This window comes from Serinus canaria, chromosome W (assembly GCF_022539315.1).
Source record: "Serinus canaria isolate serCan28SL12 chromosome W, serCan2020, whole genome shotgun sequence".
NCBI lineage: Eukaryota > Metazoa > Chordata > Aves > Passeriformes > Fringillidae > Serinus > Serinus canaria.
This window is the reverse complement of record NC_066342.1, coordinates 8,516,674-8,588,762: the sequence shown is the minus strand read 5'-3', so window position 1 is coordinate 8,588,762 and position 72,089 is coordinate 8,516,674. Positions and strand designations below refer to the sequence as shown.

General features: G+C 43.2%; 1 protein-coding gene across 12 annotated transcripts; it reads right to left on the bottom strand.

Annotated features, from left to right (window-relative positions):
- Window positions 1-25,952: 25,952 nt before the first annotated feature.
- LOC103823413 (heterogeneous nuclear ribonucleoprotein K) lies at window positions 25,953-48,081 on the bottom strand. 12 transcript variants are annotated; one of them, XM_050986403.1, is made up of 15 exons: window positions 47,918-48,081; window positions 44,978-45,057; window positions 44,019-44,116; window positions 42,379-42,435; window positions 40,909-40,952; window positions 39,894-39,966; window positions 39,198-39,311; window positions 38,064-38,192; window positions 37,258-37,565; window positions 36,881-36,935; window positions 30,635-30,685; window positions 28,765-28,786; window positions 28,608-28,690; window positions 27,997-28,166; window positions 25,953-27,228 (listed from the first exon to the last, which is right to left on the bottom strand). In XM_050986403.1, exons 2-15 carry the CDS (start codon window positions 45,024-45,026, stop codon window positions 27,195-27,197), a joined length of 1,287 nt encoding a protein of 428 aa, XP_050842360.1. In that variant the 5' UTR covers window positions 45,027-45,057; window positions 47,918-48,081; the 3' UTR covers window positions 25,953-27,194. The 12 variants fall into 12 exon arrangements, with proteins under 12 accessions (XP_050842360.1, XP_050842355.1, XP_050842362.1 ...); XM_050986398.1 differs by having other exon boundaries at window positions 44,019-44,129; window positions 44,979-45,057; XM_050986405.1 differs by lacking the exon at window positions 47,918-48,081 and adding an exon at window positions 47,634-47,799 and having other exon boundaries at window positions 25,953-27,167.
- Window positions 48,082-72,089: the final 24,008 nt, after the last annotated feature.

The following is a 72,089-nucleotide window of genomic DNA, read 5'->3' as shown; positions in this document are numbered from 1 at the left end:
TCTCACCCTTTTTATTTTAAATAAACTAAAAAAAATGTTTGCAATTTCATCTGCTGGGCCAAGCAGAGGAAAGAACAAGCACCTGAGAGGCTTAGTGTTGGCAATCAAAACATCAATCAAATGCTGGTGTTTAACCATCAGGGAAATTCTTCACCTGCAAAACACCAAATTCCATCACATCACCAAAACAATCTTAAGATATAAGAAAATGCAAAAACAATACAAAGAAAGTTCATTGCTTCAAGTCCAAACAGCTGAGTTTCAGGAAAAAGTCCAAACTGAAGATGTTCCTCTTTGACATCGCTGAAAGTCCCTTTTTGTCCTGAAACAGGCTTGCAACATTTTTTGAGCTGCTAGCTCTTTCAACTCTTTTTATTTAATTTTTTTTTTTTTTTTTTTTTAAAGAGCAGCAGCAGAGAGGAGCCACTGAGGCCCTGCGGGGGCCCTGGCCCTCGTGGAAGGAACAGGGATCCAAGACCTAGCTCACAGAACGGTGGCCCAGGTGCTTGTGGAAGGAACAGGGACCCCAGACCTGGCTCACATAACGGTGGCCCAGGTCCTGACGGGGGAAGCAAAGCCCCCAAACCCAACAGGCGCTGGCCGCACAGAGGCCCTGGCCCAGGAAACTGAGCCAAACGGCCCAGACCCGGCCCGCGGAGCGGGCTCTGTGTTCTCTCAACTCAGCACCCTGCTGCCAATGCCTGGGCAGCACGAGTGACCGAACGCTTCATCCCCTCTGAACCAGCACAGACCAGCAGCTGGGGAAGAGAAGCTTTCCCAGGGATCATCACCCCAGATCTGGGGGTGCTTTGTCCCCACAGCAAGTGAGCGATGCTCACTTTCCACTGTTTCTCCTTCCTCTGCAACGCAAATGCAAAAGGTGTTCCCTCTTTCTGCCCCTCGGTACCACCCCCACCAGGCTGGGGACCGGAGGCAGAAGGCTCAGGAGCCACCTCCCGAACGCCGCTGGGGCACGCAGGGGGAGTCAGGCATTCCAACCCCCAGCGGGAACCTCCGAACCAAACCCGAACCGGCCCGTGAGAAACACTGAGTTTAAAAGCAGGCAGACGGGCGGAGCTCGCAATCAGCTGTCGAGCCACAACCCCCCCACGGAGGGGCAGGCCGGAATCCCCTTCCCCTGTCCCAGCTCCCCCCTCAGGGGCAGCCTCGGGACAGCCCGAAAAGCTTGGGGGGGGATCCAGGCTGTTCGCAGGCGCCGCGGTGGCCGCCGCGGGGAGCGGCGCGGCCACGGACGGCTCTGATGATGGTTCCGCTTGGTGGTTCTCGACCTCAGCCTCCTCCACCAGCGTGGCAGGCGAAGGCGAGGCCACCGCGGGGGTCGGTGGGGGCTGCAAAGCCGGGGGGAGTGCATCCCCCGCCGGGCTGGGGATAGCAGCTGTGTCTTCTCCGGGTACCAGGAGCTGCAGCACAGGCGCAGACAGCAAAGCCGGTGGAGCGGACACGGGAGGCGGCGGGACAGCCGCAGGGGGCGGCAGGGGCGCGGGGCCGGCGCCCACCGGTGGCACCTGCACTGTTGTCCCACTTTGCTCCGGGAGCGGCAGCGCAGTCATGAGCTCTTGGTGATCGCTGTCGAGTGTGTCGCCTAGCAACTCGGGTGAAGCCGTGGGAGGCGGTGCTTCTGACACGGGAACGCCGACAAACTCTTCTGGAAGCGATGGGTCCGGTCCGGCCTGCGGCAGGGCCGCGAGGAGTGGCACCTCCCGCGGGGCGGGCTGGGGTGGGGCCCGCGGCTCCGGCTCAGGTTACAGAGCCAACTCACCTCCCCCCTGAGAGCAGCGAGGGGGGGGAGGCGGTTTCGTCGGAGCATGCTCCAAAGGCGCAGAAAAAAACTTTTCTTCTGCTGCGGGCAAAGCTTCGCCCCCCCACCACCATTTGGGGGGGCTGGGAAGCTGCAGGCTGTGGTTTTGCACAAATTCCACTCTTGCCAGCTCCAGCGAAAAACAGCCTCTTAAATACACAATCTTCCCGGATGAATATTCTTTCAATTTCAAAACTGAGAAGGGAGTTTTGAATGCTGGATAACAGTGAGGAGTTCCAAATCCCTCATGGTGCAAAGCATCCTCAAAAACTAATGCCATGCAGTCCCATATGTAGGAATCAAGGGAATACAACAGATCAGGGAAAAAGCCATAGTATTTTGTCCATCTGAAAAACTCATAGAAATGTCTCTTCACCATAGGAACTCTACATCGATGACCCCATTTTTGCCAGAGGTTAATAACTCTTTCATCTCTGAAAGAGAATGGAACCTCTTCCGCCGTAGGCACCCTCTTCCACATCCTAGCCCACCTTGCACGAAGGGCAGCATTTTTAGGAAGGGAACTGTAAACAGTACCTTGTGACAGTGTCCTCTGGGCTTCAGCAGGCTGCTTTGGGCTGCGAAGACTTCCAGACATCTTGTCTCGGAGACTTTCCAAAAGGTTCTCTCTGTGGCCAGCCTCGGCTGTGAACTCTGTCCAATTTCAGGATCTTCAGTTCTTCAGCTCCTGGCTAGAAGCCACTTCTGTGGTCACGTGTGTAGGTGACAATCGATGCCAAACACTCGGGGTTTACCCAAATGTAGCAATGCTCCTCTGGGCTTAGCAAATGAAGAATTCTTCTTCACTCAGGGTCCAATTGTGGTGATTTCTTCACTCGAGGCACCATCTGTCAATTCTGTCCTCGGTGTTCACCTTTTGTGGTGGTGCTCCTTTTTTCCACTCGGAGGTCACCATTTGTGGTATTGTCCTCAAGGGTCCCAGGATGAGGGAAGAGACGAGAAAGTTGACTCCATGTATCAGAAGGCTTGATTTATTATTATATGATAGATAATATATTAAAACTATACTAAAAGAATAGAGGAAAGGATTTCACGAGAAGGGTAAGCTAAGAATAGAAAAGGAATGAATAACAAAGTCTTGTCTCTGACTGAGACAGTGTGGCCAGGTGAATTGTGATTGGCCCTTAATTGGAAACAGCCAGATGAGACCAATCACAGATTCCCCCTGTTGCATTCCACAGCAGCAGATAAGAATTGTTTACAGTTTGTTCCTGAGGCCTCTCAGCTTCTCAGAGGGGAAAAATCCTAAGGAAAGGATTTATCATAAAACGTGTAGGTGACAGTGTCACACCAGGGATGGAAAGGGTGCACAGCATCTCGGGACGGTCCCTGGTCAGGACAGTGGTGCAGTGAACTTGAGGTGGCTCAGTGGATCCAAAGCCACCAGCTCCACGTGACCGGTCAGCTGTCCTGCGAACAGAGGACTTAAACGGCACAAGTTGAGCAAGTCACGTCCCTCTTGGGATTGTGACGGGGGGGGGTGGGTGTGGAGACCATGGCACAAATCTGCTCTGTGAAATCCTTATCAATGAGGCCCAGATGCACAATGATGCCCTGAAGGGTGGCACTAGACCTCCCCATCAGGAGAGCACTCATGCCCCCACCCAGGGGACCAAAGGCATCCAGGGGAACCTTGTGTATCTTACAAGATTCTAAAACAACTGTTGCTGCAGTGCAGACATCCACACCTGCTGATCTGCGGGTGCTGGCAGCAAGCCGGCAAAGCAGACCTGCATCAGCTCCGGGGTCTGGGGAGAGGCTTCTGTCTGGGTGCGTCCCCCCTTCACGCTTCGCTTCACGTTTCCCGAGCCCGGTAAAGCCTGGCCATTAATATGAACAGTTGCCTTGCAGACATTGGACATATGATTCGGCCTACCACACCGACCACATAAGAACATGGGAAATTTGACCTTCTGTGCCTTCTTCCCCCACTTCCTGCCAGCCTGCGCATTCCCCTGCTGAGGCCATCTGCTCTGTGGTGCTGCCCAAACTGGCTGCACCGCAGTAGCCACAGCAGCCAACTTCTGACCCACAGGGACGACGTCTGCACAGGCCTCCGCCATCTCGGAGATAGTAGGAAAACCAGGCAGAGCCGTTATGACCCTCCAACAATCATCATTGCAATTACACCTCACAAGGTTTGCAATCACAATCCTCCTTGCCACAGGATCCGGCACCTGCCTCTCCACAGATGCAGTCAGCCTTGCTGCAAATGTCCTGAAAGGTTCATTGGGCCCCTGGACAATGGTTGCAAATGGCTGCTTCAGAGCAACTATCTCCAGGGTCTGAACAATCGCCGCAACACCCAGTGTGTGGCACTGGTCAAGCACAAGGGGATCGAATCCAGCCTGCCCCTGAGGATCTTCATAAGGCCCCGTGGCCAACAGCATTGGCATTGGCCACCAAACGAGCCCACTTGGTCTCAAAAGCACCATACTGCACAGGGTCAAAAAGGGAATATGCCACGCCACAGAGATCGTGAGGCTTCAGCACGTCCTTAGCAACCCTCCAGAGAGTCCGCAGAACCTCAGCAGACCCCACACCATGCTGAGTAACTGCATCACCAATTTCCTTCTCCAGCTTATAAGAAATAGGTTGATGGGTGCTATGAGTAACACCCCTGAGCACAGGGAAAGCCTGGAGACCCCCTGGCAAAGCCGCAGCACCTGCCGTGCCCTGTTCCGTGGGCCCCACAGGGACAAGAGCAGATGCCTGACTGGGAGCCGGCGCAACACCGTTCGTCCCTGCGCCCCCTGCAGCACCAGCAGAGCCGGAGGAGCCCCCTCCTCGACCCCGTGGATGCCGCAAGGAGGCAGGCTCACACATCTCGTCGGACTTAGTTTTGGTTTCCCGCCAGAAACGCCTGGGGTCCTTCGGACGCACAGTCACCTGGCACGGGGGGAGCGTCCACAAGTTCGACGGGGAGGAGCAGGGGCCCCGGGAACCCACCGGCCTCCCGCCGGCCGTGTCAGCAGTCATGCTAAAGGTGAACACCTCAGCGCCCTGTCGTGCCGCAGCCCCGGCGGGGGGCGCCGTGGCGGATGCAGGTGCTGGCACGGCCCGCAAAGCCGGCGCGGACCGGGACGAGATCGGCACAGGGCCCCTGTCCCCTGACGGGGGGGGGGGTGGGTGGGGCGCCGAGAGAGGCACGGCCGGCTGAGCCGCATCACCATGGGGTGGCACCATGAAGCCCAGCACACCCCCGATGAGCGCCCGATCCGAGGCGCAAGACTCCACAGTGGGCACTGCCCCCGCCGAAAGGAGAGGGGCGGGCTGCCCGCCCCCCCAGGGCGGGGTTCGACGGAGCACTGACTGACTCCCCTCCCCCGGTTGCTTCCACCGACTGTGCATGCCCAGCAGGCTGCGCAGCTCCAGAAACGGGCGAACCCGCCCCCTCCCACCGGCGAGTCCGGCTTGGAGGCGGGCGAACCCGCCCCCACCGCCCCCAGGGGGAACTTTGTGGAAACACCGCAATTCGGACAAAGAGCCGTCACTGAATCAGACTCAATCAGAGTCGGAGGCTGAGCCAGAGACTCCCCGCCGCCACCAAGTGCCGGGAAGGCACAAAGAGAAGGCGGCACTCTCCCCGCCCTGCCGACTCCACAGGGCCGCCTGGAGCCCGCAAGGCTTCCCCCCCTGGACTCGGGGCCAGCTGGCCGGGAGCCCAATCCACCCCGGGGGAACAATCGCCATCCCCCGAGCCGGATCCGTCCCGGGGAGGGGGGGAGGGGTCCAAATCGCACAGAAACTCAAACTCCCCCTAGTCCGCGACCAAGACAGAAGGGCCTCCCTGAAAACTCCGAGGGCAACAAACCCCAGACCCCCGCCAAATCACCTCACACTTTTTCCACTGCACCAGCGGCGACCCCACGTCCACGGTGCAATCATCAAAGAGAGCCTCCATGAGGCGGACCCCCACGTGAGACCACGCCTGCCTGGGGAACGCCTGCGCAGGGTTCGAAAAGAACCCCTGCTCCTTGGCCCACAGATAGAGCCTCTTAAAATCACTCCAGGAAACAGAAACCTGTTTCACCTCCAGGACATCCCCCCGGAGGTCCAAAACAAAAGACTCCTCCTCGAAACTCACAGAGGGAGCCATCACCACCAGAACAGCAGGCAAAGCGCCAAAGGGGGTGGGGGGAAACGGCACTGCCTCGCCGCAATCCGAATCAGTCTCAGCCTAGGCTGCAGTACACTTTGGCAGTCACCAGATGTCGCTATGGAACATGAAAGAACAGAGGCGCGCACCGCTGCTCTCAAGGTGAAGAGCCAAAAGGAAGTTTATTTTCTGACTCCAACATTTATAGTTTTCCAAAAGTGACAGTGGATTGGAGGGTGACAGTGCCACCTCGCCAATGACACTGGATAAACCAAAAGTCCATCAAATTTCTCCTCCTCCATAAAAGAATGCAAACCAATGTGTTATTTACAGAAAGTGCGTGAGAAAGCTCTCTACAATAATGTCAACATCAGAAGGCTTAGAAAATCTTTAAAAAATCAGGGCAACAGAAACCCACTTTTATCCTGGCAGCACAGCTTCATCAACTCAAGGAGAGAAACACTAACCAAGGGAGTTCCACTAAAGTGAAGGTAGCTTTGGCCTCCTATACCTGAGCTGCTGGGTATGATCTGTCAGAACCCCTTGAATGAACCTCTAGTATGTTTACCCAAGAAGAAATCAATAGCTCAGGGCTAGAGGGGCCCTGTGTCTAGCCAGGAAGACGCATGGCAAAAATGTGTCTTTTAGAAGGTGTGGATCTGATGGCCTAGCACATCAGAGCCACAAAAATATGAAGCATTAGTTGATTCTAGTGCACAATGTACCCTAATGCCATCGAGATGTGGGGGCAGAACCTGTTTCCATTGCCAGGGTGACAGGGGGATCGCAGCAATTGACCCTGTTGGAAGCTGAGGTGAGCCTGACTGGGAAGGAGTGGCAGAAACATCCTATTGTGACCAGCCCAGAGGCCCCGTGTATTCTAGACATAGAATTCCTCTGGAACAGCTATTACAAAGACCCAAAGAGACTCAAGTGGGCTTTTAGAATAGCTGCAGTAGAAGCAGAAACCATTAAACAATTGAACACCTTGCCTGGACTATCAGAAAACCCATCTGCAGTAAGACTCTCGAGGATGGAAGAGCAACAAGTACCAATTGCCACCTCAACAGTGCACTGCTGGCAGTATCAGACAAATCAAGTTGCTGTTATCCCCACCCACAAAATGATCTGTGAGCTGGAGAGCCAAGGGGTGGTCAGTAAGGCCCACTCATCCTTCAACAGTCCCATCTGGCCTGTGAGGAACTCCGACAGAGAATGGAGATTGACTGTAGACTATCGTGGCTTGAATGAAGCGACTCCACCGCTGAGCACTGCGGTGCCGGATATGCTGGAACTCCAGTACGAACTGGAGTCCAAGGCAGCAAAGTGGAATACCACTACTGACATTGCCAACGCATTTTTCTCCATTCCTCTGGCTGCAGAATGCAGGCCTCAGTTTGCTTTTACCTGGATGGGCATTTAGTACACCTGGAACCGAATGCCCCAGGGGTGGAAACACAGCCCCACTATCTGCCATATACTGATCCAGGCTGCACTGGAAAAAGGCAAAACTCCCTAACATCTGCAGTATATCAATGACATCATTGTGTGGGGGAACATAGCAATGGAAATATTTAAGAAAGGAAAAAGGATCATCCAAATTCTGCTGGAAGCTGGCTTCGTCATCAAAAAGAGCAACGTCAGAGGACCTGCCCGAGAGATCCAGTTCCTGGGAGTAAAGCAGTAAGACAGATGGCATCAGATTCCCACTGAGGTCATCCATAAGAGAACTGTGATGTCTCCACCAACCAACCAAAAAGAAAACACAAGCTTTTCTAAGTGCCATAACTTTTTTGAAAATGCACGTTCCTGAGTACAGCCAGTTTGTGAGCCCGCTCTACCTAGTTACCTGCAAGAAAAGCAATTTCCACTGGGGCCCTGAACAGCAACAAACCTTCACCCAGATCAAACAGGAGATCGCTCATGCAGTAGCCCTTGGACAGGACAGTAGCCCAGTAGCCCTAGTCAGGACAAGACCAAATGTGAAGAATGTGCTTTATTCTGCAGCCAGGAGCAATGGCTTATCCTGGAGCCTTTGGAAGAAGGTGCCAGGGGAGACTTGAAGCCAACCACTATGATTTTGGACTCAAAGTTACAAAGGGTCCAAAGCCAACTACACCCCCACAGAAAAAGAAATCTTAAACGCCTATGAAGGAGTTCAAGCCACCTCAGAGATAATTGACATGGAAGCATGACTCCTCCTGGCACCCTGACTACCAGTGCTGGGGTGGATGTTTAAAGGAATAGTTCCCTCTACCCACCACGCCACCAACACCACTGTCACCACATGGAGCAAATAGATTACCCTCATCACACAGCACGGCTATATTGAAAACCCAATTTGCCCTGGGATTTTGGAAATAATTACAAACTAGCCAGAAGGTGAAAATTTTAGTCTCGCTGACAAAGAGCAGGAACAAGTGACACAGGCTGAAGAAGCTCCACCATACAACCAATGACCAGCAGAAGAAACACAATACACTCTTGTCATTGATGGTTCCTGTTGCATCATAGAGATGAAACAAAAGTGAAAAGCAACTGTATGGACCCTCACACAACAAGTTGCACAAACTACTGAAGGAGAAGGTGGATAAAGTCAACTTGCTGAACTCAAGGCCGTTCAACTGGCTCTGGACATTGCCAAAAGAGAGAAGTGGCCAAAACAATACCTTTATACCAATTAGTGGATGGTAGCCAATGCTCTGTGGGGCTGGCTGGAAAGGTGGAAAAAGGCCAACTGGAAAACCAATCTGGGCTGCTAATGCGTAAAAAGACATTGTCACTTGGGTAGAAAAGCTATCTGTGAAAGTCCATGCCCATGTCCTCAAGAGTCGGGCCAGTAAGGAGCACCGAAACAATCAGCAGGTAGATCAAGCTACAAAGACAGAGGTGTCAGATAGATTTCGATTGGCAACATAATGGGGAGTTGTTCCTAGCTCAATGGGCCCATGATGCCTCAGGTCATCAGGGCGGAGATGCTACGTATAAGTGGACATGAGACAGAGGGGTGGATTTAACCGTGGACAGTATTTCTCAAATTATCCGTAACTGTGAGTTGTGTGCTGAGAACCAAGCAGGCCAAGCAAGTAAAGCTTCTATGATATGGTGGGCAATGGTCCAAATATAAGTATGGGGAGGCTTGGCAGATTGACAACATCACCCTTCCCCAAACCCACCAAGGCAAGTGCTATGTACTAACCATAGTGGAAGCCACCACTGGATGGTTGGGGACCTACCCTGTGCCTCACGCTACTGCCTGGAACACCATCTTGGACCTGGAAAAGCAAGTCTTGTGGGGACATGGCACCCCTAAGAGAATCGAGTCAGACAACGGGACCCATTTCAAGAATGGCCTTATAAACACCTGAGCCAGAAAACATAGTATTGAATGGATATATCATATCCCCTATCATACACCAACTGCTGGGAAAATTGAACAGTGCAACAAACTACTTAAGACTACCCTAAAGGCACTTGGTGGGGGAACCTTCAGAAATTAAGAAATGAGCTTAGCAAAAGCCACTTAGATGGTCAACACCCAAGGGTCCATCAATCGAGCTGGTCCTGCCCAGTCTGAACCCTTACACACAGTGGATAAAGTCCCTGCGACACACATGAAACATATTTTAGGAAAGACTGTTTAGATTAGTCCCACCTCAGGCAAAGGCAAACCCATCTGTGAAATTGTTTTTGCTCAAGGATCTGGTTACACTTCATGGGTAATGCAGAAATATGAAGAAACTCTTTGTGTACCACAAGGAAACCTAGTCTTAAGTTAGAACTGTGTATAAGGTTACATTTTGTAGAGTTTCTTGATTTGGATATAATCCAGATGGTAATAGAATAAGGGGTGGATAATGTCTTAGGTTGCAAATGCAAGATATGTGACCGGGGATGTGTATTCTATTGCCATCTGTTAGAGGTGGGGCAGTTGTTTGCTGTTAATTGGACCACCTGTTAAAACCAGATGGGGCAGTTTTCTCTATCTCTTCCACAACCAATTCTCCCTCCCAGGAGATATCATCTGTTAATGGGCCATTGAGTCTCACTGCATGACTGATAAAATTACATCATCCCATTGTGAGATGCTCTGCCTAAGGGGAGGAGCGAAGCATTCCTACCTAGATATAATCTGAAATTTGGAACACCACAAGCAGCCTTTTCCCACTGGATTCACAGAGAATCAGCCTTTTTTCCACTGGATTCCCAGAAGATGACCAGGCCCATCTTCACCACCACTGGACCTTCTAAAGGAAAACTACATCCTTCCTACAGGCTTATTGTTTCAACAGAACTACATCTGTCACTCCAGGAGGACTGTAGCCACCATTTAATCAAACTTCTATCAACAGCCTGACCAACAGGGTGTCAGGTTGTATTCTGACTGTCAGTATTGTTTTGTATTACTGCATTTTTATTTTTATTTTTTTCTAATAAAGAACTGTTATTCCTACTCCCATATCTTTGCCTGAGAGCCCCTTTATTTCAAAAATGTAATTCAGAAGGAAGGGGTTTGCATTTTCCATTTCAAGAGAGGCTCCTGCCTTCCTTAGCAGACACCTGTCTTTTCAAAACAAGACACCCTTTCAAATCATGAAACATATGAGGCCGTGCTATGTGCATTGTCTTCAGTTTAACCCCTCAGTGGGGAGGTCCCTTGTAGGTACTGCTAACCACTGAATCAGCTGTGCGAACCACAGAGTGAGAGTGGACTCATGTCGACAGAATTAACGGTCTGGTGAAAGAACCCAAAGAATAGACTATAACATCCAGACTGGGTGAGAGATAAACAAAGAAGCTCAAAGACATCCGAAAAGTAGAGTCAAGCTTCCACCAGCCAGCTCAAGGACTGTTTTGGGCAGAGAGTTTGAACTGTATCAGTATTGATGTAATTGTCCTGTTTTAATAGATGGGAATTACAAGCATCTGTTGAGGGGAAGTACACAGGGATCCATAAGAGGTATTGGGGTGGTTTCCTTAGGAACCAACAAGCGGGGTAAGACAGGAAATAGAGAGCAAGACTGGGTTGGCCCCTGTGTTCGCTACCAAGAAGATTATAGCCCTGCTGCGGGTAGCAACCCTGTAGTAGCAACCCCGTAGCCATGGTAAGGTGGGGGCAAGAAGGCCATACCAGACCTCTATCATTCCTTAATTGTCTTTTAATATAACAGGGACTAGAGGGCAAGATCGAGTTGGCCTCTGTACTCACCACTAAGATACGCCTGCTATGGGTAGCAACTCCATAGGCACAGTAGATGGGGGTAAAAAAAAAAAAAAAAGCCATACCGGACCCCTGTGATGTCCCATTTTCGTCCATTCTAAATAAATAAGTGTGTCTAAAGAAAATCTGGGTTTTTTTTCTTCTGTTCCCACTGTCCTTGCCCACATCAACAAATGCTAGTATGACTCATTAAAAAAATAATTTTATTGAGAAGTAAGAGTAGATTATTGGAATCAAAAATGAAAGTTAATTGTTCAAGCCAAATGACTTATAGAAATGGTAAAGGAGGGTTTGTTATAGATTAGTAATGTGATAGTTGGCTCTCACAATTAAGAGATAGATATTATGTGTATGTTGAGAGAAGTTTTGTAGATGTATAGTGATGTAGATTTTAACATGTCCTCCCATAGTCCTCTTTCCCATCCCCCTTGCAATAGCCTTGGTTGTCAGGGCATTTGAGGAAGGCCGGCTTATTACTAGGAGACGCAACATGACAACACCTGACCTCCAATCAAGATGTAAGAAAGTAATCTCCACCAATGGATGGCAGAGAAGGAGCTGACTGACAAAACTTTGGGAGGGGCTAAGGGTATAAAAGACAGAGCATCCATTTTGTAGGGGAGCACATGGCTGTTGGTCATGGAGACACTCAGCACTAATTTTTCCTTATTCAGTCCTTTGTTGTATTTTTGTTAAGGTTTAATAAACCTTTGAAATTTTAAAAGTCAGTGTCATTTCTCACAGTGGGAACAAGAGGGAGAAGGGAAAATAGTAAAGACATGGATGGTCCTTTTACAGGGATACACAGAAGCACCGGTCTTATTTGGGCAAGATATTAAAATAATTTACTCCATCCCTAGGAATTAGGTTATTGCACTATGTGAAGGTCTTGCTTCTTTTGGGAGAATGGGAGGAGGTGGTAAGGGAAGCCACTGCAAAATCACTTAATTTTCTGACTTGAGGGGGGCTTGGAGTATCTGAAGCGGGGGGGCACAGGTGATGGAGAGAAATGTTGAATGTTTGGGGCATATTTTGACTGAAGGTTTGGGATGTGTTGGCCCAGAGGGGGTCCAGGGAATCTTGGAGGTGCAGTTGCCCAGGACTGAAAGGAAGCTGTGACAATTTTTAGGATTAATAGGGTATTGCAGGACTTGGGTTGAGGACTTTTTATTCTGTGACTTTTTAAAGATGTTGCAACCGAGGACATTGCTCTGGCTGCCCTGGAGGACTCGAGACCCTGACAGGGGGCTCAGAGACCTTGGCATGGAGTCAAAGACACCTGTGCCTTCGATTTTAGCCCTTGGAAAAAACTACCAACTTTGTATGAAGATGTACAAGCCACAAGAGTTTGAATAGAATGATAGTGAATTTATCACTGGGTGGAAACTGTAGAATTTTGGGGTTTTTAGAATGGGGGTTCAGGAGGCAAGATGGAGGAATCTGGGTGTGTTCTGCCTTTCTCCTTCTTCTTCTTAGCCTCCATCTTCTTCTGTGATGGTGGCACTTTTGGATTGGTTTAGAGTAGAGACAAACTGTATAACATAGGTGATAGGTATTGGAAAATTATTGTAAATAATGTACAGGTAGTTTTTAGTATGAAAGATAACACCGCCCCAAGGCGGTCAGTGTACCCCAACCCAATCTGCTAGACAGACCTCAGCGGGTCAGAAAGACAATGTATTAGATAAGAGAAAATAAACAACCTTGAGAACAAGAGCCGAGGAATCCTGTCTTCTTCATTGGTCTTGGGGCTGGGAAAAAAAGACTTTCTAACACCTCGGGGTCATCTTGATACCAGAGACCTTGTCATAAACACAGCCCCGATGTTGTGGTATGGACATGAGAAAGACAGCAAAACTATAGTCAGACTCAGAAAAACAATTGGAATTGTCTGTGGATGTTAAACAGGGTTGTGACAAAGGATTTTGAGATAGGGAAGATTTACAGAATACCCCTTGGCAAAATGGGGTAAAGGTGTTTCTTGATAGATCTTCAAGAGTGAGTCGTTAAAACTGAAGGCCACGGACAAAGACTCTCTAACTAATCAAAGTTAGAAAGTGGTATGTTTATTATGTCGGTGGGCTGCACGGGGATTGTCCCCGAAAGGCGTGGCCACCCTGTACAAGGTTCTTTGCCCTCTATTTATTTCCCAAGATCTTACTTACAATACATATGCATAACCCCAGCACCTCCCATCCCCACTCTGTATTAAAATGAGGTTATTAGTCCTTCACGCATGTGCAATTCTTGTCTTGAATTGGGTCGGTGGTCTCAAATTGGGTCAGTGGTCTTGAAGGATGAAGTCAGGAGAGTCTTCATCAGGTCTCCGTGACACTGGCACGATCCAAGGCCCCCTGCTATGTAATTGATTGATGTAAAGCCCAGGTACTAACCATTGTTCCACTGGTTTCAACATGTTCTTATAACGGCTCACTTACTCCACTCCTTTCTATAAGCAAGCTCATAATGGAACAATCAGTTTTAGCATAACCATCTAACAATCATTAACCTATCGTCTACCTACCTAACTTACATAAATTGTTTCTATCCCTCAGCTAAAATCTTAACTTTTTAAAATCATGATTCATTCCCCACTCCTCCAAGCTTAGTAAATTCTTTTCCTAAAATATAGATTCTTCTTCATCTAACCAACCTGTGAGGTAGGTGTTTCTTAAAACTGTACCATATGCTCATGATATTGAAGTTAAAGCTGCTACTCTCTGCAACAGTCTCCAGTTCCAAACAAATATCATAATAGACAAAATCAAACTTATACCAACTAAAATAAGCAAAACAATAATTGGATTAACCAAGGTACTGAGCAAGCTGGTTGCTGTTGGTGACCACCCAAAAAGCACTTCCCACCAGTGATGGGATGGGCCTTCCTCTAATCTTTTAAACACTGTATAGTCTCTGTGTCATGGTGTATTGTAATCAAAGTTCTCTTTCCTTCATCTTTAATTTCTCTAAGAATTCTCTTTAGTTCATTATGTTTCAACAATTGGGCAACTAAAGTTAAGTTCATCCCTATAGGTACGGGTGATATTCAGTCAAATTTGCCTTTGTATGTTGGTACAATACAACAGGTGCCCGATAGGAGAAGTCACATCCTTCAATTTTAGCAAAGTTACAAATGCACAGGTTAAATTGAGTTTCATTCACAGTGATCTCATCTACCATTATAGTGGGGCATGCTGTCCTAAGACAAACACAACCTTGTCCTGTATACAGAAGTAAGGTTGTCTGGTTAATGGGATGTATTTCAAAGTGACAAATGCTTTGCTCTGTACCCAGAGCCTAAATTCAGAGCAGTTAGTTAAGCATTTGTCACAGTATTTAAGATTAATTCTTGAATCAGTCCTGGACAAACACATATTCACACCCCCAAACATTTCTTCTTTCCCACACAGTTGCATTTGTAACTTTTAGCATCTGACCCAGAGACCTACAGGAGTCAAAATCATAGGCTTTCCCTTGGCACTTATATATACCAGTCACATTATATGCAAATGGTGCTGCATTAGCTGTGGCTATAGCAATAATCATAAATGCCACAACTCTCCAAGCTACACCTACTTGATTATTCATTACAACTACAAGACTTTCTATTCTTGGGGGGATTATTACACTATGCTTATAATTTCACCCACACTCTATTTATTTTCCCGAGAAAGTTTTAATTTCAGTTTGTTGTCACCCGGTATAACTTTCCAAAGTCCCTCAGGAGCCTTCTTCACTCGGGAGTGATGGATCCAGGCTCCTTATTCCTTAATCTTGATTGCAGTAAAGGTGGTGAGGAGCACTTGGAATGGTTCTTCCCACTTCAGTTCCAGAGTATTTTCTGTTAAAGACTTAATATATGCATAATCCCCAGGCTGGTCCATCTAATTCTCTTCTTCGAGCCCCAGCCACATGTTTCTCAATTTCTCTGAGTTGTTTGTTTAGGGCCACCATATATCTGTGTAGGGTTTCTTCCCTATTTGAGTGGGTGTTGTCCCTTCTTGAATCCAAGGGGACTCAATTTTTCTTTTACTCTTGGCTTGGTCCAAATTTGTAATAATGCTAATGGAAGAGCCTAAGGCCAAGGTAACTTCACCTCTTGTCCCAGTTTTAATCAAGTGATTCATTTTCTCTACTTGGCCACTTGACTGAGGATGATATGGAGTATGGAGTTCCCAGTCTATGCTTAAATGGTGGCTAATTTGCTGCACAATTTTTGAAATATAATGTGGGCCCCTATCTGAAGACATTGTGGCTGGGACTCCAAAACACAGTATTATTTCTTGTAACAATGCTTTGGTTACCTCCCGTGCTTTGGCACTTCTAGTAGGGAAAGCTTCTGGCCACCCTGAAAAGGTATCTGTTAACACCAATAGGTATCGATAACCCCCTCTCCTGGGCAGTTCTGAAAAATCAATTTGCCATTGTTGCCCAGGTCCATATCCTCTCCCAGTCTGCCCAAGCTTTGGTTTAGGAATATTTTTGGGATTAGTTTGGAGGCAAAGGCTACATTGGTGAGTCACCTGAATCACTGTACTTAGCAAGTTTCTGGTTATGATTCTATCTTTCAAATAATTATACAAAGCATCTATTCCCCAATGTGCTTTCTTATGTTCCCTTTTCACTAATGGCTATAGCATATAAGAGGGGATCACAAGCCTTCTTTTCTCCTCATCTGTAATAGCCCACCCCTCTTGGTTATAACTTCTGTTTTCTTTCTCAATAAGCCTCTTTTCTTTTTTTACTGTACCTTGGTTTAAATTCAGTACAAATCAATAGAAATTTGCCCATCTGGAATTAAGGCTGCCTTAACTGTTTTAACAATTACCTCACCTTTAGCTGCTCCTTTTGCCTCTTTGTCTACCAGCTCATTCCCTTCTTCCAATTCAGAGCTCAATTTCTGGTATGCCTTGATCGTTGTGTATGCACAACCCCAAATGCATACCTTGAGTCTGTATAAATGCTGATTTCTTTTAATTCTAAGGCATGGGTCCAGACAATTATTTCGGCCTTTTGCACAGAGGTGTTTCTTGGTAATGCTCCAGACTCTATTACCTCTCTGCAGGTAGTAGCTGCATACCCAGCATGTCTTTTTCTGCTGATCACATAGCTGCTTCCATCAGTAAATCAGGTCTCAGTGTCCTCCAGAGGGGTGTCCTTCAGATCTGGGTGACTGGAGTAGGTAGCTTCAATGGTCTCCAGGCAATCGTGGCTCACTGGTTTTCCCATACTACCATTGAGAAAGGAAGCTGAGTTCACAATATTAGTTAGCACAATTTCTACATCATCTTGTTCTACCATTATGGCTTGGTATTTCAGGAACCTCTGTGGGGAGAGCCAATTTCCCCCCTTTACTTTCAGTACTGCTGACACTGTGTGGGACACTAGCACAGTCATCTTCTGGCCCAGGGTGAATTTGCGTGCTTCCTGGATGTTCAGCACCACTGCTGCATCAGCTCTTAGACACCCTGGCCATCTTTTAGCTGCCGCATCCAATTGCTTGGAAAAGTAGGCAACTGCCCTCTGATACAGGCCTAAGTCTTGTGCTAGTATTCCCAGAGCAATCCCTTGCTTCTCATGAGAAAACAAAAAAATGGTTTATTCATGTCCAGAAGTCCTAAAGCTGGAGCTGACGTGAGGGCCTTCTTTAGCTGGTCGAAGGCGTACGTAGCTTCTTTTGTCCATTGGAGATCTCGGTTTCTCTCCATGATCAGATGTTCCAGATTGCAAGGCAAGACATAGTCTATTACCATCTGTGTGGCAGTTGTCTTGTGTCAAGTGGGCAATTCTCCTTATCTCTCTGAGTGACCGCAATCACTCCTTCCTCGTCAGGGGACATCTGCTGGTAACAAGCTATTGAATGTCACTGCATGACTGATAAGAACTATAACATCCCATTGTGAGATGCTCGGCCCAGAGGGAGGAGCCAAGCATTGCTACCCAGATATAATCTGGAGGTTCTGAAAACACCAGCACGGCTTCCTACTAGATTCCCCAGAAGAACAGCAGCTGCTTCTACTTCCATGGATCTGCAGAGGAAGAATACACCATTTTTCTACAAGACCCCCCTGCTCTAATAGAACCACATCTGACATTTCTGGAAGACTGCAGCCACTTTTCCAACTGGACTGCTACCAACACCCTGATCAACAGGGTGTCAGGTTGAGTTCTGACTCTGTCAGTGTTGTTCTAATGTATTGCATTGTTTTATTTTATCCTTTTTTTTTTCCCTATTAAAGAACTGTTATTTCCCGCTCCCATATTTTTTGCCTGAGAGCCCCTTAATTTAAAATTCATAGCAATTCAGAGGAGTGGAGAGAGTTTGCATTCCAGGGGAGGCTCCTGCCTTCTTTAGCAGGCACCTGTCTTTCCAAAACAAGACATCAGAGTATACAGGGGTTTAACTAATTGTTCATAATTATAAACTTACAGTCCTTTATTTTCTGGGGTTTTGGGGTTTGGTATATTGCTTCCTTGCAGTCTTGCCTTAGAGTCTTTTGTCCAGCACTGACCTCATAACTCAGGTAGATGACTGTTTGCTTTACTGCTCGAGCCTTTTTCTGAAATACTCTATACTCTTGTAAACTCAAAAAGTTCAGGAGGCTTACCATCCAGTCCACACATGCCTCGGGCTCAGGTAGTTATCCGGAGGTTATCTACATACTGCAGCAGCTGTTATTCCTCTGATGGAGCTTCCCAGGACTCTAGATCTCTTTCAAGTTTTCTCTGAATATCCTGGGGCTGTTGTTAAACCTTGGGGTAATACCGTCCAAGTGAGCTGAGTCTTACACCCACTCTTGGGATTCTCCCATTTGAAGGTAAAAATTTTCTGGTTGGCTTCATGGAGAGGGAAGCAAAAGAAAGCATCCTTCAAATCTAAAACAGTAAACTAGGTAAATTCAGGTGTTAAATAGGTTAACAAAGTGCAGGGGTTGGCAACTACTGGGTATAAATCCTCAGTTATCTTATAAACAGCCCTTAAGTCTTGTACTATTCAGTATGATCCATCAGGCTTTTTAACAGGTAAAATAGGAGTATTGAACTCAGACTTATACTCTTTTAATAGCCCTAGCTGTAAAAAAAACCCTTTCAATTACTGGGCTAATCTCTTCTCTGTCTTCCTTGTTTAAGGAATATTGTCTAACTCTAACGGGTTGTTTTTCTTCTTTAAACTTAACTTGCACTGAGGGTGTATTCTTTGCTCTCCCTGGTATGTTAGAAGCCCACACCCCAGAAGGTACCCGATCCATTATTTTCTTGCTAATTTCATTAACATTAAGCTATGTCTACATATTGTTGATCCTTTACCTCCAAAATAATCTTCCCATCTTTTGCTTTTAACTGCCACACAAATCTATAAATCCTCACTTATTTTCCAAGTTTATATTTTGATGGTTTGCAAAAATGTGCTTTTTCAGATTGGCCAGTTGCTCCCCTTACCATGACATAATTGAAAAAAATAGGGCAGGAGATCTTTCTCCTTTTTAATGCTTTTATTAAAAGTGATCGGCTAAGGTTGGGAGGCCTGACGTGTCCGCGCTCTCACTGTCGTCACTCCCAGGAGTGGCTTGGAGGAGAAGTGCAGCTTTGTCTACCGGCTGGCAGGCAGGGCTGGGGGTTCCATCCTCACGAGAGCACCAGGAGATTCCCCCTTATGCGGTTTGACATTAGAGGTCCTCTGTCCAGCCAACATCTTTTTAGGTTATGGTGAGGGGCAAAAAAAGGGTCTCAGCGTCTCAGCAGTCTCTGGACTTTGATCTTCCTGTCCAGACATCACTTTGATCTCTTAATTCTGGGTTGGCTCATGGTTTTTGGGGGTTTATTTGATGAGTTTGGTGGGGGGTTTACCCTGTTGCATCCTGGCTCCAAGGTATTTGCCTGTCAACTCCAAGGTCCCCTCCTTTAACCGTCGGGGAAGGGGGGGGGATGCCATCCTCCTGGCCGAAGGCAGGAAGGTACAAAGAGGGCAATTCTCAACAATAGGGAGTTAACGACCTACTACTTAACAAGTGATTACAACATGAAGCTAACAAACAACTCTCCTCTCCCAGAACTGGTTAAACTTGTAATTCTACAACCTTTTTTAAAAAAATGGGTAACCCTTTTTTTTTACTCATAACAATAATCATCTGTTATAGACATTACGGCTTTATTTAACACTGAGTAGGATGCCTCCATGTCTACTAAACATTCTATTTTCTTAGTTTCCATTTTTCTCAAACAACTTGTTATTTCCTTGCTCCTCAAGACCAGTTGCAATCAAAATTTTTATAGCTCTCTTTGTTTTTAAAAATAACAAAGTGCCTGTCTCGGCCTTCTCTTCCTAAATGTTTATTTATACCACAACTTTTTACACCAAATACAGCAAAAACAAACTCAGGGTTCACATGGGCAGCCCTTCAGACAAGCAACCTTTACCAAATTGGGTCTCCTCTGATTTCTAATTTTATTTAGAGGACACCTCAGTTACTTATTTTTACTCACTCTACCTAAACTTTGTTTCACAAAATTTTACAGTTTTTTCCTAGTTTTTCCCTGCACAATCCAATCTTCAAGTACTAAGTGTGACTTCGAACACACTAACTTTAAAATCTCTGGTTCAAAATAGGCTTGATTAAAGTGTTGTTTCTACTGATACATGTTATGAACAAAAAAAGGGTTACCCATTTTTTTTTCCAAAAGTTATAGAATTACAAGTTTAACCAGTTCTGGCAGAGGAGTGCTTTTGTTAGCTGCTTGTTGTAATCACCTGTTAAGTATCAGGTCCTTTGCCATCTATGGTTGAGAATTCACTCTATTGTATCAGCATCACCCTGCTTGTGGCCAGGTGGGAGGATGGCATCCCCCCCCCAGACGGTAGAGGGGAGGGGACCAGGAGTTGATATGCAGATAAGTTTAGAGCCAAAATGCAATGGGGCAAGCCCCCATTCCAAACGCAATTAATAAACCCCTAAACCAGCAAGCCAATATGGAATTCAGAGATCAAAGTGGTCTCTAGACATCAGGGGTGAGGTGAGAAGCCAGCAGAGACTCTGAAAACCTTAATGGTCCTTCACCACAACTTAAGAAGATGTTGGTTGGAGCCAAGACCTGAGACTGCCAACTCAAAATCGGGATCTTGGGGGTGTATACCCCCGCTGGCTCTCATGAGGTCGGATCCCCAGCTCTGCCCCCTGGTGGACAAAGCTGCATTTGCCTCCTCCTCCGAGTCACTCAAGGGAGCTGCGATGGCGAACCCACAGATCCGTTGGGCCTCCCAGCCTTGAGCTGATCACTTTTAATAAAGGCATAAAAAAAGGAGAGATATCTCCTGCCCTGTTTATTTCAATACAGGGCACACTTACTTTGCTGCCTCACAGAATACCAATAATATCATCTTGCACAAATTCCCAAAGATCAAATCCAAACTGCCCAGGTAAAGGGACTCCTTTGATCTGTCTAGCCACGATTAAAACAAATGAAAAGGCTGTCCCTGTTACAGCAAAAACTCTGATATGCCCACAAACACAAATTGGGGAACAGAAATTCTTGGAATTCTTTTAATTTGTTTTAAACATACATAAATCACCACACTGTAGTCTTTTCGACATAAAATGCTGCATTTGTTGCAAACAAAATCTTAAAATCTCCACAAACACAACCATACAGTCCCAAGAATCAAATTATTACAGTGTGGGAGGGGGAGAAACCACACAACCCCCCCATACCTCAAATCCCAGGAATCATCTTTTAATAAGCTGTCGTTATTACAGCTCTAACAGCCCACAAAAACTGGTTCACTATAAAACCCTTCTACAAGGGTTGCTTAACCCTTTCAACTCAGCCTCAAGCTTAATGTACAGCTTAACAACACAGCTGACACAATAATTACCAGTTTGTAACAATTATAATTTTTACACAATAATCAGCAAAATCTCACACTACACCAGATGAATCCCAACTTGCAACTTTGCAAACTCCACAAGGAGAGGGACCACAAAGGTACTGTGTTTCAGTGTTCAACCCTTGCCTCCCAGGTCCCACAGGCAAAGGATTGTTTAATACCTGAACACAAAGCATTACGAAAGACTGGTTCTAGTCAAATACTAGGCGTCACATGGAATACTGTTCTCTGCAACTAGAAAGTTCACACACGCAAACTCACCGGGAAAGGGGTATTTTTTCCACAAACACAACACAGTTATAACAACCTTAGACCAGTGTCCTGCTGGGCACCTTCTCACAGCATCCACACCCTTCTCCTTCACACAGGCTGTGCTATCAAATTTCAAGGTGGCACAGGCACAGACACCAGCTCTCTCTCTCTCTCTCTCGGGGGGTGGGGTGGGCTGCCTGAAGCCTCTCAGTGCTCCTCAACCCTTCCATCTGACAGGGGCCTTCACCTCCCTTCTCTGTCCAAGGCCCGGCCTACCTCTTTCAGCTGCATGGCTTCTCCTCCCCCGCCCAGCTTGGAGCTGGGCAGGGGAGGTCTGTTCTCTTTCACGAACCGGAACCAAGAGAGAGCTTCCCCCAGGAGTTCTCAGCTTTTAACCCTCCTGTGTTCTCAGAGGCGTATCCATGTCCTCAGTGGCCACATCATGTGCCAATATTCAAATCTGAGCACCTATTGTTTTGACCACAGCATCTCAAAAAACTGACTTCTTCTCAAACCACGGCACTCAGGATTTGCCCTTACGACTGCTAGCCCCAAATTGCTAGCAAACTGAGCCCTCTACGGCAGAACAAATGGCAAAATCCCCTTCTGCCAGCAACAAAAGCCTGAGCTCGGTACAACAGTTCAACAACTCTTTCTGCTGACAACTAGATAAACCAGATTTCGACTGCAACTTCAGCTTGCAAGCGCACTACAGAGGCACAAGTTGTGCATGGGATGTCTCCCATGACTTACCAAATGGCCTTTCTTGACCATGCGTATGCCTTACAGGTCACTATTTAAAACTGTTTCAATTGTTAAACATACTGTTTTGTCTGGAGTTTTAGTAATCAGGAGTCCTTGTCTGCTGCTGGATCAACAGTCTGGGCAGCGGAGCCCACTCTTCCAGGAATATCCCGGGGACACCCTGAGGGGTTCCACAACCCGGGCTGGTCTCACAGCTGAGCAGAGTCTCCTCCTGGCTTGGCTCGCCAATGGAGTAGTTAAAACCGAAGATCATGGACAAAGACTCTCTAACTAATCAAAGTTAGAAAGTGGTATGTTTATTACGCTGCCAGTCATGCCTTTCAGGCAGGACCCCTGTGCCACCCACTGTGGACTTCTCAGCAGGAGGACAAGGATGGGAGACCTTAGCCATCAGTAGCTATGGATCACCTACAAGAACCTCTAGTGATTAGTGGGCTAATATGAACTGTCATTGTCTACTTAATGCTAAGTTGTTTCTTTGTATTTACTTGCCACACCTGGTGCAGGGGCCAAATGTGGAAAAGTTGGGAGGGGGTGTTTCAAATGTTAATTTTTATATCATGCTGGGCAGTTAAATAAAAGGTAAGTTAATGATAACTAAGATTTATAAAGACAAGCTGGCAAATAAGGAGGGTTTGATAAGAAAGGTGTGTGCTAATGTCTTTACAAACAATTTAATGGGTGAGGGTAGGTATTGTAAATAAAAGACAACTCCGACGAAGGGGAGAAAGATGCATCTGACTCCATCATCAGAAGGCTAATGAATTACTTTATTATACTACACTATGTACATTTCATCTAAACTGAATCTGCCATCCACTCACCCTTGCTCACAGCTGCACAGAACTGCACTCATCTCCAATTCTCTCATGACTGTCCCGTGGTGACAGTCCCACACACACACACACACACACACACACACACACACACACACACACACTTCTTGGCCCTGATAGGCCAAGGGAACAAAACATCCTCACTTTGGGTAAACAATCTCCATATTGCATTCTACTTTAGCACAACACAGGCACAGCAAGCGAGATAAGAATTGTGTTTTCCTTCTTCTCTGCTTGTCTCACAGCTTCTCTCTGTTCAGACGGCATGTGAATACCACAGGTATGGGTGTTAACATCTTTGAAATGGGTCGTAGTGTCTCTACTAACTTTGGGCAGCAGGTTTGTTGCAGAGCCCAGACAGTTTGACTCCTAAAATAGACAAATGGGTGTTGGCATAAGCCTGAGTGTCATGGTTTGATGCTGGCACAATGCCAGTGCCCCCATGAAAATATATTCTCCCTAGTGTCTGCTGTGAGATGTGACCAGAAATAGAGCAGAGCAGGCTCTAACTTAGGAATAAAGGAAAGAACTTTATTAACTTACAATATGAAAAAAAAGGAACACACAGAACTAAGAATGAAAACCTTCCAAAAATATTCTTCCTCCTTCCCCCAATTTTTACCACCACACAAAATAGAACCTTAGATTCTCAATCCAGTTACCAGCCTTCAGATAATCGACTCTCAGTTCATCAAGAGAGGAGTCCCTCTTGTACTATAGGCTTCCCCAGGAAACAGTTGAAACCTCTTGTTTTTCCATGTCACATGTGGCACCGCCTGGAGAACATTTGCCATTGTGACATCTTCCTTCCATGAACAGTGTTCTCACCACTACACATGGACCAGAGCTGCTTCTAGGGTTCCCTTTTTAAGCATGCTTTGCCCAGTTCCAAAAAAGCAAGAGTCTCTCACTTTCAGGACACCAGTCCCCCAAAAATGCACCCTCTGGGGCCGAGAGGTCTCGAGAACAGAGATTTTCTTCTTCACTGAAGACAGAAGGCACCACCTTCCTCATCCGTCATCTCTTTTCATGCCACTGCTTCACATAACACCACACTCCCTTGGCTCCAAGCCATTGCCTCCCCCCAAATACAGTCTCTGTGTTACAGAAAAGAAGGTTCTGTCCATGGCTATACAAGAAAAGTCCAGCTGAAGGCCACTCCATCATCTCCTCCAACCTAGGATTCTTCTCAACTCTTGTAACATCTTTCATTTGCTCAAACCTTCATCACACTTGACCATTTCCTTCCATTTTATGTTTGTCTCTCTTCTAGGAGGGTTTAATGTTTCACAAAGTTTTCATTGTCCAAGAAAAGGGTTAAAATCTCAGGCTTTGCCTGCCCAGAACTCCCACAGCTGCCAGGCACCTTCTCGACGCCCCCGCCCCCTTCTCCTTCTCAGCCACATGATATCAAATTTCAAGGTGGCACAACCACAGGCACAGGCTCTCTTACTCTCCCTTCCGGGGTGTGTGTGTGTGTGTGGCGGGGGGGGGGGGGGGGGGGGGGGGGGGGGGGGGTGTTGGAGTGTGCTGCCTGATGACTCTCAGTGTTCCTCCACCCTTCCATCCTGCAGGGGCCTTCTCTGTCCAAGGCTCAGTCCTACCTCAACCCTGGCTGCATGGCTTCCCCTCCCCCACCCAGCCTGCAGATGGGCAGGGGAGGTCTGACCTCTTTCACCAACCAGAACCAAGAGAGAGTTCCCCTGGAGTGCTCTGCTTTTTAACCCCCTGTGTTCTCAGAGGCATATCCATGTCTTCAGTGGCCACACCAGGTGCTAATATTCAAATATTGGTTTGGCTACAACTTCCTGAAAAACTCGCTTCCTTCTCAACCCACGACACCGAGTTTCTGAACTTTGGGGTAAAATGACATGTTTAAGGTGGGAATATGTGGTAGGTAGTTCGGGAAGGCTGTACCTTCCTAGTACCTCAGCCAGTGGGAAAAACAAGAGAGCAACATGTGGCCAGGAGTTTAGGGTAAAAGGAAGCTGAGCCCTCCAAACCCTTGAGAGAGAAAACCCTGCGGATGTGTGCCCCAGTGGACTCTTTATTCTAATAGTTGCTGCACTCCTCTGTCTCCTTTATGGACACTGGCTTTTCATAGTGTGATTTTCTGCACATATATATTTAAAGTTAATTTCAGACATAATCTACAGTAACATGCACCTGAATGCTGCTATAGAACCCATGCCTTAAGGGCTACATTTCAAACCCAGCAGTTTCTGTACATAACAGTCAGCCTTTAAAAAAGGCCTCCATAAATACTAAATTGTTTCAGTTTCTACAATCAGTATTATTAAACTATTTTTGAAGTGTAAGGACTATCGTGCTATCAGTATTGCCCTACATCCCTTTCCTAACAGAAAACCCCAGCAGTCCTCCTCAAGCAACAAGCAGCTTTTTGGCCCTAAATCAGTGGGTAAAAGAGGGGTGGGGACAGAGGCATAAGACAAATCCCAAACCCAGTTCCTTTTACAGTAGGAATCCCTTAGGCTCATCTCAAAACATAAGTGCTTGGTTCTAAGGAAACCTTAAAGAAAACCCAACTAAAGCTAGAGGCAGTGTTTAACTTGTTTATAAGAATAGGCTAGCTTCTAAAAAGATGCAGATCATTAACAAGAAAAAACAAAACACATTCTCCTGTATATTGACTTGTGCAGCTTTTTCCCTGCTAAAATATTTGAAAAACACAAACCATAGACATAGTGTAGAAGTGCATAGAAAAAAATCCTGCATCCATTTTTTTAAAATTTGCATTTTTGTTTCACCCTTTTTACTAGGTTGCTGATTTCTTCATTTAATTTATGTTCAGCCATTCCTAAGGAAATACCAATTCTATGTGTACGTTTATTTAGTGAGAAAACTGCCATACTCCTTTACCCTAGTCAAAAGCAGGTTTTGGGTGTTTTCTAGGGATTTATTATAGCTCTGCTAAGTAGGTAATCTCTTAGCTTCATGCCCTTTCTTATGACATCGTAAGTGTAGCTCCTTATGACAGGAATTACCCCATATGGTTCAAAAAGATAAGAAAAAAAAAAGTTCAAGACACAACTCCCCAAAGTGAAATAATCCACTTTATCTGGATCTATCACACTGAGATTTACAAAGTTCTCAAATCTATTTTTTTTTGCTTTTATTTAGGAAGCGAAAATAAAACTTGTAAACTATAAATACAAATGCCAAGGTATTACATGAAATATCTAGGAGTACTTTATTATTTTTTAATTTCTCACAAATATTTCCTGTGGAACTCAAGAAACAGGGAAACAAAAGAAATTGAGTCTGTATACAATGAAAATCAAGTTAGATACTGACAATTTGTCAATTCATAAAAGTTTCTATCTGACAAAAATGAGCACTGAAAAGTACCAATTCATTGATTTCATCAACTGCTATTTTTAACTATATTTGCATTTAGCAATCTGTGTAGAACAGGTGTATTTAACCCACTTAACTCAGTGGCATCACAGTTTTAAAATATTTTTTGTCACCTATATATAGATATATATACACTGCAGAGGGCCAAAAATATGAAAAAAGGTCAAATTTCACACAATGTTAGCATTAATATATTTTTACTTTTTTTCCCCAAATAGCAAAGCCAAGCCAGTTTTCACAATGTTTCTTTAATTTGCCAAAAACGTGTAACTCCATTTATATCAAAGAAGCAGAAGAGTAAGCTAAACAGCAACTTTCATTTACGCATTTTCTTGGAGGGGGGGGGAAGGGTGTATTCATTTTAGATATTATCTTACATATATTAAAAAATGTCCACCAATAATAGGTTCACTAAATTTATTTAAAAATTGTAAAATACATCTTAGAAAAGAACATTACATTCTGCACACTGCCCTCAAAGGATGCCAGGGACATGTGAACAACCAGTCCTTTCCCCCCCTTCAAAAAAAAAAAAAAATTAAAAATTACAGTGTACATAAAGCAGGGTGTTCACAATAGCTACAGGAAAAATAAAAACACATTACAATTTACCACCACTGAACAAAAATAAAATCCACTCTGCTGCTGTTTCAAAATTTCAGTGTTAGTCTTGTGCAACCTTTTCCTACCCCAAATATTTGTAATGAACTAAAACATTACATCTGGCGAAAAGCAGATTCCACTACATCTCAAATGCAGAACACCTATGAAGCAGAGGAATGTTGGCTATTTTAACAGAAGCAGATATTAAAAAAAAAAAAAAAAAAAAAAGGTGCAGGACTCCTTCAGTTCTTCACTAGTCTTAGAAAAACTTTCCAGAATACTGCTTCACACTATAAAAAAGAAAAAATAATCTTGCATTAGAATCCTTCAACATCTGCATACTGCTTCACACTATAAAAGAAAAAGAAAAAAGCAGGTATTAGAATGATTGACCATACATTTTGCATCAATATTTACAATGGCATTCTTAAGCTATGAATTTCCAATACTATTTAAAGTAATAATTTGAAAGAGTAATGACTAATAATTATAGGCATTTAATTATTTAAAAGCACATTTAAATATTAGCAATCTAAAGCCAAACATTCAAGAAAACATTAAAAAATGCTATGATAGCCAACATGTTATTAAAGCAAAACTAGGTAAACTATGTCCAAAACTATTAATATTCAGAAGAAGAGAAAGTAATGCCAGCAAGGTGTGAAATGCTGCATAACAGCACCAATTGATTTCAACTTGTCCTGTAGAGGCATGGCCTGTGCCATATGGCAGACTGTGATTTGTTGTCGGTTTTCTAAAAACAACAAAATCACTAGTCTTCCACACAGAACTAGACCAACATCCACTGAAATCTTCTATATTTTCTACAGGTTCTATATAATTAATTACAAGTAATTTTTTTGCAGCAATTTTCACCAGAGAAATGAAAGGACTGCTTGGCCAAGGTGTCTTCCATCAAGATTAGTTTTGAGTGAATTTTCATTTTCATTAGAACAGAGAAAAGAGAATCAAGGCAGACCTACCACTAGAGAAGTTAGGTTCAATAGTTACTTAAATCCTGTCTTCTAAAAATTATATTACAGAGAAGAGCTTTAGAATGTAGTAGTAGGAAAGTCAGTTTAAAAATGATAGTAAGGATAGCATTAAGCTTCAACTTGCCTGTTCTGCAGTAAATACTGAGCATTTTGTATCTGGTCCTGCGTTCCTGTAATAGTTATTATTCGATCTTCTGAGCCTTCTAGTGGTTCATCGATTTTGATTGAAGCTCCTGACTCATGACGTATTTGTTTGATTCTCTGGCCTCCCTTTCCAATAATAGAACCTGCCAACTAGGGGAGAAAATAAAGCATTCATTTCTTGATATAACTTTCTCTGCACAGTACTGTTCAAGTAGCTTCCATCCATTTAGTTTTAAGAGTTTCAATGGAAGCTTACTCTTTTTACAGCCTCAAAGCAGCTGCTGTAATGTATATTATTAAACACAGGTGGGATAAAGTTGGAAGAACCAAGTGTTTGTAAAAACAAGTTATATAGACCATCTCTATTATTGAATATTAACAATTAAAATAGTTCAGTGCAATCTCTAAAGTCAAGACAAAATAAACATCCTTAAGAATAAACTTCCAGTGATTTAGAAACACTCACTTTACATTAAAAGTACTTATCAAGCATACCAAATACTTCTGATTTACTTACATAGCCTAAGAACAGACTGTGACTTTTTATTTATTTATTTAAAAACAATTGTAAAGCAAGTCAGCTTCACTTACATCTTTGGGAATTGTTACTTGTGTTGTGATGATGGGTCCACCAAGATCTCCATATGAACCACGGCCCCCTGTGTAAGAATAGTCTGATTTAAACATATGCATCAAGTCTCTTACTGACTAAATGAAGTGCATGTCAAAGTTCTCTATAAAAACTTACCATATCCAGAGCCACCCTCAAACTATAAGAAAAAGAGAAAGAAAAACCTAAATAGTGAAACCAGCTGTGATTCATTAACATGTTTTCATCTCAAGTATACTGTTAACTTTGAGCCTATTTTTTGCAAAAATCCTAACCCATAACCTTAATCTAAGTGTCATTAAAGACAAAGTGGGGAAGAGGGCAGACCAGGAACAAGAGGGCAGGGAGGAATCTCACAAGAACCTTTTAGCTAGCTCTGTTAAAATCTCTAAGAATAGGTAATTAAGATCCAGCCATACCAATTTACCAAGCAACCTTATCAATTCAGTTGGTAAACAGCTCTTGATATTGATCTACTCCTGACCCTTGAAGTAAACTAGTAATCAAATCCAAAGATCAGAGTTCAGCCTTATTACTACTACCTATACAGCTCAGAAGAAAAATAAAGTTTCAGTTTGGGACAAGACATTTACCTGGTAATTGTCAACCCTCCTACTCCATCTTAAGGAAAAACCAATTCAACTCTAATAACTTTATAACTTGTCTCTCTCCATTCAGACTATGCTACAATCCTTTGTATCTTAGAAGGGACAATCATGACACTTATTACTACTGTTCTGCTAAAACTATCATATAACAAATCCAAATCACTGTACTGCAGCACTCCTGACTGTTTTTATTTTTAGGACTGGTACTTGATATCAAGTGCTTAATTTGATCTAATACCTTTTGTATGCACACACATCCATTTTAATCTTCCTGTAGAAGCAGAAATAGATGTGCACACTTCTTTAGAACTCAACTGATAACACTGAAATACAGGAATCTGTGAACTACTTGTTTGCAGAAGTTGTAATACAATAATTTTTTCCAAAACAAAACCCAAACACCTGTCAGCTTTTTAGAGCCACATAAAAATGGAAGCTATTCAGAAAAAGTTGTTTATCTGTTTCTGAGCAACCTGTGGTGTGCAATCACATTGCTTAGCAATACTGACCATAATACAATATAAAAAGAGCTTGTAGTGGAGTGCAAAATACAAAACAATTAAGGACACTGCGTAGAACTTAATTCAGAGACTGACCAGAGCTGCATATTCCACACATACTCTTCTACCTATTTCTGCTGATATTTTGCCCAGGGAATCTCTTTTTTGGGCTAACTTGTAATGAACAATCATTTTCTTCATCCTTTCTGCTGCTTCCCCTCCCCAGACTACAAGACAGCAAATTAATTTGACAGCACATGAGTAATTCTAACTGCAGTGTTTATGTAAGCTAGGAACTAACATTTAATATTTGGTGGCACTTTGACATCTTCTACACAACATAAACACTTGCTGATACCCTTTGAACATTCTTCCCTAAACCCTCCAAGAGCAAGAAGTTTAATAAACACAAATCAAATGGAATATTTCAAATATATGGATAGGTAATGCACAAGTTTATCCAGAACTATAAGTAAAAAATTACTTCTGGCATTCCTCATTTGAAACAGGGGAAAGCACAACATGATGAAGTTAAAATAAAACATAGTCCTAAATAGATGCATCTACAGGGTGCTGACAAAGCAAGAGTCACAGTGAAAGTTACAACAGAAACAGTAAAATATGGTACAAAAGAGAAAATACAACAGAAAAGCTTCTCTTGGCTGTGCTGCTGCATGCTTCCATTGTGGAACATTAACTGCCTATATAGGATTCACTGTTTAGGACATAAACTGCTAATAACTTGAGTTACAATGACAGCTTTAGGGACTTTTCAAAGGTGCAAGCTGCCACTAACTACATTCAATCTCAAAAAATTCCAGTTATCATTTAAACAATTAAAATTATTTTCCTCAAAAATAAACTATTAAACTAGTCAAATAAAAGCATGAGCACACTCACCAACTCTGGTGGCTGCATGTCATCACAGGCATCTACATGACACTGCATCATCTTCCAGGGACAATGTAATAGAAGCAAAAGAGGAAATTAATCCAAATTAAGTCCATGTTATGGAGGTTTAGAGATAACTTGGCAAACACACACAGAGCAATATAGAGAAACATTTTTCTGCACTACTTAAATATACTACAAAGGCTCAAAAGTAAATAACAGACCAGTTACAAGAATTACTCCCTTTTACTTTCACTGCTAGGGAAATGTTACTGGTCACACTTCCTTTTTCCCTTGTTTCTGTGGCATAAACACATTTTCCTCTTACACAAAGGATTCAGACAGTTAAGGGCAGAGCAAAGCTTGAACAGTTGGTTACTTGGTTTTGTTACCTCTAAGTACTGGAACTGCACTATATAGTAAAAGATGCTACTCTCAGATACCAAAACCTTCTACTTCTCTTATGCATAAAAATAAAACAGGAAAGGCATTTAATAAAGCAAGTAACTGTCATTGATATATCTGTGTCACCAATGGGTCAAGAGGAAGGAGATAGCTTCTCATATGTTATTAATTATTTTCCATATACCCCATACAGCCAACAGCTAAACCAATAATCTACTACTGTCTAATTATATTGGAAATCCAACTACTTTTTTTTTAAGGGTGATATATAGCATATCTTTCCTTTAGTCTTCCTTAACAGATGTTGGGGAAAAAAATTCAACTAAATTATAAAAATACAAGTTGTAGTATCCACTTCAAATTACTATTATGGCAAAGGCCTTTGTTGAGTTAAAATATGCAACATAACATGGATGGCACACCAAAAAATGGATGATACCACTGATGAATTATTCTTTAAGAAACTAAGGGACACCTCCAAATCAAATGCCCTTGTCATTTTGAGGGACTTGATCTTGCTGGATGTTAACTGGAACACCACACAGCTGGTACAACCAGGGCCAGAAGAATCCTAAAAACACCTGGATGACATCATGGTACAGGTACTAGGGGAGCCAACTAGGAAAGGGGCCTTCCTTGATTTCTTGCTCGTTAACAGAGAGGGGCCCAAAAGTGAAGTGGCGATTGGTGGCCATCTTGGCCACAGTGACCACAAAACAATCAAGTTTAAAATCTCTGGTAAGAGGAAAAAAAGTGCCAGCAAAACTTCAACCCTGGACATGAGAGGAGACTTCAAGCTGCTCAGGGAACAAGTAAGGTCCCCTGGGAAAATGCTTTGGAAGGTGCTGGGGTCCATTAGTGCTGGTCACTTTTTAAGCACCACCTCCTAAGGGCACGGGCAATTCCCAAATGTTAGAAGTCAAGCAGGCGAGGCAGAACGCCAGCTTGGCTGAGCAAGGATCTTTTTCGGGACCTAAGGCAAAAGAGGAAGGTGTATGCCCAGTGGAAGCAAGGTCAGGTGATATGGGAAGAATACAGAGATGCTGCTTGCCCCAGTAGGGAGAAAATCTGGGCAGCTAAAGCTCAACTGGAATTGAAACTGCCAGAACTGTGGGGGACAATAAAGTTTTTAAAAATATATCAGTAGCAAAAAGGAGACCATAAATAATGTTGGCCTGTTACACGATGAAGATGGTTACCTCACAGAGACAAGGCAAACATCTTTAATGCATTCTTTGCCTCTGTCTTTAACTCACATGACAAACCAAGGAGGTCCCAGCGCCCTGAGCTGGAGGACCGTGACTGCAAGAATGATCAACTCCCAGTTAACCCTGTAGTTCAGCAGGATCTGCTGCTCCAGGTGCATCCCTATAAATCTATGGTGCCTGATGGGATTCATCCAAGAGTACCCAAAGAGCTGGCTGATGTCATTGTGAGACCTCCCTCAATGATTTTTGAACGATCTTGGGAATCTGGAGAGGTCCCAGGTGACTGGAAGCTGGCAAAGGTTGTCCAAATTTTCAAGGGCAAGAAGGATGACCATGGTAACTACAGGCCTGTCAGTCTCACTTCAGTACCTGGTAAACTTACGGAGATGATTATTCTGGGAGTTACTGAAAAACACATGATAGATAATGACTATGTTGCAGTCATTGGTCACAGTGAGCACAGCTTCATGAGGTGAAGGTCCTGCTTGACAAACTTGATTTCTTTTTTGACAAGGTAACCCACCCACTTGATCAAGGGAAGCCAGTTGATGTGATAATTTTAGATTTCAGTAAAGCTTTCAATACTGTCTCTCTCAGGATCCTTCTGGACAAAACGTCCAGCACACAGCTGGATAACAACGTCATGCAATGGGTGAACAACTGGCTCATAGTCAGGCACAAAGGGTTATAGTGAATGGGGTGACATCAGACTGGTGACCTGTCACTAGTGGGGTTCTGCAGGGCTCCATTTTAGGGCCAGCTCTCTTTAACATCTTCATAAATGACTTGGACACAAGATTTGAAGGTATACTAAGTAACTTTGCCAACAACACTAAAGTGGGAGGAGCTGGTGACTCCTTTAAAAGCAGGGAGGCCCTGCAGAGAGACCTCAACAAATGAGAGGCCATCACCAACCATATCAAGTACAAGGAAAAGTGCTGGATTCTGCACCTGGGATAGGACAACCCTGGATGTACAGACTGGGGAAAAAGATGTTGGAAAGCAACACCACATGAAGGGACCTGGGGGTCCTGCTTGATGGCAAGTTTAACACGAGGCAGCAGTGCCCTGGCAGCCAGGAGGGCCAATTGTGTCGTGGGATGCATCAGGCCCAGCATCACCAGCCAGTCAAGGGAGGTGATTCTCTTTCTCTGGTCTGCACTGGGGTGGCTCCACCTTGAGTCCTGTGTGCAGTTTTGGGTTCCAAACGAGAAGAAAGATATTAAGCTATTAGAGAGCATCCAAAGGCAGACTATGAAGATGGTGAAGGGTCTTGAGGGAAAGCCGTATGAGGAGCAGCTGAGGTCATGGGAGAAGGGAAGACTGAAGTGATACCTCATTGCAGTCTACATCTTCCTCAAAAGGGGAAGTGAAAGGGGCAGCACTGATCTCTTCTCTGGTGACTAGTGACAGGACCCAAGAAGACAGCACGAAGCTGTGTCAGGGGAGGATACCAGGAAAAGTTCTTTACCCAGAGGGTGGTTGGGCACTAGAAGCCAGGGCACTGGGCACAGCCCCAAGGCTGCCAGAGCTCAAGAAGCATTTGGACAATGCTCTCAAGCACAGGGTGGGATTGTTGGGGTCTCCTGTACAGAGCCAGGAGTTGGACTTAATGATTGTTGTGAGTCCCTTTTAACTCAGGATATTCTGTGATTCTATGAAAATATAAGTGCTCCTTTAAAAATGGTTCCTAAAATTTCAGGTGCATACAATTTTCTTCCCTACAGACTAATTTGTGCTAGTTACTACTGGTAACCAATGCAAATTAAATCAAAACCAAATACAACACTGACTGGATAAGACAAAATTATTAGTATGAATAAGAATTTATTGCCTTTTGCATGCAATTGAAAAATACGCATGCAATACTAACTGATGGGAAATTCCTTGGCCCAGAAGAGTAAAAATTGAAATTTTGTTAATTTTACTATTTATGTAGATGTGTCAAACATACTTTCTTCACTCTCTCTTTTTTGACATGCTCCTTAACATCAAGTCTCTTAAAACATAAAGTATGTTTAATATTTTTTTAGGGTATGTACCTTTATTGAAGTCCTAATACAGACACATGTATAAACACACACACACACACACACACACACACACAAATATATATACAATGATTTAGCAGTAGGAATCATTTGAATGACAAAAACCAGATGAGGTGTCTGAACATACACTACAACAGACACTGATTTAGCTCTTGTTTAACTCCAATTTAAAAATACTTTGAAAGCATTAGGCATAGGCCATTATAACAAAAAAAAAAAAAAAAAAAAAAAAGGGGAAGTGGAGGATTAAACAGCTTTATATGTACTTCACCTTATTTTTTCCCCGGTATGTTTTTGTGCATTTGTCTATCTAAAGCACTCATGGGGATGGGGGTGTTAAAAAAGAAATAGCAGAAATGCATTTGTGTTTTCTCAACTATCAAAATAGCTGTCATGGTCCATAGGCATTTAGTACTTACAGCCTAAAATATATACCACTGTAAATAAGAGAAACAATGCATGTATGGTTTTTAATAAAATGCTTCAGAATAAATGATATATATATTTATATATATATATATATACACACACACACACACAATTATTTTTTCCTCCCATCTTCAAATTTACAAGACTGTCAGTCTTGTTACATCTTAAAAAAGTCAAGTTTCACCATCCAGTCTTGGTTCACCATCTTATAAGTCTGAACTTTCTCATTTTTAGAGAAGAAATCTGGCAGAAAAAAAGGATTTCTGTAGATTTAACATCTCCAAGATGTTGATCTAAAGAGACTGTTCTTGCCTTTTAATGTATTTATGTAAAATGGCAGTCCTGCTCTCTGAAATTAGCCTTTCCCATGCATTACTTCACAAATCACAAGGATGTTGGTTTACTCTAAATGTTTCACTACAGAATGGTTTCTACGTGAAATGTATATTAGCTCAAGACCTTATATTTCTGGTATGACACTTTCAGCTTTAGCCTCACAATCCATGGAAAGACTTTTTATGTGCTTATACAATTAAGGATACTGGGATTATGGCTAGCCAAAAGTAGAAATTAAATAAGATCTGTGTCAGAAAGCAGTCCTCATTGTAGGCTGTCTATAAAACTCATGCATAAGGCAGCCAAAGTCATGAGCAGCTCCACTGTGAAGAGGAAGAAATAGAATTGCTTTTCAGAATGTGGAAAACAAACAAGCAGAGATGACTCCTATTTATTTGTAGAAACTCGTGTCAAGAAAGCCAAGGTCAACCTGATCAAAGTCAGACTAGAGTTCAAATAGATTTCTCTATTCTAAATGGAATGGAACACAACTAGAACACACTATTGCCCCAAGCTGAAGACTGTTCTCAACCACATACCCAAGGAAGGGCAGATTGCTCTGTTTATATGCCCTGACATTGGTTTTACCAGATGCAAAAAGGAAAAATCAAAACCCAAGCTTTGAAAACATGAAAATACAAAGAAGTGATCTTAGAGGTCTAGTTCATGACTCCTAGTTTAAGATTCTGAGTTGCATAGACAACTTGCTGGTTTTAATGTTGTGGGTTTGCTTGTTTTATTGTGGGTTTGTTTACTTCTTTTTTGGGAGGGTGGGGGTGGTCTGTTTGGTTTCAGTAATTTTAAATGCAAGTCTTTAATTTTAGTATTTCTGCTAGGCTTCTGGTGCCTCAATTGTGACATTGTTTCAATATGTTCTTCCAGTATGTGTTACTGGAAGTAATTGCCTCTTCCTCCCAAGGAGGCACCAATGGGAAAATCTCATTTAGGTAGCCTATTTCATAGTTCCTCTACTTTCTCTTCCATTTATTTAAAATAAAATAATCTCATCTAACCTGTCATTTCAAAGAATGGGCCAAACAGAGCTAAAAGAGGGAAAAAAAAAAAAAAAAAAAAAAAAGGAGATTGTTAACCAGAGGTTTACCTCCCAGATACCTAGAATTTCTCTTCCCGGGAAAGAGGATACAATAAATTACTACCAGGAAGTCATATTTCAGAGTACAACATGGAAGAATATCTTTACGCATTTTTTAATTCTCCCCACTGCCCAACATGGTTGAAATGTATCTAATTTCATTTAAAATTAATCGCATCAGTGGTCCTGGCTCCAAAACTTTTGAAATCATAGTAGATTTTTCAGACATAAATCAGCATAAAGAACTGAATTGAAAAAGCAATTATCTGCCAGACCAACTAGATCCCTTTAAAGATATTATTTATGTTCTCTTAAATTTTGTTAACATTTGTTGGAAAACATTGTTCTGACATGCTTTCTTAATCTGAACAGCCTTTCAATTTCTATTTTTGTCATCCTGATTTACAAGAAACAGTCTACAAGAAGGTCTGTGTAATTAAATCTGCAGGGACTGCTCTACCAACTTTCTATTCCGTCATTGATGGTAGGCAGGGAAGCACAACCAACCAGCCAAAATCCCACAAACCATAACCACACAGCAGATCACATCCTAAAAACTCTTTACACCTCTAACAGTTGTATTCTTGGGGAGACCATTTTTATGGCCAAAAGATTGTGGAGATATTAAAGTTTATCAGAGGCACACATGTTCCACACTTAAATGTATGTATTCAAGAAGTTTCCTCAAAGTGTTAACTGTATTTACTAAGCAAAATAAATTTTAGCCTCCTACCATTCCATCGTAACGGTCTCCAGGTCTACCTCTTCGGTCATAAGACATAAGATCTCTAAAATGAGAAAAAGCAGCAGCACATGACTCATGTTATGAACTAGTTTATATATTCCAATTCAAGTTTAAACAATTTGCACACAATTATGAATTTCTAAATGCTTTAGCCTAGTTCTGAATGACATAAAGTTACAGAACTACTAGTCCTGATAATACTGCAGAAATAATTAAATTCAAATGCTTTCAAAATTTTCTGGTGCAATACACACTCAATTATGAATAACTACTACCAACATGGAGTGTGAAACAAGTCCTGGAAACATGAGCACAATTCAGTAAATGTTACTCAACTTGTATAATGCACTTATACAACAGCTTACCCGCCACGAGGAGGTGGTGGAGGAGGAAGAGGAAGATTACGAGCTCTGCTGCCACCTCTGCCACCACGGCCTGGCGGAGGTGGCGGAGGTCCTCTACGAGGGCTCATATCATCATAATCTCTTCTTGATGGAGGCATAGGTCGTCCGCCACGACCAGGAGGCATTCGATCAAAGCCTCCTCTTCCACGCATGGGAAAGCCTACTGGACGTCCCCTTCTATCATCAAACATCATTGTGAAGCCACCATAGTCATATGTTTCATCATAGAAATTCGGATCATAAGGCTGGGCCCGTCCTTTAATTGGAGACTAAGACACACAAAAATAAAAATAACACCCCTCCCACCAGTCAGCACTGCTACAACTATATTTCATTAAATTAATATAATAAATTTATAAATATGAATTTATACATGCTGAATATGTTCTTTATTTCACAATACTCATAAGCAAGGCAGGGGTAGTGATATACTTCCTGAGAGCTTAACTATGATAGAGAAATTGCTGTTATCGATGGGTGGCACATACATTTGTCTCACTTCCTCCCTAATTTAAATTTTCTTATTTTATGGATATGTAAAGCATGACAAAGTCCCTTGGTACCAAAAATGTCTTCTCTCTCCAATAAGGTACACTCCAGTTCTAGCAAGCAGGAATAATTTCAAAGGGTGCTAACAGTCCAATGCTTATTTTGTTACTGGAGAATAGGCAATTAATTAAAAATAGAAATGGAAAGATATAATTTTCCAGCCAAATCATCCTTACTTTCATGAATACCAATGGAAGAATAAGTTTAAGACACATTACCTCAGAGATAAGATCCAAGATAATCTTGATACATTCCACAACTCTATCAGGTTTTCCACCAATAAGCACCACTCTATCAGTGGAATGAGGACAACATTCTTGAAAGAGCTTAATGGTGGTTTGAGTATTCTGTTGAATAGAAGAAAAGCAACCCCCAAAATTTTGAAATAGAAGTATTTTAAACAACTTTATGAACTTATTGAAAACACACACTAAGACACACACTAAAACATTTTAAAAGAAACAGTCAAATCATTCAACTTCTAGTCACTTTAAGTGAATGTGCTTCCAAGTTCTTACAACAAATTTAATCTTAAAATATTGTATTTTAAATACCCACAATGGCACCAGTTGGTATGAAATGCTAGTGAAAAATTTAGATTTTTGAAGTCTTTTAATTATGGCTCATCTACACCGTTATTTAATCAAATACAAGCAAAACGACCACATATTCATTATAAGCTTACAGGTTATATAAGCCTTCATATGTCATAAAAACATGCTTTGGATGCAAGACAGCAATGTTGCTAGGATTATGTCTATTCATCTTGCCTTTCCCTCACTCCACACAAATAGTAACTTATGCCTAAATGGACCTGGAATTGCATCTGATGGAATATGAGGAAAGGACAGAAAAGAACACTCTAGATTGATAGAGATCACTAGCTTTTTAAGACAAAACCTCATTCCTTCACAAAGGAAAAAGTGGCCTTTGAGGAAGTGAAAGTTAAAATACCCAAAAACTAAACAAACAAAACCCTAAAAAAAACCCACCCTACTTTTTTATAACTATATTCAAACATCTGTTAAATTATCATTAAATAGTTAATGGAGATCTATTCATGCTAAATAGTTTTCCATGGCTAACACCATCGATATAGCCTATTTAGCAGTTCCTGATGAATGGCATTTTAATTTAAAAAAGTATCCTTTATTTATAAAGATTACTGCTAATACACTTAAAAGCTTTATAAGTACTTCTGGGCTCTATCACCAACAGCTACTTCATGTATGAAATATGTTCTTAAGGATCTCATAGATCACAGATGAAGCTTACACTCACAGCATATTAACACACAAAATTAATTTGTTTATAGAATAAAAGCAGAATCTGAAAAGAATAGGAAACAGTACCTCTCTGAGTTCTTTGATTTTAGCACCCTTGACACCAATAATTCCTCCTGCTAGACTTTGGTGAATTAGAAGTCTTAATTCACAGTCAAAGTCACTACCTTTGTAGTGCTGGTACTGTAAGATGCATACAAGAATAAAATATTAGCCAGGGGAAAAATAATTGAAAAAATCCAAATACTAATTTTGATTTTCTTTGTTAAGATTTTTCTATAAACAGCATAATATGATTAAATTTACTTCTGAACTGTAATACTGTATTTACTATTTTTAAAAAAATCACATTTTTAAGTAATTTGCCTCAACACAAGGTGATATCAAATTACCTTTCTTTATTTCTTTTATTATTATTGCTGTAGTATAGAATTTTTATATATCCAACAGTGAAACACACTTGATTACAATGCAAAGGCAGAATGGAAATTACAGTAGAGCTACTTTAAATTGGGAACTAGTCAGGAAACAGGTGGTTTGAAGGGAAGGAGGCTGTTCCAAATATTATTCTTCAAGAAATTTTCTCTGTCCCCTATTAAAAAAATGCCAACACATACATTGAGAGCTATAGGTTTTCTTTCAAAAAAAGGCTAGGTTTAACGTTTTATTTTAATATATTAAAAATAGGACACAATCATCTAGAATTATCTTGTTTTAAAATCTAAATTTATACCTCTGAAAAAGAAACAAACCTAAGAGACATACCTCTTCCAAAGTAGGGATAATCTTCTTCAAGATTTCTCCAATTGTCTCTGTATCTGCACTTATACTCAAGATACTGTCAAGAGGCCATAGTGTCAGAAAACATAGAGAAGGTGAAAAGTAGCAGAAATAAGTTTATTATTCATAATCATACACACAATTCCAACAAGACTGACTACACAGAAGACCTTATAATTAATATTCTCCATTTAAAGTAAACCTGTTCACTGGATTTACAACACATGCATCTTCGTTTATGTCCAATACATACGCATGATGAATATAAGAATTTAGGGCTAGGCAGGTCTTGCAGAGAGAGCAAGAGAACTCACAAGAGCTTTTGGAAGGGCTCAGACAGATTAACCAGGCAAGAAATAGATGCAATATTTAAAGTATGAGTGAATATTCATCTTCTCCGCCACCACTAATTTAGTATACCCTTACCATTAAATTGGTAAAACTAGCACACCTTTTTGTAGAAAAGGTGAGGATATGTAAGTAGTCAACATTATATCTGGAGTAAGGTTGAGATACCAGTTAGAAATTAGATTACTAACGGACTCTGCAAAAATGCAACATAAATACAAGGGGAAAAACCCCAAAACAAAACAAAAACCCCACAAACAAACAAAAATGTAACACAAATGAGAAATGAAGAAAAGTGAACTTGAGTTAGTATTTCAGCAGAAATAATTATGAATGGACAATGCTGGGGGGAGAAAGGTGGGCCACAAAGACCAGAGCAAGAGACTCCTGAAACAATTTTATTTATAATACAGTAAATATACAACACTTGAAGCTGTGCTCTTTCCATTGAAATAAAATTAGTGGATTGTTTGGGTGGCCAACTCACGTAAAAATTCAGTGACAAAAAGACTTAATGGGGAAAATAAGACAGCAAACTTTAAAAAAAACAATACACGGTCTATAAGGGGATACTATTTATATCAAAGGCAGGTAATAAAATACATTTCTCTCTTTCTAATCAGGCAGTGAGGCATAAACTGTTGGGACATACCGCTCAGGGCCACTGCTGTCTGGGACTGAAACACTTGCATTGTACTGCATTGGTCATTGGCGTTCGTGGATGTTGGCATTGGGCATGGGCATTCAATCAGTAGTTGTCAAGTATGGTACCCGTTTGGCAACGAGCACATTTTTGGGCATAGCCAACCAGGGTTTTCACATGGGCGTTCAGGGGCGGATGGGCCAACGTCATGGTGGGCAACGCAGGGGCAAGTCGATCCAGTACATGGGTAACGGAGATATATGGCCAAAAAAACAAGGAGAGGGAAAAGGGGGAAAAGCAATAAATTTTAATTTAATACAAACTATACTTATTACTTTCAGTTAATGAAGCAAGTGTAAGTTGCTTTGAAGACTAACACAATAATGGATTGCTACATCAATGTGACTTAACAGTATGGATCTTCACAAGTTATGTTATCTGACTAACCTACATTTTACTTTAACAATTATGTTTCAGTAGCAGGCTGGCTCATGAAGGTAGACACAAAAACTGTTGAGATTCATATTACTGAAACCTTGGGCAAGTTGGGAAAGTTAGTATTCCAGACCAGTTAAATTATCTGGAGTAAAGTGATGTGTTTATTTACTTAAAACAAACAAACAAACAAAAACACTAGCTGCTAAAGTTTGTTGGCATGATTCCTGCCCATTTCAGCTTAATCCTCAATTCTAGTTGCAATAGTTTGTGAACTTAGATGGAACTGATTCTGTGATGATATATTAGCAAATATTGTGTTGAACACAGTCTTGCTTGAAAAAAAATGTAGCTGATCCTAAGTACAGGAGTGTAAACAAATGGAATTTAAGAAGCATTGCCAAGTTTTATAAATACATAACATTTACACTGAATGTGTGTCAATCACAAGAGTCAACCCGCATAAAATATGAATAGCTAAGTAAGTTATGACCATTTAAAAATGCTTCCAAGTAAAATAAAATGTTTCTTTACTGTTCTATACCTGTACCTAAATCATGCAACCTTAACATCAATGTTTTTGTGCTTTATGTCCACAATGTTAAAGCAAAAACAGATGGACCATTATGTTTTGGGATATTTTTTTTAAAGGGAGTTCAAAAATTCTTTTATCACTGGGTTAAGCCAGCCACCAAAGATAGTTTTCAATAGCACTATAATGGATTCACATGAATGGGAAATGGTATAGTTACAGGTTTTAAGTTTTACCAGTATTTCTAATGAGAGATGTTAACTCGTGTAATTTAGAGGAACCCTGTTTGAAAGCAAAGAGGTTTAATATAAACCTCTCCTCCCACATAACTTGAGCTGGGCTTCAATTAAAACACAAATTGAAAAACTAAAGTTATCTTCTCCAACAATCATTATAAGTGGCTTATGGGATTATTGTTGTCTAGGTTTGAATTTCTCAATTTCTAGAAAAGTTTTCAATGCAGTGCCCTGGAAGATTTGGTGTTAAATTAATTCAAACTCATGTATACTCACATCTGTACGAAGTGCCTTAATATTTTTGCCACCTTTTCCAATCACTGCTCCAGCATTCTGGAAAATAGTTTTCAGAATTTACATTAGGCTAAAACAGCACAGACTGTTTTTTTGAACCAAAGACTAAGAACAATGTATCTATTTCTGCATTACACCTTGCAGGGTGCATTTAAGGGTGGGGTGAGGCTTGTTTCCTTTTGAAAAGTTGAAATTAAATCAAAACAAACTGATGTGGTGTTACCATGAGGGAGAAAAAGGTAAAAAAAAAGATCAATGCAGAGATAAAAATACTCAGTAATATTTTTTCAATATTTAATTTAAATTTCTAGGCAATTCTGCCTGTATTCTCATACAATCATAGGTGGACAAGCAGATGAATAAAAAACTGGTTGGATGATTGGTAATAGTTAATGGATCTTATTGCACCTAGAGGCTGGTAAGACGTGGGGTACCACAGAGGTCTATCCTGGGATCTGACATGTTTAACACAGAATGATTTGGGTTGGAAGGGACCTTAAAGATGATCTAGTTCCAACTCCCTCCCCGCCACGGACAGGGATGCCACTCACTAGATCAGGTTGCTCAGGTCGCAACCATCTCATAGTTAGAATATGACTGAAAAAAAACCTTATGGGTTTCCATGTATGTTATATAAGTCAACAGCTTTGCTAGTTTATTTGATCACTTTTTAAATGTTTTTAAATTTCACTTTCCCACTCCAAACATTTGAGCAAATGCTACTTTTGATTGAAGCCTATGTAAGTCAACTGATCACTCAGGTAGGTACAGTCTGAAGAATGTAAAAAACCAACATAAACAATTGCTAATCTCCAGTTGCTAAAATCAAGAGGAATAAACTCATGATATTCAACAGGGGAAATTGTAAAACTAATTTTTTACCAGGCTATTTCAAGAACTACATGCAAAATTATTGCTTTTACTATGCAGTTCATACATGATGCTAACAGCACCAAAAGTATTTTGCAGCACTCCACATTACATGGCATTTCTAATGAATAGTCAAGTTGAGTTAAGGTAACATTCCCCTAACCTAAGACAAAAGACTGAGTTACTTCAGACAGCACAAACATCTGCATCAACTGGAAATACTAAAGGAGATTCATAAACAGCAGTTTTACTATGACAATTTATACTAGTCAATGAAGCAATTGCAATCCATGAAACATTACTCTCTTATATTTCCTACTGTTGATACTGATAGATTTATTAAATCTAGAGAAATTATTAAAATCTTGAGGAAGTCCTCATCTTGCCTCATATCTAATTTACAGTTATAAGCTAGATCATTCTCTAAACTACTTGCTTTCTAAAGACTAATACATAGTCATTCCCCTGGAAACAATTATGTTCTATTCAAACATGAGAAGTGGCTTATCATTTCTATGTATTTATTTTTTCAATAAGTACATTTTTTTAAAATCAAAGAAGTCCCAATGATTGTTAGACTCACCCTCAAAAAAAATTACTGAAGATCGCAATACACTTCTACTATCACTCATGCACACAAGTATTCCTAAATAAATTTTAAATAAAGCACAAGTTCTTTCTAAACATACACTGTCACCACTGTCTTAAGCAATGGTATAAGCAGGAACATAGTATGAATACTAAGAGCATACTTTGCTTTGAAGCAAAATGCGCAATTCAACCATTTCATCTGTATTCCGAGACCTTTTGAAGGCCTGTTCTTCTTCCATATCTTCTGCAGGACGTTTGCCTGTAGACAGGTCCATAGGGGGGAAAACATAAATGTATATTTAACTTTCTAAGTCATGATAAAACTATATATCAAGTTATGCACTGTATTCCTAGTGAAGCATTCCCTCCCATTAGCCCAATGCTAACTTCTGACATCTACCCTGAGCACCTTTGGACAGAAACAGGTTTTTACTTCATCAGTCTACATATCAATTAATAAGTGAAGACTCATTCAAATCTATAAACTACAGCTGAAATGCAAATTTTTAAAACTTGGTGAAAAAATAACACTGTTTACAACAGTGCTGCACCACCTACTTAGTATTTCTTTTACAACTGGGAAAACCTTAAAGCACATAAGATTAAAAGTAGCTTGTCCAATACTGAAATACTGGTGAAACAGTAGGAAAGCAGTATTTAAAAATCACTTTAAAAAACTGGCCTGAATCAATACTAATGCTCTAACTCTTCTTCACTAATTATGTCCAAAAGGTTTTTCATTTAGCTAATATTTAGAGATATTCCACATATATATATATTCCCTCAAACTAACAACTGCTATAAATTAAATACAGTAATAGATATGCCTAACAGTATATTTATGTGATCACATTGTCCACACAAATACTGAGCATTTAGCTATCAAATATTTTCAAATCTTTCCTTATAACTTTTAGTTACTTATACCATGACTAAAATACTCCCAAAGAAAAATTACATATTCATGATACAAAAATCACATAAAATCACATGGGCCATTTAAAAATTAAAAGATTAAATGAAGCATTTGATACAGTTAAAGCATTTCAAAACAGTTAGAAACATCAAGACTCAAAAAGTTTCCTTCCCCCAAAATAAAATAGCCCTTTAAAAAATTTACCATTTGTCTCTGTGTTGGTAAAGGTTTCCTCCTGTTGTTCAGTCTCCATTACCTTTTATTCTTAGGAGTGAAGGTAAAATCTGTTGCAGAATAAAAAAAGAGATAGTACACTATTTGGTGGGGGAAAAGGTTAATTGTAGATCATACTAATGGGAAAAGCAAGAAGAAATGCCTGCTTTTAGAGTTTACCAGGTTTATATATACTTGCAGAGCAAACCCAAGTGTTCTGGGCAGGATCAAAACCCTACTGCTTCAGAAGCCTATGAAAACAGCATAGATTAGGCTCTGTTCACTTACAGGTCTGATTCTTGTTACAACTGAAAATGGGGCTTTGACCTGAGATTTTGCTGCAAAGCTTTTCTTTATTAATGAAAAAACAACAAGACCAAACACATCACTAAGAGGAGAAATAATAAAGTACAAAGGCTTACAGATACACAATTACACTCCGAATTATTTCAACCTTGCTCATTTTCAAGCATTTGCTAGTTTTAAGCAATCACATTTATTGACAATGACTTTCAAATATTTAAAGTGAATAATTACCTGGGTCCTACTTTTAGGATGTTATATACCATATCTTGAATTTCCTTTTTAAGAGATGCTATGTTTCAATATGCTAATTGTTTAGTTCTAAATTTAGACTAAACAATTTAGACCAAAAGTTATAAAATAATTGTTGGTGATTAGACGTTTTCTATCAACTTACTAGTATGCCTTCCATCAATATAACAGATGAACAAAACATTACACACAAGCCACTCTTGAAAAATTCTGTTAAAAATAGCACACTATAATGTATAACCTTTGCATACAGGTATGAAGAATCTCAAAAGCAGACTAACTTTTCTGACCTTGTGAAACAGGTACCTCGTACAAGATCTGTTTTTGCTAAATCCACGACTTAAGGATACTTGTAAAACGAATTAGAAGTCCAGGCAGAATAATTTTGCACCTTATTAAAAAATTAATTTGTACAGATAACAGCCAAACAAAGAACGTTATTTTCCTCCCTTTGGATTTTATTGCTCAACTTTTACAGCCTGAACAAATGGTTGATACACATATATACGAAGAAAAAGTGAGGTATGTTTAATTTTTTTAAAGCATCATTTTTATCATCCGTTAATTTCTAAGTTACCCTAGTTTTGCAGGCTAACAGCAAGCATTGCCGGTAGGTATGCAATCTTTTACAGTCGCTGCTGAGACACCACCTCCCCAGCACATGCTAGTATTTCCAGGCCCCTAATTTGAGCTAATAGAAAAAGCACCGCCTAAAGAATAGCCAAGTGTCGAAACAGACGCTGCTAGAACGCAGGGATGGGGGCAGGAAGAGAAATTTCATCAGGTTCAAATGGCTAACCCTTCGAGACCGTATTCTATTTATGACCCTCACAAAAATTCTAGAGCTACCAGGAGAAAAAGTGTAATATACTGTTCAGGACAAAATGCTCTTGACTAGTTGCTGTGCTGTTGTGCTCTTTTGTGCAAATCGGGTTTGCAGGGTTAAATTGGCTAACGCAAAATTTTTAAAAACATCTAAAGAATAAAGCAGCCATGGACATGAGTAGAGGGCTGGGAGATGCCGGTGTGTCTCTACCCCGCTGCCTCCGGGACTAAGGGCCCTTCCCGCCCGGACGCCTCCACTTCCACAGCCCACGCGCCAGTCTGCTCAGGCTAACGTTCACCTTTAGCCCTCGCGCAGCTTTTAAAACCAGCCAGCCGCCGAGCGCTCGAAATCCTAGCTCACGCCCTAGGTGGGAGGGGGAAAGGCGCCGTTACATAACCCCCACAGTCCGAGACCCACCTCCGCGGTGGCGGGGACCAGCAGAAATGGCGGCCGCTGTGATGGCGCCTACCCACTGCTAGGCGGAGCCGTGAGCCGAAAAACCACCACCACGCGGTCACAAGATTTCCCCCACTCCGACCAGAGAGACACAAAGGAGGCACTCAGAGGCCCTCACCCCAGCTCAAGCAGGGCCGACAGAGCGCAACAGCCCTGCCACGAGAACTCTAGCATGGCCCCTAAAAGCAGGCTCTGCTGCAGAACGCTCCCCAATCATTTTGACACGGCTGCTTCCGCACAGGCCGCAGCAGAGTGCCCTCGTCTTCCTCTCTGCCCACCAAAATTTCAAAAAACTCACCCCATCCATAGCTACCCTAGGTAGGTACCAGAAAGGGGCGGCGACCGCCCCCCCCCCGGCCTTAGCACGCACCCGCTAGTGAGACCAGCCTCCACCACATCGCCACTCCGGGAATGGCACCAGTTGGGCCGCCGTGCTCGCACTAAGGCCACCGAAGCGCGACGACTGAGACACAAATCATCCTTTTCGCCCTTCCCTTGGGGCAGATGGAGCCCCTTGGGTCCGCAGGTTGCACAAAACCACTCCACATTAGCTAAGGAGTCATCACTCCCGGCCCCCTCCTTCTCCACGCAGCAGTCCCCAGACCTACTCAATTCCGCCGCCCCGCGCAGTCCCTGCGAGAGTCCAAGAAAATCCTGAGGCCCAGCGGCGACAGGCCTCCCGTGTTTTTGTGTCACACAACAGGGTTGGGAGGGGTATGATCAACAGCTTCGTTTCCTTCAACCCGGCTTAACCCATCCCCCCTTACCCCACCCCCAGTGCAAGCAACACCCCCTCCGAACCGCGCTTACCTGCACCCACCACGTACAGGAAAAAAAAGGCGAGCAACTCCTACTACGAACACACATCCACCAGCACCGCCAAATGACTGGCCGAACCACTTCCTCTCCTCCCCCTGTGGGGGACGCACTGCGGCCCCGTTGGGTAAGGCAGTTGCCCATCAGGGCAGGGATGGCCTCTAGTTCGCCCCGCCCTCCGTGTAGACCGCGGCGAGACAGGCCTAAGTAATCACAAGAAGAAGAGCACTATCCACCCTACACCGCTGCAGTGTGCCTAGGTTGTTTGTTTGTTTTACCTGCTTGATGGGGGCTACGAGAAGTGCGGCAGGAACAGTGGAGACAAAAGAAGGCAGCAAAGGAGAGCGACCTCAGAGGTTTTTTGAAAAAAATGGCGCCTGCGAAAACTCCGTCTTGTGCTTGTTCCTTAGCACTGGAGGAGGCGGGGCAGTGTTCTTGCGATGCTTAAAGCCGCGCGTGGCGCCACGCCTCCTATTGGCTGTTAAGTTGCGGGGTGTTTTTGGGGTTGTGTACAGAGGGCAGGTGTATTCTCGTCTTTCTTCCCACCTACAACTCAGGTGAGGGGAAGCAGGCTGCCCCGCTGGTTCTGCCCGCCCGCTCGTTCGGCACCGCACCTGCCTCAGATAAGTGTATGGGGTGGTTCGGCTGAGGGTAGGGTGTGGGGAAAGGGGCTTGGGTTCTGGTCAGCCTGTTTGAGGAGTAGGGAGGCATGTGTTGTCCTTAATGTGACTCTGGTGGGGCGGGCCACGTCGTCTTAGCATCCATCGCTGTCCACTGCAGCTAGTCGGTGTCCTCAGGGATGTGGGGTGACAGCTAGCCTTACCGCCCCCGGGAGTCTTGGCGCAGGGTAGAAGCGCCACGCTGGTGATAGACTGTCTAAGGACTGCATGGACGACATGAGAAACATATCGAAATGAGTAAACAAATGGGTTATTTCCTATAAGTAACTGTACCGTTTTTTACAAGTGGTAGAGTTTTGGGGCAAACTTAAAGGCAGGGTGTTTTTTTATTAGCTGCAGGTTATAATGTCAGAAGACAAAAACTTTGTGGTTTTTTACTCTTCTTATAGTAATTTTTCTTTGGTGTAATTCTGTAGGGAGGTTGAGTTCCTTGGTCATCCCCCTTTAGGGGATAAATAGGTTCCAAGTGCAGTTATACAATTTAAATGTGCATAGATGCTTCCAAAACTATCAAGAAGTTAGAGCTTATTAACCACTGATGTTCTTGAGACAATGACCACCAAAATTTGGTGCTATTATAGCCAAATCCTGGACTGGGTCTCTAGATAACATTGATAGATCAGGCTAGCCTTCTGTTATCAGTTCTAAAGCTTTAACACGATTAAAGTGTAAAAATCACCTCTATGATACAAATACAGACCCCAGCCTGTTTATATTGTAAATGAGGCTTCTCACTTGTGCTCTTCACAGTGCTAATGAGATGAGAGAATAATTTCTGATTCTGAAAGTTAGATGTTTTAAGTCTTAATAGAAACCTCACAAGGAGCAATGAGTCCAGGGTTATAAACACAAAAATTTCTGATGGTTCAATTTATCTCAAAGTAGATTTTGCTGATGATGTTCTAACAAGTTTAATTGGATTTTCACTGCCTGAAATGAATATGTTGAAAAGATACCATTTCACATCCAAAGCTCAAGCATAGTTTAGAGAAATGTCAAGGATGACTGATAGGTCTCTGATGACTCTAGAGTTGAATCCTTTTTCAGTCTAAAGCCACTGTATTAATTCTACAGGATACAGATGCAAGGCATCTAGAACAATTGAAGAATTGTTTGAATAAATAACATGCACAAACTTGTAGATTATTCATTGGGAAATATTTAAGGCAAAATTTTCCCTGAAAGACTACTGAAAATTAAATTTTAAAGTTAAGTGGTATGCCTTTTTTCTCTCAAATGTTAGTGGAAAAGGGAGAGGAGATGTCTTAGCAGGTAGGAATTTGTTTCTTATGGTGAGAATATTGAAATAAACTTTTGAACTTTTTGGGCTTGATTTTAAATATTCATGCATCACTCTTATTCTGCAAAATCCTCTATCTTCTTGACTGGTGATCTTGGTTAAGAGACTGTCAGGAAACAATAAAAAACAAATCAGGTAATTCTTACACTTTTTTAAAGGATGATTATTTAGCTGATTTTCAAGAGGTAGCTATAGGACATGACTAGCCTTGTTTTAAAGTGGTTGAGTACATTTAAACAATAACTGTTTAGATGCAGTTACTTACAATAATGCCAGGAACCTAAAGTGTAGAGAAATTAAAATTTCCTAAATATTCATGTGAGGAAAAAAGTGTATATATAAATGGAATTAAAAGCGATGTACTTATTTAAAAAGCAAACCTAACCCCTCCAACTGTTTCTACCATCACTTAATATCAGAAAAGAATGATTGTATCATACAGAGGATCTATTTTTTGGCATGTTAAGTATTACTAATAATTTTGAACCCACAGCTATCCTTATTCATTAGCTCTTCATGTTTACTACTCTAACCTTTTCACAATGTAGTCAAATAGTTGTTGTGTTCCAAGGATGATGTATATATATAATTACATTGGCCTTAATTTTTAATTTTTTTAATTTCTGCTTTTAGATTGTATTAAAAAAAACCAAGCCTAACAAAGTATAAATGAAAACATTTTGGTGGAAGCTCTTTAGTCACTTTCAAAGGATAATCTACACCTTACTGTGTATAGAGTATTGTAACTGCGCGGCTGCGGTCACAGGGAATATGTTCTCCAGCCAGCTCACTCCCCGAGACCGATTGACAGTAACAAGAGACGCTGTCCCCAGATCTCTACTGAGAGCTTCCCAGGTGGTGGTGCGTACAGGGGCTCGCAGCTCCCTGCAGCAGACGGCTGTGGCGCAGGTGACACAGCAACCCAATACGAGGGACCGAGGCAAAGGAATCGAGAGGGATCACTTGTTTGAGTTCTGAGGAAGGTTTATTTCCCCAGAGGAGTCAGGGACAAGTGATAATAACTGAGGGCAAAAAACTGCTTTTTAAGGAAGGGAGGGAATAAGGGGAGGACACAACCTTTTACCAATAAGAAGGCATTAGGGAAGGAATGCAGGGTGTTACCCAATAGAAGCCAACAAGGGGAAGGAGCAAACCTTGCAATCCAATCTTGCTTCGAGGAAGGGATGAAGGACAGGGAACACTCCACAACAAAAGGTTGTGCTATCTTTGATAGACAGGGGGATTGACATACACTTGGCGGGAAAATCTTGGGGTAAACAACTCAGGACTGAACCATCAGGGAAGCCAAATGGGGTACATGGAATGAACCATTACAAACTAATAACAAGGAATATTTAAAACCTACTACAGAAGAACAAACTGTAAAATAACAGACTACCACAGAGTATCAGAAATGGTTTGCTTGGGTTTTGTTCTTTCCTTTTTTCCTTTCCTTGATTTTTTTTTTTTCAAAGAATGTAAAATTGGTAGTTAGAAGAGGAGTTGGTTTGGGTTTTTTTAAATTTTTTTATTGGACTGTATCTTCTTTGGAAGCCTTTTCATCATCCAAACAATATATGTTAGACCATGGGAAAAATGGAGGGAAGTAGAAGAGGAGAAAACTTTGTAAAGCATGAGTCTTTAAAGGCTTTATTTCATACCGGTAATAAATTATTAATTCCTTGGTCTTTTACCTTGTCCTCCCTTTTCTTTCTCAAAAGAAAACCCAAGCAAGCCATGACTGTACAAGGCATCTTTGGGTTATTTTCTGAGAGGCTGTATTGGGTCTGGCTGGGATGGAGTTAACTTTCCTCATGGTGCTGTGCTTTCTGTTTGTAGTGAGAATGGTATCCATGCCTCAGGCATATTTTGGCTACTGCTAATCAGTGCTCACACACCATCAAGGCTGTCTCTCCAACCTTGCCCTGCCCCCAAAGGCTGATAGGCTAGGGAAGGGATTAGAAGGGGACAGAGCCAGGCCAGCTGACCCAAAAAGACCAAAGGGATCTTCCATACCAGATGATGTAATGACCAGCATTAAAAGGGAAAAGGAAGGGAGAGGGGCATTTTTAAGGTGTTAGTCTTCTGAAGTAACTGCTATGCATAGTAAAACCCTACTTCCAAGGAAGTGGCTGGACTTCACCTGCTCATGGGAAGTAGAGAATAAATCCTTTTGTTTCCTTTACTTTGGCATGCAGCCTTTGCTTTTCTTCATTAAACTGCCTTTATCTCAACCCAAAAGTTTCACCATCCTATTTTTCTCCCCATCCAGCAGAGGAAGGAAAGTGAGAGAGTGGCTTGGTGGGCACCTGGCTGTCAGTGAAGACCAACCCACCACAGAGGCTGTTGGAGTCTGTGCATGATTTAGAACTGTAACAGAAAAAGGTTTTGTCTGGTGAGAGGTTTGATTTCTTTAGACTTGCTTCCATTTGGCTGGACATCCAGCAAGGTTTACTATTCTTCAGTTATTAGCTATAGAGTAGAATAGTTCAGTTGGAAGGAACCTACAACAGTCCTCTAGTCCAACTGCCTGACCACTTCAGGACTCAAAAAGTTAAAGCATGTTCTTAAGGGCTTTGTCCAAATGCCTCTTAAACACTGACACATGGGGCATTGACCACCTCTCTGGGAAGCCTGTTCTGGTGCTTGACAACCCTCTTGGCGAGTAAAGGCTTTTTAATGTCAAGTTTGAACCATTCCCACACATCTTGTCACTGGATACCAGACAGCAGAGCTCAGCACCTGTCTCTGCTTCTTCTGCTTCTCCCTTCAGGAAGCTGCAGAGAGCCATGAGGTCACTCCTTAGCCTCCTTTTCTCCAAACTAGACAAACCCAGAGCTCTCAGCAGGTCCTCATATGACATTCCTTTCAGCCCTTTCACCAGCTTTGTTGCCCTCCTCTGGATGCATTCAAGTACCTTCACATCCTTTTAAAGTTATACAGCCCAGAACTGCACACAGTACCCAAGGGGAGGTCAAAGCACTGCTAGATACAGAGGCAATAATCACCTCTTTTGACCAGCTGGTTATACTGCATTTAATGCACCACAGAACATGGTTTACATACTTGGCTACCAGGGCTCACTGCTGACTCCAATTGGGCCTGCTGTCAATCAGCACCCCCAGATCCCTTTCTGAAGGGCTGTTCTCCAGCCTTTCATCTCCCAGTCTATACTTGTGCCTGGTGTTTCTCTGTCCCAAGTGCAGAAGCCGGCATTTGTTCTCATTAAATTTCATGCCACTGATGATTGCCCAGTGCTCCAGTCTATCTAGATCCCCCTGCAAGGCCTCTGGTCCCTGGTAAGAGGCACTAGCACACTTGCTAATGGTGTATTCAACTCCTGCATCCAGATAATTGATAAATATATTTAACAGAACTGAGCTTAGAATTGAGCTCTGAGGAATGCTGCTGGTGGCCAGTCACCAGCCATATGTGGCCCCATTTGCTACAGCAATTTGAGCCCTGCTCTTCAGTCAGTTCTTCACTCAGTGCTGTGTGTACCTGCTCGTACCACAGTTGGACAACTTCTCCAGAAAAATGCTGCAAGGGTCAGTATCCAAATCCTTCCAATAATCAGAAAAACTGCATCTACCAACTTCCCTTCATTCTACTAGGCAGATGACTTTATTGTAGAAGAATATTAGATGAGATAGACAGGCTTTTCCTTTTGTGAACCCATGTTAACTGTGCCTGATGACTGCATTGTCCTTTACATGTCTTTCAAAAGCACCCAGTATGATATTTTCCATAATTTTTCCAGGTACTGGGGTTACCTTAATAGGTCTGTAGTTTCCTGGGTCTTCCCTCAAGACCTTTTTGTAAATTGTAATAATGCTGGCTAGCTTCTAGTCAGCAGAGACCTCCCCAGACTCCAAAGACCTTTGGTCAGGGTCCTGCTGATCAAGAGGGGTCTTGCTGTAACATCCACCAGCTCTTTCAGTACTCTGGGATGAATCATATCAGGTCCTATGGACTTATGAACACTCAACTGATACAGCTGGTACCTTACATTTTCAGTGTGCACAAATGGAAAGTCACTGTTCCTGCAGTTGTGGTCCTCCAACTCAGAGGACTGGGCAGCCGGGCAGCCAAGATCTATGAATATTTTTAAAAACTTATCATTAAATATATTCACTCTCGAATTGTAAAATAAGGCAGTGACTAGACCAAAGATGTGGTAAGATTCCAATTAAACTAGGCTGGCCCAACCAGCTTGAGGATTAGCCTACTCCTTCCAGATACCACTTCGGCCACAGTGATACATGTGTTTATACCCCAGTAACTTGTTTCTTGTTGAATTAAGGTAACATCCTAAGAAAACAAGTTAGTTGTAATAATATAATCTTAAAGTACCAGTTAGGAATATTAAAGGATAAAGGGTTTCCAGTCTAGGACCATTACTGTTGTAAATGATCAAATTGGCAGCCAAATTTATAAAAAAATTCTTATAAATTTATTAGATCGACAACCAAAAATAGAATATTATAAAACTGGCACAGCCAAGACAGCGTCAACCCTGGACTTTGACGCTGGGTGAACCTGGTTCAAACTGACGTAGTGTCAGCGTCTCCCCAGAGTTTCAAACCAACTGCTCCAGGTAGCCAGTTTATATACAGTTTATTCCGCCTGAAGCAGAAATGACCTAAGATTTCTGTAGGTCCCTACATATGTATAACGGGGACTATACAGATTCAGTCCCGTACAAAAGTTAGTCCATAGGCTTGGATGGCTGTCTGGGCTCCTCGAAATGGTCTTCCTTTCAGCTGTAGCCAAGACGTCACCACTGTTCCTCGATGTAATCTCTGATGTAATCTCTTCCAGGTGCCTGTTCTGTGAATGTTCTGGACATTCCTGGGAAATGGCCAATGATTGCCCTGGAAGGACTTATTCATTTGTTAATAGTCATGATTTTATCTGGGCGAGTCCCGGAAATCTTCTGAATAGAAAGGAAACCCCTGCTTCTGGCCATGTGGGTCAGAGGCATGTTTGAATCTTTATAATTTTTATACAGTTACAAAGCATTAATTATCTCTATCATATACTACAATCCCTCCCCATTTATTTTACCCATTTAATTCATGCTTCTAATTTATTAATTTTCTATTTCTACCCACCACCACTGAGGGTTCCTCACAAGCGGAATACCCCTTATACTATTCGGTATTCCCCTTGTGGGATGCCCTGATACACTACACTACTTCTTTCTTCAGTGTTTTGCCTTTCAAACCTTGCCAATGCTTCTGCAGCATTGCTGGCATACCTTCTCTCCCCTAGTCGCATGATCTTAGATGCATCACCTCCAGAAGCTCCCTCCGAGTCTATGGGGACTATTGTAATCTGCATTCCCCTGACTACAGAGTGGATCAATCTGATAAAACATGGAATCAGACAGGGTAGGAATAGGATCCCAGCTACTGAACAGAGCACAAGAAATATTACCTTGTTCAACCATGCTCCATCGAATAACTTGTCCCACCATGAGGACTGCAAAATAGAATTCCATTTTTGGACGGGGACATGGGCCGCCTTTTTTATTTCAGCCGCCAAACCTCTTATGGTTTCCCCATAATCATCAATTTCAATACAACATTCTGATTCATTAAATTTTCCACACACCCCTTCGTCTTCGGCCAACAAATAGTCTAGTGCTATTCGATTCTGGTACACAAAGGCTCTCACCTGTGTGTGCTGCCGACTTAGTAAATCCAGGGCTTCGGAGGTGTGATTTGATACAATTTCCATAACTGCTTGCAATCTGATCAGCCTGTTCAGTAGGTAAATTGGGGTCCTATATCCATAGCTTCCATCCTGTTCCCACGTGGCCGGCCCATAATAATCGATTATTCTTGCCTCTGGCCACTCCTCTTCCCCCCAAGCTTGCTTCTCGCTTATCACTGGTATCATCTTCTTCAGACTCCTCCTCTCCCTTTTCAAGGTCTCATACAACGGAGCCCCTAACAGATTGCTTTTCGTTCTCAGGAGAGTGAAGAAAACTGGTCTGATCATACCTAAAGTGCAAGACCCTTTCCACCTTGGGGGTAATTCACTGTATGCCTTTTGTCCATAGATTCAATAAATCCCATCCGGGGCTTTCCATTTAATGTTTATTTTCCCTGGGTCTCCCCAGAATTCTCTCACACTTTCCAAGGATTGGAAAGGGTTGGCTCCTGGACTTTGGACCCAGCATAACCCTATTCTCTTGTGCTACTCACAATTTGTATCATTTTTCAGGCTCCAATACCCCAAAGGAGGGGCTGGGTGCCATACCTTGCTTTTTGAATCAGAGTTCACCGTCAGAGTAGATACACACGGAGTATATCCCACCATGTCGGTGTATTCTCTCCCCTCCCGACTGACACAAATTGAGCTAATCACTCTTTGGTCCAAAACCTACCCCTCAGGCCTCTGTACCAATTTTGAGACCCTCGGGCTATCCCATTTCAGAAGTTGCTCTGGAGCCAAACCTTCCCCTTTCCATGGCCATTTTTCCACAGATTTCAGCCCCCCACAAATCCAACAATTCGACAAACCCAATTCTGTTGCAATTTCTTGTATTAGATCAATGAATAAGTTCCTGTCTGGGGAAGGTAATTCCCCATCAGCATATTGTTTTGCTAATACTTTGTACTGTTCACTCAATGTTTTCAACCTCTCCTGTTCAATTCTCTGTTTCCTCAGTTCTGACTCCCTTCTTTTCATTTCTTGAATTATTTCTTTCATCTTTCCTTCAGGATCCTCATTATCTTTGTCGTTCACAAAACAAACCACCCTATCATATTGCAGGCACACCCTGTCATCATTTGCTCGTGCCAGATCCAATATGAGTGGGTCCTTTTTCTGAGTAATTTTATTATCAAATTTTGTATTCTTTGTCACCCAATACATTTTCCCATTCATCGTGCATATCCCCAACCTTGCACTATCATAGCACAAAGGGTTCACCTGGTGATATGCAATAAAGATTGACTCTGTCTTTCCCCCTACCCACATGGTTCGGTTACACTGGTCACAGATGGGGATTGACATCTGTTCTGTGTCACGTTTTTTCCTCTGGAACCTGTGATCGTTTGACTGCCCATTCCTTAACCCTGCCTCGTGATTGATGCACCAAGTCCCGATTTCCAATTCACACAATTTCACCCGAGTGCCATTTTTCCAACAGTACCTGCTCGTTCCGTTCAGGCATTCCTCTGGGGGTTGGTATGTCGAGAGTCCCCCGCTCATCCACAGAGCTTTTGTTTCCGTTGTTCCTGGGGATCTCAGTGCTCAGACTGCGTCCCACACATGACTAGGCTCAGGCCAATCAGGATTCCCACTAGGCATACTCCTCTGCCTTTGCCTCCGCCCTCTGGGGTGCCACCAGCAGCGAGGAAGACCATCTTCGTGGCAGCAGGAGTACTCTTCAGGGAAGACACCCTTGGACCTAGCCGCATACCTCCTCTTAAAGGCACCCCACCGAGACACCCTGATTGCATCGGAACTGCACGGGACCCTGATGGATTTCCGGCACTCTACATCCAGGATTTCTGCTTGGGGCCTAAGCTTCCCACTCACCCTGTTTTGAAAAATGCAAAACCACTCCTGAGAATCTAATTTAATGATACCCAAACTTGTGGCTAAAGTCAGGATACGGTCAGTCAATTCAAGTTCTTCCTCCAAACACTGGGTGCACAGTCCCTTTGGCCTCTGTCCCCTTCTGCAATGAATCACAAAAACCCCTTGACAATATTCACACTTAAAGTGTACAATCGGATAGCATACACAATCTGACAGTAAACAACTAATCCGCTCGTTGCTGGTCATTTATGAGGACGTTGGAGTCGGATCTTCAAGTCGCTGGGGGAAGAAGTGACCCTCCAATCGGGTGCCTCCTCCTGCTGTTCGACTTTTTTCACCCTAGACGTGTGCGTCCAGCCCTTCTCCGCTGTCCTAATGGCCATGTCTGTTGCCAGGAGCACAAGAAAAGGACCTTCCCAGTGAGGAGAGAGCGGTGCCTCTTTCCACACTTTCACAAACACCTTGTCCCCAGGATGAATTTTGTGAATAGTGAACCCCAGAGGAGCACTCTGTGTCACTATTCCCTGTTTTCGAAGTTCCTGAAAGTTTCTGTTGATCGCAACCAGGTATGGTTCAATCTGACCATTCTCAAATCTGGGGTGTCCCACCGGCATTCCATGCTTGTATGGCATTCTATATAGCATTTCAAACGGTGAGAGACCCGTTTCTGAATGAGGCATGGTTCGGATATTAAGCAAAGCCAAGGGCAGACACTTCAACCAGGACATCTTTGTCTCCAAAATCAATTTTGATAACTGTGCCTTCAAAGTTTGATTCATTCTTTCCACTTGTTCTGAGCTCTGGGGGTGCCACGGAGTGTGGTACTCCCATCAAATGCCCAAAGCATCAGCCATTTGCTTAATAACCTTTGATGTAAAATGTGTTCCCTGATCCGAATCAATGTAATTCATTACCCCATATCGGGGTACAATTTCCTCCAACAATTTTCTGGCCACTGTCTGGGCCGTTGCTCGGGAGCTGGGGAAGGCTTCTACCCAATGAGTAAATTTGTCCACAATTACCAATACAAATTTGAACCTTCCCACTTTTGGCAATTCTGTAAAATCAACTTGATTTCTTTCAAATGGTCGGTACGCAATGGGGCGACTCCCCAGGGCAGCCTTCCTGGCTCTTGATTTGTTTATCTTTTGAAAAATCAAACACCCTTGTACTTCTTGTCTTGCTAGTTCATAAATTCTCTTGCACCCGAAAAATTTTAGAAATTGCTCTGCCAGGGCCTGTGCCCCCCAGTGTGTTTTCTGGTGCAACCTTCGCAAAATTTTTCTAGTAAATCCTCTGGAAACTAATTCCCTCCCATCAGGTAACCTCCACTTACCTTCCTTCAACTGACCTCCGATCTTTTCATATCATTCAATTTCCTTTGGGGAGGGCTGAGGGGAATCTTCAGGGGTTTCTTCCCTTTCAATCTCTGGGGTACTTACCACCATAAGTGCTGCAGTTTTGGGCCTCCTGATCCGCCAAATTCTTCCCTCTGGTTCGGAACTGAGTTCCTGTCTGATGCCCCTTCACATGGACCACCGGAATTTCTTCTGGCCCTCTCAGTGCTTCCAGAATTTGTCTAATCAATTCCCCATGCATCAGTTCTTTTCCCCTCATGTTGATCAGCCCCCTTTCTTTCCAAATCTTTCCAAATGTTTGAACCACCCCGATGGCATACCTTGAATCGGTGAAAATATTCCCTTTTTCCCTTTCAGTCTTTTCAATGCCCTCAATACCGCATACAATTCGCATGTCTGTGCAGACCAGCTTGCATTCAGGGGACCTTCTTCTATCACTTTTCCTGTCATCCCGTCCACGACCGCATATCCTGATTTTCTTTTCCCTTCAATCACTCTGTTTGACCCGTCTACAAACCACTTTTCCCCTTAATCTAATTCTTCTTCTTCCAAATCCTCCCTGATCTTGGTTTGCAGCTCGACTGTTTCCACGCAGTCATGAACTAATTTCTCTGCTGCCTCTCCAAACAGAAACTGTGCAGGGTTCTGCGCACCCGTTGTTCTCAATTCCAAGTCCTGTGAGTGTGTCATCGTTTGAGCCTGGCACAATACCAGTGCCCCCACGAGAATACCTCTTTCCCTGGTATCTACTGTGAGATGTGATCAGAGACAGAACAGAGCAGGCTCCAACTTGAGGTTGAAAGGGAAAAAAAACTTTATTAACCTAAAACTACAAAGAAAAACACACAGAACACATAGAACACAAGATGAAAACCTTCCAAATTTCTTCCTCCTCCCCCCACCAAATTTCCAATTCCATTACCACCCTTTAGATAACCAATTCTCAGTTCCTCGAGAAGAGAGGAGTCCCTCTTGCACCACAGACTTCCCCAGAAAACAGTCGAAACTTCTCGTGTTTCCGTGTCACGCGTGGCACCGCCCGGAGAACATTTTGCCTTGTGACTTCTTCCTTCCATGTCCAGTGCTCTCACCACTGCACATGGACCAGAGCTGCTTCTAGGGTTTTTCCCTTTAAGGATACTTTGTCCAGTTCCAAAAAGAACACAGTCCCTCTCCCTTTGGGACACCTGTCCCCCCCAAATTTCACCCCCTGGGGCCGAGGGGTCTCTTGAACAGAGATCATCTTCTTCTTCTTCGAAGACGGAGGGCACCACCACCACCCTCCTCACCCGTCATCTCTGTTCACACACCTCCACATCACCGCACTCTCCTGGCTCTGAGCCATCGCCTCCCCTAGAATGCAGTCTCTGTGTCGCAGGAACACAAGTGGTTCTGCTGTGGCTATACAAGAAAAGTCCAGCCAAAGGCCACTCCATCATCTCCTCCCACCTAGGATTCTTCTCAACATCCTCTCAATCTCATCAACTTCAGGAGGAATCAGCATTTGCAAGGTTTCCATCCTCCCCAGAAGGGTTAAAAGTCCCAGGCTCTGCCGGTTTGCTTCATGAACTCTCACGCCTGGCTGCCCTGCTGGCCACCCCCCCCTTCTCCTTCACGCCGGCCGCGCTATCACAGGCATCGGCTCTGGCTCTCTCCCTCTCTCCGGGGGGGGAGGAATGGGGGATGGCTGCCCGAAGCCCTTGCAATGTTCTCCTCCACCCTTGGGCCCAGGCCTGGCCTACCTCCCTCCGGCCACATGGCTCCCCTCCCCCCCTGCCCAGCTCGGAGCTAGGCAGGGAGGTTCTGGTCAGTTCAAAACCAGAACCCAAAAAGGAAATTCCCCTAGGAGTTCACAGCTTTTAACCCCCTGTGTTCTCAGAGGTGTATCCATGCCCTCAGTGGACAAACCAGGTGCCAATATTCAAATCTGAACACCGATTGGCTTGACCACACCATCACAAAAAACTTCATTTCCTCTCAAACCACGACAGAGTGAATCAAAATGGCCTCATATATCAGCAACCTTGCATCTGTGAGCCACACTTCCGCTTTCTGCTGTAGTATGCCCTGCACGTTGCGCGGTGCAAATACTACCAGAGGTGCCCTGAAGGTTACCTTCTTTGCTTCTTCCACTAGCAAAGCCCCAGCTAAAATTGCCTGCAAACATGTGGGCCAGCCTCTGCTGACCGGGTCCAAAAGCCGGGACAAGTACCGTACAGGCTTCCTGATCCCCGCCCAGTCTTGCATCAGCACCCCGTGTGCTGTGTAGTTGCTAGCATCCACAAACAACTGAAAAAGTTTCCTGACATCTGGGAGGCTCAACACTGGCGCTGCCGTGAGCGGCTCCTTGACTCCCTTAAACTCTTCCTCGTCCTTTTGTGTCCATTTGATCCTATCTGTGGTGAGTTTCTCGTAGAGAAATTTCACCTTTTCACTCTAACTTTCAATCCACTGCCGACAATACCCCAACAATCCCAAAAGCTGCTGGACCTCTCTTTTCGTCTGCGGGGGTGGTAAGGCAATAATTCCTGCCACCCTCTCCGGGTCCAATTTTTTTTTTCCCTTTGTTAACCAATGCCCCAGATATCTGACCTCTGGTTCTGTGAACTGCAATTTCGATTTTGAAACTTTCAATCCCTTTTCTTCCAAAAAGTTCAAAAGCCCAATTGTGCTCGTCCTTACCTCCTCCTCCCCTTTTCCTGCAACCAACAAGTCATCTACGTACCGCAGAACCTTTGTTCCTTACGTGGGTACAAACTCACTCAAAACCTGCTCAAGTGCCTGTCCAAATAAGTTTGGAGAATCCACGAAGCCCTGAGGCAACGAAGTCCACCTGAGCTGCTGCTTCCTATTTGTCTCTGGATCTTCCCATTGAAATACGAAATAATTGCGACTGCTCTCATCCAGAGGACACGTCCAGAAAGGATCTTTTAAATCAATCACGCTGTCCCACATATCTTCAGGGAAGAGATTGTTTAACAAAGTGTAAGGATTCGAAACAGTGGGAAACAGTCTTAGTTCTCTGATTCACAGCCCGTAAATCTTGCACCAGCCTAAAGCTGCTATCCGGTTTTCTCACTGCCAAAATCGGGGTATTATGTCGTGACATGTACAGTTCCAGTGTGCCTTTCTTTATTAATTTGTCAATCACTGGTTTCAAGCCCCTCCTCCCTTCCATGGAGAGGGGATACTGTTTGGCCCGTATAGGTTCTTCAGGTCTTTCAATTTCCACCCAAATCGGTTCTATGTCCAACCTCCCAGCTTCTCCTGGGACATACTGTGGTATTTTCCACAAGGGTCACAGGATGAAGGAAGAGACGAGAAAGCTGACTCCATGTTTCAGAAGGCTTGATTTATTATTATATGATAGATATTATATTAAAACTATACTAAAAGAATAGAAGAAAGGATTTCACTAGAAGGCTAAGCTAAGAATAGCAAAGGAATGAAATAACAAAATCTTCCCTCAGACCGAGACCGGCCGGACAGGTGATCTGTGATTGGCTCTTAATTGGAAACAGCCTGATGAGGCCAATCACAGATTCCCCCTGTTGCATTCCACAGCAGCAGATAAGAATTGTTTACAGTTTGTTCCTGAGGCCTCTAAGTTTCTCAGGAGGGGAAAAATCCTAAGGAAAGGATTTTTCATAAAACATGTCGGTGACAACATACCACACCCTCGGGTCTATCTTTATCTCATCAGGGGCAGTGACACTGTAAAGCTTCACTTTAAGCTGAGCTCTTTCCACTGATAGACCAACCCCTAGAGCGACCATCATGTCCCGCTCCAGCAAGTAAAGTCTGCGTCCTTTGCTAATAAAATATTACCAATGTGCCTTCTGTTTCCCGTGTTTATTTCAACATTTCTTATGATTGGGACCTCAAAAGGATTCCCTTTTGCCCCTGTCACCACCATGGAATCATTGCTCAAAGAGCATCCCTTTGGTATTTGTAACACTGTCGTCCACTCTGCTCCTGAATCCACCATAAACTGTAGTTCTTCTTTGTAGGGTCCCACTTTTTATTTTATCAAGGGCTCCCTAGATGTTCTGGGACCCAAACGGAAAAGCCCCTGACACATCTAATCTTCCTGAAACATTGCCTGGTCCTTGGCTCTGTTTGGTCAATTTTGTTTAATGTGCCCCTTTTGTTTGCAGTAGTAGCACTCAAACTCCCGCTTTTGCTCACCCAAACCCTTGTCCTGAGCCTGAGATGGACCTGTTTTCTTTGTCAGGGCCTTTTTCGCTGTATCTTTTCCCCGTTCCTGTTTCTGAGTCTCTCTCACCGCTGCCACCAGGACTTTAGCTTGTATTTTGTGTTTTTCCTTGTCCTGGTGCATGTAGACTTTCTGAGCTTCCCGCAACAGTTCCTGCAGTCCCTGTTCCTGCCAGCCATCTATTTTCTCCAACTTCTTTCGAATATCTTCCCAAGATTTTGCTACAAACTGTGTCTTTAACAACACCATCCCCACCGGAGAATCAGGGTCCATCCTTGAATACATCCTTTCATCCGGGGAATCAGGGTCCATCCCTGAATACATACTTTCAGGGATACTTGTGGCTGTGGCTGCGCTGCAGCCGCGTGGCCATGTGGGGGAGCGGATGCCGCCGCTTGTTCTGGTGGCGGTGGTGATGCAATCGCCTGAACTTGCGGCACCCCCACCTCAGGAGGCATCCCTGGTGCCACTTGTGCCAGCGCGGGATCTGGCTGCTGTGGAGCCACAAGGTAAGGGGGTGGAAGGTTTCCAATGGTTCCCACTCTCTCCCTGTTTTCACCTCGCGCCAGCAGGCTCGCACACGATACAGACCCGGGCGAGCATGCCTCCACATGTCCACATACTTGATTTCCTCAGGAGCCGGTGGACTGTGACTGTTCACATGGTCAAACAAAGACTCACAGGTCCAATTTTCAAACGTGCCGAATATCGGCCAAACCACGTACTGTCCGATCTCCCTCCCTCCCCATTTCTCCATATTGAAATGGATCATCTTTTCCTTGGATTTCCCCCACCTCCGTGGATTCTCATCCCGGTGTTCCAGCATCCACCCCAGAGGACTATCTCAGGGTATTTCTAGTAACACTCTCTCGGGGACCTGAGGGATTTTCTCCTGGGTTTTTTTTTGTTCCTTGCTCTTTCCCAACCCCATTTTCTCAAGGAAGGTTATGATTTTCCTTACCTTTTGTCATTTTCCTGGGACTTTCGTCTCGAGTCCCGATCCTTTCTTCAACATCGGGTTTTCCGTCTCGCGAAAAGTCGCCAGCCTGACCAAGTTGGACAGTTAACCGCCCTGTCGACTTGTAGGTAGTCTTTCTTTCCTGTTTCCTCCACTTTCAGAAGGTGTACGAATTCCTGGAACCTTCTAGGCTCACTTCTCCCCTTCCAATCCCAAACGTGGCCAGTTTTCCCCCTAGACTCTTCCCGAGCCCTGGGTCTCGTGTGTTTCGAACCAGAACCTCTCGCTTCCCCCTTAAATGACCACTTCCCTCGCGGGATAGTGGAACTGCAATTGTGGGGTCCGCACTCGCTCCGTGACAATGTCACGTCTCACACACGCGTCAGATCACGCTCCACCCAACCACGCAATATTTACGGTCCTTTTCTTGCATGGATCTCTTCGTGCACGTTGATTTTTACGGATGAAAAAACCCTCAGATCTCAGAGATCTCTCTAGATCTTTCCAAGCCGAGAATGGGCCCTTATCTCCCTTGGCTGTGGCTCCGTTAGCACACAGCTCCAGTCATCATCCATGGCTCCGGTCTGCAGTTTTTTGTGGATCTGATTGGTTCCGAAATCCGATTCCCATCCAGGCCACTAAAAATCAGCGGGGCGCCCTCCAGGTGGGAAAAGGGGTTCCCGGACCCCAATATCAGATCACGTCGGGTCGTCACCAATTTGTTGTAAATGATCAAATCGGCAGCCAAATTTATAAAAAAATTCTTATAAATTTATTAGATCGACAACCAAAATAGAATATTATAAAACCGCCACAGCCAAGACAGCGTCAACTCTGGACTTTGACGCTGGGTGAACCTGGTTCAAACTGACGTAGTGTCAGCGTCTCCCCAGAGTTTCACACCAACTGCTCCAGGTAGCCAGTTTATATACAGTTTATTCTGCCTGAAGCAGAAATGACCTAAGATTTCTGTAGGTCCCTACATATGTATAACGGGGACTATACAGATTCAGTCCCGTACAAAAGTTAGTCCATAGGTTTGGATGACTGTCTGAGCTCCTCGAAATGGTCTTCCTTTCAGCTGTAGCCAAGACGTCACCACTGTTCCTCGATGTAATCTCTGATGTAATCTCTTCCAGGTGCCTGTTCTGTGAATGTTCTGGACATTCCTGGGAAATGGCCAATGATTGCCCTGGAAGGACTTATTCATTTGTTAATAGTCATGATTTTATCTGGGCGAGTCCGGGAAGTCTTTTGAATAGAAAGGAAGGCCCTGCTTCTGGCCATGGGGGTCAGAGGCATGGTTGGATCTTTATAATTTTTATACAGTTACAAAGCATTAATTATCTCTATCATATACTAAAATTACTGTGATTTCACACTTCAAAAAATATAATTTTTTAGGTCATATCAGAAGGAGAATCTTCACAGAAGTTGAGTATGGAGCACTTTCAGATAGAACATTAAATATAACATTTATAAAGAAATATAACCCCATTTCTTAATATCTTTTGTGTAGGATGCATCACAAGCTGATTTGTTATATACCCTGCACCAGCACCAATCCCAGGAGCAGTTGTATGAGGTGTCTCAGCCCTGCCTTGTAACCACCCCTCTGCCCAGCTCTGCTGCCCAAAGGTGGCCTCTGAGCACTTGCATTCCAGGATGGCTACAAGACAATGCTGTAGATGTTTATCTCATCACCAGGGGATCACTCCCTTACAGGGAGTCCTGTCTCTGGCATTCCTGCTTCCAGACAGTTTAACCCCTTCTGCATTAGGGCCTTCTTGCCCTCCATGGCAGATCTTTTCTTTATCACTACTAAGCAGTTACAATTTCACTTTCCCTTTCACTTGCTATAATCTCAAAAATTTCTGTTTAGAATAAAATCTTAGTAACTGTTAAGTCACGGCGGGGTGGGGGGTGGGGGGCAGGAATAGTGGTGCAGGAGACAATGACCACTCACCCCAGTGTTCAGTGTTCATGTAGCAACAGAGAGATTTTATTTCCCAAGCCCCCCCTTATATAGTGCATTTGAAAGACTCGGTCTGGATGCTCTCATTGGTTTGAACTCCATGTCCCTTCAGGTTCTGGCCAGTGAGATGCCTGCAGCCTTGGGAGATATTTGATTGGGCAAGACCCCTGTCTATCACGGTAACAAGTAACTTAAAGCTTTTCTTTTTAGGTAGAGTGATTTACAGTACAGTGGGTTTGAGTTAACTGATGTCAAGCGAACTTAAATGTGTTTACCTGTGAGGAAAGGGCAAAAAGGACTTTAATAAGTAAATACTACTTCTTATATCAAACCCAATTCTATTCAATATCATCCTAGAAGGAACAGAGTGCTAGAAATAATGTCAGCAAACTGAAGATTAAAGGCAGTGTCCTGGTTTAAGGCAAATTTGGGAGAAAACCTCTGAAGGGGTTCCTCTAGAAAGCAGATTCAAGCGGCCCCTCCCCCAACTGGTTTGGGAAAAGATTTCCTTGGAGAAAAGTGGAAAAAACTGTTTATTTAACAGGCAAAGCATTCACCAGCACAAAAAAAAAAAAAAAAAAAAAAAAAAAAAAAAAAAAAAAAAAGGAACACTATTAAACAATAAAATCTCTTGCCAATCTGAAGAGATGATAAACTCAGAAAGTCCTTTTCGTGGATTGCAGCTCAGCTCACCCAGTCTGTTATCAGTCCCTCTGGTGCTGGAAATGCCGTGGCTCAGGCCCGGCCCAGTGGGCCACAGGTGTGAGCTCCTGGTGCTCTTCTGGGTGTTCAGTCCAGAGCAGGTTCAAACAGTTCCAAGAAAAAGAAAAACCACAGCCTAGGGAATTTCTCTGCCTCAGCTAGCTAAAAACTAACTAAATAGCAAAGGAGAGCTCTCTCTCGCTGTCCATGCTGCAGACAACACAGTCCAGGAGAAGGATGCAGGGAAGCAAGCGCAGTTTCTGATAACAAACTCTGCGCTTCTTCTCTCCCCCCCTTCACTCTCAGTACCATTCTTAAAGGTGCAAAACTTATTTTTGGGCTAAACAGATGAATGGGGATACAAGCATCATAAAGTCACCCCAGGATAGGGCAGCCTGACATCACAACTCTTTTATTGCAACATAGGGGAGTAGAAATTTACTACAGTTCTGCTTTTCATATAAATGTATGTGTAGCAGATTTTTGTACCAGTGTATCACTTCTTAATCTTTTGTCCACAAGGAATGTTTCCCTGTTCATGTCATGTTTTCTAACAGTGTTATATACGTAATATACTTTATCTCTGTAGCTAGTTAGTAGAAACCAGGAGCCACAACCCAAAAAGCAAGAATAGAATGACACCATAAATCTGATCAAACAAGAAGATAACACAGTAACAAGCTGCTAATTAAGCCAAAGAAGAATTTTACTTGAACTTTGTGAGAACCTTTAATCATTGACATAGTAAAATATCTGCCCATTGGCTATAGAAGCCCCTTACTCACAGAAGCCCCTTCCCCATAGAGCACAGGCAGTAAAATACTTCTGTCCTGTATCTTTAAATGGAGCCAAAGCCAATGGCTATAGCTTTAGATTGTGAGTATAGGGGAAATGTTTTCACTGTTTGTAGTGTATAAAAGTGGGTAGCTGGCATACTGAGGGTGTGCTGGCTTTGTGGATTCACCACCTAACATCATTCTTTTGCAAACCTCCTCACTGGCAGAGCCTGAGACAAGAAAAAAGTCCTTGACTTAGAATAAACACAACTTAGCATAAAACTAAAACATTGGTGTGTAATCAACACCATTCTCATTCTGAATCCAAAGCACAACACTGTAACAGCTACTGAGAAGAAATTAATTGCATTCCAACTGAAACCAGGACACCTGTATATCCCCCCAGTTAGGGTTATGAGATAGCACAACAGTTTCCAAAAGCTGATACATACCTTCAAGATTTTTTTGGTATGAAACAACAGATCCTTTCCAATTCAATAAATCCTCAGTAGTAAAAGGAACATGTACATAGAGAGGTTGCCTTTCTATTCCTACAGCCTGTCTTAAGGGCCCTGTATAATTGGACACTCCCCTCTTTATATACCAGATATAGGGCTAAAATCCTCACTTCCCCTTTCTGCCCTCTTTTGTTCCCTTAGTAAGGAGGTGGCACACTCTAGGGGCCATTCAGAGGAGCTGTCGGTACCAAAAATTGCACATCCTCTTCTTCCCCATCCGCCCTGCAACATACAATCCCTTTTCTCCTTCTTGATACATAGCATTAACATATCTTCTCCCAATTTGCACTTTTTCTGACTATTTGAATCTCTGCAATTTCATAAAAGCATCAACATAAAAAACCTCATCCCATTTACCAGGTCAGTGACAAAACAACATCAAGCGTAAGATAATATTAAACTGCATCAACACATTTTCCCTATCCTCCAATTTATAAGGTGGACATTGCTGATTACAGTATCTCATAATTTTATCTTTCGTCATTGGATCTCCCCAAGCTTATTCCAGTTTTTCAAAATACAACCCAGAGGGCTACAGGGAGGAATTGTGGACTGTCTCAATCCCACATTGTCCTAGGGTGACTGTTATCCCCATTCGTGTGTATGTAATTTATGCTGGATATTATGTTTTGTGCCTTTAAGACTGGCAGAGTGAGAGTTTTGTTTTGGGCCTCTTATCAGCCACTCGGCGGGACATCCAGATAGCACCAGTGCATGTTGTGGCTTTTTTTGCTTTTTGCCCTGCTTTTTGCTTTCGTTCTTGCTTCTGCTTCGCTTCTGCTTTGCTTGTTCTTGCTTTTCCCCCCCCTTCTCATTAGTTACTTTAGCTAAACAGTCCAAATTCCTTTCTGGACTGTTCTCCCCACCCCGTTGGACCTGCTGACTGCTCCGGACTGGGATTTAGAACACGGAGAGAGAGTTTACACCTTGTGACTGCAGCAGCTGCCTCAGCACCAGAGGGACTGATAACAGAGCAAACCCCCAGGAGAGACTTTTCTGAATTTGTCATCTTTCTCAGAGCAGTGGAAGAGTGGTGTCATCCGGTATTGTTCATTTTGTGTGCTGGGGGGTGCTGTGATTGTCAAATAAACAGGTTCTTTCCACCTCTCTCCGAGGAATTCTTCCCGAACCGGTTGGGGGAGGGACCGTGTGGGTTTGCTTTTGGAGAAGCCCTTTTTGGGGATTCTCTTCCAAATTTGCCCTAAACCAGGACACACATTTAATAATATTTAAGTTACCCATTTCCTTTACCCTTAGGTCCAGACCTCCAACTCTTACACCACTCTGATCCCACTGATAGATTAAGGCCCACTGCTGTGTTCTCATGTGGCCTATAAACTGAAGCCTATAAACTTATACCTTTTGATTTTTTTCCCCCTCTCTGGAAGAAATGAAATATGATACCAGTCCAAGAACTCACCCCCCTTTTACCCTTGCTCAAATATATCTGAAGTGTTGCACCTTGGATTCTCTTACCACCCCAACTCTGGAGAGGATTCAGTAGTCCCTGATCAGTGTGCACTGGCATCCTGTCTGATCTGATTCTCCGTTGCCTTAAGATTTAGGTGGAATTTGGTTGACTGAAAATAAAGAAAGACCTGATAATTTCCTGCATTAGTCCCACATTTCATGCAAGAGCCAAACATCCATATAAGTCAGCATTGCCATTGAATGAAGCCATTAGATTTCTCTTGCCCTGTTTTCACGCTTGCACACCATCTTCTTTGTACTGGGCTAAAAATCCATAAAACACCATAATGCTGCTAGGTTAAAAACTTTCAGTTGCTGCTGGTGGTTTGTCTTTTAGCCTGGATCAGTTCCTTGAGGTACAAAAGAGGAAATGGTGCAGGGATGGAAAGAAGTGGGGATGTGGGCAGTGGGGTGTCATGGAGGGGTACATATGCTTGTTTAAAGCATGTGAAACTTCAGCCATAGACACAATTCTGCTGATGGTCAGCAACAGGTCTCTTTGGAACCAGCTGGAGGAAGGTCAGATGAAAACATAGGAAGAAACCAAGTAAAGAACACAAGATGAGGAAGCTAAGTTGTTCAGCGTTTGACTATAACAATGAAAAAAGCTTACTGTATTATCTTTTTTTCTTCCATGAAGGAAGCAATGGCTTTGTCAAAAATAGTAAGGAATAATAAACAAGGGAGGAGGGGAAAAAAAGGAAATTCCAAACTGTTTGGGACAGTGGAAAACAAGTATTTATAGAAGCCTGATCCAGCTGCAAAAGATGCTTAAAAAAGAAAATCATATTGATATATTTATATTGATGTGGTATGGTGACCTTGACTGGCCAATAGGTACCCACCAAGCCATTCTATCATTCCTCCTCTATCAATAAAACATACAGAAAATACAGTAGAAAAGCTCATAAGTTGAAATAAGGACAGTGAGATCACTCACCAATTACCATTATGGAGAAAACAGACTCAACTTGGGGAAATTAATTTAATTTATTGCTAATTAATAACAGAGTAGGACAATGAAAAGTAAAACCAAATCTTAAAACACCTTCATAGAATCATAGAATATCCTGCATTGCAAGGGACCCACAGGGATCATTGAGTCCAACACCTGGCCCTGCACAGGACTATCTCCAAGAATCCCACCACATGCCTGAGAGCATTGTCCAAACACTCCTTGAAGTCTGTCAGGCTTGGTGCTGTGACCACTTTCCTGGGGAGCCTGTTCCAGTGCCCAACCACCCTCTGGGGGAAGAATCTTTTCCTCATATAAAGCTATTAGAGTGCTAGATATATCTGTTTTATAGTGTGATAACCAAAACTGCCCCCAGGACTCAAGGTGAGACCACACTAGTGCAAGAGCAGGACAATCACCTCTCCTGACTGGCTGGTGATGCTGTGCCTGATGTCCCCCAGGACACAGTTGGCCTTCCTGGCTGCCAGGGCACTGCTGACTCATATTTAACTTTCTGTCCACCAGAACCCCCAGGTCCCTTTCCACAGTGCTGCTTTCCAGCCACTTGTTCCCCAGTCTGTTCACACATCCAGGGTTGTCCCATCCCAGGTGAAGAATCCAGCACCTGTCTTTCTTAAACTTCATACAGTTTGCATATAATGCCATTCCACCTGCCTTTTCTGTACTCCATATCTCCCCTGAGAAGCTTGTAACCATCCACCATGGCACTCCAATCACAGGACTCAACCCACCAGGTTTCACTTATGCCAATGATGTAAAATCTCTGGGACTGAGCCAAAGCTTTGAGCTCACTGAATTGGTTCCTCATGCTGTATGCAATAGTGTAGAAACATGTCAGGTGTGGGTCATTGTAGCCAACACCTTGTGAAGCAGATTGAGGGAGCCCATTAGTGCTTGTTTCTTCAAGTTTTGGTACACCCTCCCATCCCTTAGCACTGCCAAACCTGGTATTTTCTCCTCTCCCCCTTCCAAGCTAGTTTAAAGTTCTGTCAACAAGCCCCACTAGCTCCTGTGCTAGAATCCCTTTTCCCCTCTGAGAAAGGGCCATCCCATCAGGTGTCAGTAAAACAGGTGTTTAGTAGATCATCCTGTCTCAGTCCCTCTGGGAGCCTCTCAGGAACCCCCAGCCAGGCCCGAGTCGCGGGGGGGGGGGGGAAACCCTGACACGGCCGACTACCGGGAGACACTTTCTCGTGCCCTTAGAGTGCTGAGGGCAGCTAGGCCAGTCGCCTTTGCAGCAGAAGAGACACTAAAGACATCGGTGGAAGATAAAGGGCCGACTCTTAACAGGGATTAATCCAAGGTTCTATTCAGGAGCCAGGGGAGCTCCTACACCTTAGGGGGCCTCCTGCTGAGAGCCCCGGGAGATGTGCCAAGGTTACATTTAAAGGGAGGTGGAAACCAAAAGTAGATGACATTTTACTAACCAATAAATGACCCTAAGGGATGGGTACTGGGGGATAGACATTTAGGACAGCGTATGAGGCAAGTCTCGAGGGGCTGACCCCTAGCCTCTAGCTAATAACTTGACGTCTTGGATCGAAGCTTCTAGATGGAGGGGATTAGATGCTGAGTGATTGACGGAGAGCCAGGGTGGGGATTTGGGGATGATCTCATCAAGGGAGAGGGATTACATAGGTAAAGGGACGGGGGTACAGTCTGGGATAAACTATTTGGGAAAACTACGGGGATACAAAAACCAAACTACTTCAAAGTATTGCAAAGTATAAAAGCACACTACAACACATCCCATGGTCAAAAAACATCAAATTTTTCTAATGACACCAACCTCAAAGCCACGTGTTGTTACCTCGTTCAGAGGGGTCTCGGGATGAGGGAAGAGACGACAAAGTTGACTCCATGTATCAGAAGGCTTGATTTATTATTATATGATATATAAGATATAAAAACTATACTAAAAGAATAAAGCTAGAGATTTCACTACCAAGGCTATCCTAAGAATA

What these genes read in the sequence shown, in the direction of transcription:
- LOC103823413 (XM_050986398.1), bottom strand. Translation starts at nt 45,026, where the DNA reads ATGGAGACTGAACAACAGGAGGAAACCTTTACCAACACAGAGACAAAT. An exon ending in GCATTTTGCTTCAAAGCAAA is followed by an intron (nt 42,436 to 44,018) that starts GTATGCTCTTAG and finishes ACTATTTTCCAG; the next exon opens with AATGCTGGAGCAGTGATTGG. An exon ending in TTAAGGCACTTCGTACAGAT is followed by an intron (nt 40,953 to 42,378) that starts GTGAGTATACAT and finishes TGACCAATGCAG; the next exon opens with TACAATGCAAGTGTTTCAGT.